Source organism: Puma concolor, chromosome D1 (genome assembly GCF_028749965.1).
Source record: "Puma concolor isolate L17-30 chromosome D1, mPumCon1.1.hap2, whole genome shotgun sequence".
NCBI classification, from domain to species: domain Eukaryota; kingdom Metazoa; phylum Chordata; class Mammalia; order Carnivora; family Felidae; genus Puma; species Puma concolor.
Genome location: NC_141676.1, coordinates 892,147 through 959,576, shown reverse-complemented (window position 1 = coordinate 959,576; position 67,430 = coordinate 892,147). Strand labels below are relative to the sequence as shown.

Below are 67,430 nucleotides of genomic sequence, written 5' to 3'. Positions count from 1 at the left end.
ACCGTGGCCTTTGCAGACTGTCATTGGGGCAGGAGGGTTCATGTCGGCGCCTGGACATGTGTGGGACACCTGACGCGTCACCATTTTGTCATGAGCAGGGACTGGTTAAGGTGGTGGAACCTGCTCGCTCGGACGAACTTGGGCTGCGACAGCGGGCAGGCCTGTCTGGTAGCTCCTGGGCAGCAGGTGCATGACCAAGATTTTGTAAGATTTTTACTTTGTAGGAAGTGAAGCACGGTGTCCTTCCTCTTTCTTCCTTGTTATGTTAAATTGGAATTTTTTCTAATAAACCTGAAATTTTAGAGTTATGGATCAGTTGCAGACGGTGCGGAGAGATGTAGCGTGCTCTCATAGACAGTATATCTGCACCTCGTGTCACCAAGGTCCACTGGTCACAGCCAGAGACCTGGCTTTGGCTTTGGTACGTGACTGCCACTGCAGGTTTGATTTGGACACCCCACGTTTCTCGCCCCGTCCCTCCTGGGCTCAGGTTCCGGCTAGGGCCCCATGTGGCATCCAGCTGCCATAGGTCCTCTGTGGCCTGCGCTCCAGGGCCATCTCAGACTTTGCTTGTTCTGGGGACTGTGACAGCCTAAGGCCTGCCACTCAGGGATTCTGTAATGCGTCCCTAGGGTGGGAGAAGACCACGGGACACGATGTCCTCCGGGCTTCTCAGGAACCTGGTGTCCCCCAGCCTGTCAGTGCTCATGGGGTCCACTTCTCTCCCTTCCCGTGTTTTGTTTGTGCTATTAATTCATGTGATAAAAATCCTTGTCTCACATTTATAGTTTTATCGTTAAAACCTTGTTGGAAAAGAATACTATGTCTTTGGCCTTTGATACAATTTTATCCTCCCCCACCCCCAATTAAAAAGCAGAGTGTTCTCCTTAAGCCCAGATGAGTTCTGGAAGTCCTGTACTGATGATGGGACGAAGGAGATAGACATACGATCCCCATGCCTGAGCAGCACGCTGTCACCACCATCCCTGCGTATGCGTGTGTGGTCCACAGCCCACCCTGCTGGGTCCTCCGAGCTGCGGTATGTGGCATGGGGTGAGCAGTTACTCTCAGACCAAACGAGAATGTGGTCTGCGTGCGTGAGTCTGTCTGCCAGCCGTGGGTGCAGGCACCAGCCACAGACCCTGCGGGCGGAGGCTGCGAGGCCCACGGACGGTCGGCAAGGCAGCATCCGGCCCGGTGTCAGCTGGGTAGAGCTCCGGCTGGGGACGTGGCTCCCGTCTGCCCACAGCAACTGGCAACTGACATCGGTCTCACAGCCGTGAAGCCGGCCACAGCATCTCGGCCCTCCGGGAGGGCGTGCGCCCTTCTTTGCGAGGCGAGCCCTAGGCCCTCCTGGTGAGCCGGGAGGCCCCCTGGGAGGCAGTGCTCTCCTCACCTGGCAACGCTGGGCCTCCCGGGCGCTGCTGCCTTCCCTTTGGTCTGTAATGAGTACTCAGGGCCCCTCCAGGCTGCCCGGTCCAGACACAGAGAATGAGAACAAATGAGATGCTGCCCCCGCCAGGCGCCGAGATCACTCCTGCACGTCCCAGCGTGGGAGGGCCTGGCGTGGGGTGCAGCCAGGAGAGGTGTGCTCTTGCTTGGCAGAGAAAAGCTGCCGGGGCACCCAGCTGACTGCTGCCAAGGGGGAAGTGGCCGGGGGGAGTCCCTGGGCCCGGGGTCCTGAGTTGGTTTCCATTGGTTTCCGGGCCTGGTTTGGGTGGTCTCCAGGCCTGAGATGGGGACACCGACAGGAACCTAGACCTTTCTGGGGACTTTTGAAATGAAACAGCAAAAGGCACTTGGGGAGAAATGCTTCCCCAGTGGTGCTTGTGAGCTCAGCGAGTGTGGAGCTTTCTGGAATTCTGCCGGATGCCTGGTCCATCCGGAAGTCCAGAACTCCAGCAATTGAGGCCTTAGGGTATCCAGCACCCGGACGGCTGCAGTGGTCCCTAGTGGCTGGCGTCAGTAAATGCCGTCTGCCGTAACTCACTGACACGCGGGGGTTTCCCTTGGCATTTCTTGAAAATAATGCTGCTTGGAGGCTCTTGTCCAGAGTCCCGTGTGGTGTCCCCGTGGGGCGGCTAAGGAGGACCCTGGACCACCACAGGCAGCACCGGCCCTGTGCCGCAGCTCGTGTCCCGTTTCGAGGACAGGCCCTGCTCCCTTCTGAGGGGGTCTGTGGCCCCAGGGGCTGTGCCAGTAGTTCATCTGGGCATTCCAGACCCTGAACCCAGGGAGACGGCGGTGTGAGGCTGCTCGGGGTGGTGAACAGCCAGTGGGTCCTTGCTCTGCTGGCCCCGGAACACAGCCGCCCCCTCTGCTTGTGTGTGCCAGGAGAGCCTCGTCCAGGGCCAGCACCGCCATATGTCGCGACCGACTCCCGCTTCAGCCGCTGCCCCTTCACGGACAACTGGCTTCTGGGAACCTTCGGGCCACCGCGCAGCCCCCCTCCTGGCGCGTCCCTGCCCCATCTGGGAGCCGGGCCCTTCTCGGGAGGCCAGGCCACCTCTTGGACATAGGGTTCAGCAAGAGGCAGAGGGGTGAGGTCTCTGGGGCTCTTGTTTGTCTCTTCCTTCTGTCTTCTGGGGCGGTGCTGAGCTTGAACTGTTGCAGGCAAGGGTTTTCCTTGTGACTAGAAACCCAGCTTCCAATTTCGTCTCGCTCGTGTTTGAACGAGCACGTTGCGGCCCACGGGCCCAGCTCGCCCTGGTGGCAGCAGGCAAAGCAGATCACAGACATGCAGGCAGAGGGTGTGTGACACCTGGACGTGGCCTGAGACTGTCCAGGGAGCCGGTGTGAGCAGGAGAGTCCGTGGTTAGTGGCCAGAGCAGGTGGCGAGCCCCCAGGGAGGCCGGCGTGCGACCCCTTTGTCCCGAGTGACAGGGCTCCTGGCCAGAGAGCAGCCGCCGTGGGCGTGGGCAGCGCGGTGGTTCGGGGCGCTTGGGCTGCAGACCCTCCACCCATGGACCCCTCACTGCGTAGACGAAGAGGCTGAGCTCCCACCCCGCTAACGCGCGTGCGCTCTCTCCAAAGGTGTACGTCGGTGAGCTCCCGCAGGACTTCCTCCGCATCACGCCCACGGCCGCGCAGCAGCAGGTGCAGCTGGACGCGCAGGCAGCCCGGCAGCTGCAGTACGGAGGCGCGGTGGGTGCCGTGGGCCGCCTCAGCGTCACCGTGGTGCAGGTGGGTGTCCCGGGTGGGGAGCGCCGGCCCCGGCTGCTGTGCCACACTCTCTGCATGGACGCATGCTTTGCTGAGGCGTGCTCCTGAAACATAGCTGGTGAAGCGATAGACGTGAAAAGTAGCGACAATTGCCAGGTTCTACCAGAAGGAGCAGGAATAGTCAGTAACAGCTTCACGGGCTCGTGCTCCGGGCCGGGCATGGGCACGGGCTCCTGTGTGTGGATGGCCTCGCGGCTGCCGGGAAGGTGAGGGCGTGAGGGTGGGCTGGCAGCCCCTCCAGGCCGGCCCTGGCTGCTGAACGGATCCCAAGGAAAGCCAAATGCGCTGTCAGGATCTAAAGTGGTTTTGGTCAGCACGACTTCCTGTAAAACCACGAAGCAAGGGAAGTCACTGCACGCAGTTTTGAGGAGACGCACACATACAGCAGACAGAGCCACGGTCGGGCCTCACGAGTTCCGTGGGTTTTATGGTGACCACGCGTCCCAGATACTAACTCTGGCCACGCCCCCAGGGCCGATGGGGTCACCTCAGGTACACACGAGCCGCCAGTCCGCACCCTCCACACGGTCCTCCCAGACCCTTGTGGCTTGGGCTCCCACTTTGCCCGCTGGGCCTCGAGGCGTGGCCCGTGGCTTCCCGCTACCTGTGTGGTCACCCTTCCTCCCCTGGTCTTCGCCCAGCCCCCGCCAGGGCTGTTCCCTCACGTTCCCTTGTGGGGTTCTGTGTGGAGGCATTACGGTCCAGTCGGACCCACTTGGAATGAGTGTTTGCCGACCGACCGCCTGGTACCCCGGAGCCTTCCGCCTTCATCCGCGTCCATGCTTTCTCCTCCCTGCAAACGCAGCCTGTCTGGCCGAAGGCTGGGCTCCTCGGGGTTCATGACCCGCAGCAGTGGACAGAGGACAGAAAGTGAAGCCGGGCCGTGGCTCCAGGGTGGCTCTTGGCTCTGATCAGCCTCTTCAGAGGGGACGTCGGAGGAGCTGCCCTGCGTGGCCCAGCGGCTCCCTTCACTTGACCAGTGGCCTGCTGCACCCGTTGCCCACGGGCACGATTGCAGCCACGTCCTGCTCCCGGGAAAATGCCGGAAGTGAGGAGGTGGGGGGTGGAAGGCTGAGGTGGATGTGCAGCTCTCGCTCGGGTGGCGGCTGCTTGTTTAGTAACATTGGTCGTGTTTCAGGCCAAGCTGGCCAAGAATTACGGCATGACCCGCATGGACCCGTACTGCCGACTGCGCCTGGGCTATGCAGTGTACGAGACGCCCACCGCCCACAATGGCGCCAAGAACCCTCGCTGGAATAAAGTCATCCAGTGCACGGTGCCCCCCGGCGTGGACTCCTTCTACCTGGAGATCTTTGACGAGGTGAGAGGTTCTGCCGCCTTCACGGGCCCGGCAGGTGCAGGCCGCACACGGCGATGCCACAGCCACGGGTGCCCTGCCTTCCCGCCACTGAGGCTGCCCAGGAGCTGCAGGTGTGCCCCGACACAGGGCACGTCGTGGCTTTGTGACGGGTGTCCCGGGTGTCCTCGGAGGCGGGGGAGAGTATACGTCCCATGCAGCTACATTCAGAAGCAGCATCACCAGGGACAGGGACACCAGGCACTCTGTGGAGACGGTGTTGATGCGTCTCCCCTTCCCCAAGTGCCAAACTCGTCCCCAAACCTGAGGCTCGTGGAGGCCAGCCTTCATGACCAGGTGGGATGTAAAGTGTGTCAGACCCCATGCTGGGTGGGAGTGGGGTTCTTGGGCAAGTTGCCAGCCCCCCGGGTGTTCCTGAGGGGGATCAGATGCAGTGGGGCTCTTCCTGAGCCCGGTCCTCTGGGCCTCTGTGTGGGACAGCCCAGCCTTCCACGGCCCGGCCCGGGAGCTCCGGGGGCTCTGGTCGGCAGGATGAGAGGTCACAGGGAGTTGGGCAGCAGCAGGGCTGAGAGGTGGACCCCTCCCCCCGCCAGTGTGGTGCCCTCGGCTCTTTTTCCTTCCAGGTTCCTTCCTCCTACCCCATCTCTCCCTTTGCTTAGCAACAGGAGGGGAAGAACAGAGGGCATGGTTAGCAGGGAGAGTGCCTCCTTTCCCCCGTCCATGCCCGCTGGGCTTTGGACTTGCAAGGGATCCAGGGAGGGCGGGCAGAGACGAGACCACGCATCTCCAGACACTGACCACAGCTCTCCTGACCTTACAGGAATGAGGGCGGGGCCCCGTGGGGTCCTCTCTTCCCCTGGTGGGGACCTGTACAAGGCAGAGAGAGGGGCAGCCCCCCCCCCCCCCCCAGACTGTGCCCTCACTGCCTGGACCAGGGCTGAAGTATGCACAGTGCCAGGGGCCAGATACTGGGGTGGCGGGGAGAGGAACAACTCTTTGGAGGAGGCAGGCCCAGGGACGGGGCTTCAGGGTGAGGCTGTGGGTGGGGCCTCGGGTAGGAGGTGGCACTGTGGGGCGGGACCGCTGGGTGAGGGCGGGGCCTCAGGGCAGTGGTGGCCCCTGTGTCTCCCCGTGTCTCCCTCAGCGAGCTTTCTCCATGGACGACCGCATCGCCTGGACACACGTCACCATTCCCGAGTCCCTGAAGCAGGGCAAGGTGGAGGACGAGTGGTACAGCCTGAGTGGCCGGCAGGGTGACGACAAGGAGGGCATGATCAACCTGGTCATGTCCTACACGGTGAGGGCATGGGCCGTGTGGGCAGGCTGAGTGGCAGCTAAGCTCAGTGGAGCTGTTTGTCCCTGAGGGACGGGACCTTGGCCAGCAGGTATCGGGTGTTTTGGCGGGAGGAGCGGCGTTGTGCGGCGGCCTGTGGCCGGGGGGCAGACTCGCCCCGTGGCAGAGAGGGGTCTCAGGGCCACACGGCGTTTAAGGGGGAAGCTGCCGGCCCTCGGGTCCCCTGGCTTGTGTGGCTCCATCGTCAACCCGCTGCTCTTGGGGTGGGAAGCAGGGGCGGAGGGGCCTGGGAGCCTGGGCTCTTGCCACTGCCTTTGTCCCCCCAAGGGAGTGGTGGTGTCCTTGTTTTCACTGGGCCTCAAGGAAGTCCGCTGCAGGTGTGGCGGCACGGGGGTGGTCGGGCTGTGAGGGTGGTCTCCCAGCCCGGCAGTGTTTCGTCCCCGCTGCTCATCCCTGGGCTGTTTGAAAGCGAATCCCAACACCGATGTGATTTTACTCAAACGTCTCGTTACGCGACTTTAACAGGGTGTTCACGTAAACACAGAATCGTGACCGCGATAGCTGAGCGGTTAAGATTTTAGAGGCAGTCAGGAAATGTTATAGGTGCTGACGCAGAGAGTACTGACTTGCTTCCCGGAACCGTGTTCCCTTCCGATCGCATCTCCATCGGAGGCTCTAAACAACCCCTGTAGCCGAACCACTCGCCCTGACCTTCCGCCAGGGCAGTGTTGGGACATCCACGTGGGCAGGGCCACACGGGAGGTTTCAGTGTGTGCTGTGTTCTTCTGTGACCCCGTGATCGTCCTTGGTGTGTTCTAGGCGCTGCCGGCTGCCGTGATGATGCCGCCTCAGCCTGTGGTCCTGATGCCCACCGTGTACCAGCAAGGTGTCGGCTACGTGCCCATCACAGGTGCGTGCCACTTCTCCCGCCCTGGGCTCTCGTAGTGCAGCGTGGAGGCTGAGCCCTGTCTGCATGTGACTCGTGGGGCCCTTCCAAACACGAGGGTCTGGTCTTACATTTGAATCTTTTATGCGTCTGTGGAATATAGGATTTTTTTCCCTTGATCATTGGCAAGTTGAAGTTGACGAGGTATGGAAACGTAATTTCTAAACACGTTAGCGTATGCGTTACCGGCACGAAAGATCACGCTCTGTGGGGCAGAGTGAACCGTATGCCCTGATGTTCCCGTTGTGTCGTGTTCATTCGCTTTTATGAAAGTAGCAGTTTGTGGCTGTACGGCAAAATCCAATTGGATTGTAGCTGTCACGCCTTTGAATTTTCAAACTTTAATGTCAGCTGTTGGCTGACTCCCGCTCCTGGCTGCAACGGTGACTGGACTTCACCGGCCCCTGCGGTAGATGGCCGTAAAAGCAGGCAGAACGGAAGAGGCGGCAGCAGGTGGGCAGGCGGGACGGCGATCCCTCCCTGAGAGAAGGGAGGCGGGGCAGCCCCGGGTCACGGTGGCCTCTACCTGAGATGGCACGGTGCAGGGAGTTGGGTCAGAGCACGGTGCCGTGGGGAGCCCTGCTTTGCGTTGAGGTCAGCGTGAGGACCTCTGTCCTTGGGTCTCGGTGGCGCCCTTCCCTGTGGCGGTTAAAGGGTCTGCGTGAGCTTATGGTTTAACTGCCCCTCGTTGGAGGTTGGAGGACGAACAGGCACCTTGTGGGGCTCACCGAAGGTATGAGTGCCCGGGGCGGCCGTAACAGAGTCCCACAGACAGCGATAGCCTAAGGCAGCAGGAATCTCTTTTCGCCCTTCTGGAGGCCAGAGCACAAAGTCGAGGCATGGGCGGGCCGTGCTCCCGGGAGTCGGCAGCAGAGGTGCTGGGGTGGGACCCTCGTGGTCCCCTCTAGCTTCCGGGGCTCAGGCGGCCCGGGCTGTGGCTGCCTCGCTGCCTCTGCCTCCGCCTCCGCGGTCACGGGGCCCCCCCTGGGGTCTGTGCCTGTACCTCTTTTTTCCCGGGCGCTGCTCCCGACGGCCATCTTGTTCACGTGTGCCCGGGTGGGGACCTCACACGTGTTTCTGGGGGACGTGCGGGGACCCACACGGCCAGCAGCACCAGGACACATTCGGTTAACGGAAAGTCTGCCTTCTCAGGAGACCAGATGTGTCGCTGGCCTTTTTCTGGTTTCTTAGTTCATTGTATAAATGAGAACTTTGTGCTCAAGTTTGCCCTAAAATGTTTATTTTGGGAAAGGCCAGACTTCTGTGTAATTGGAGACTTTGAACTTCTCTTTTGACGTGCATCGATAAGCTTTGGGACATGGAGTTGCAGGAAGTTACCAAGGAGAGGAAGTCGTTTCTGCCTGGACGTCTCAGACCGAGGCGCCACCGGCCCCAGTCGCATTTCCCGCAAACAAGGACTTGCACCCGCCGCCCCTGTTTGCGTGAAGCTTGTGCTGCAGCGTCTCCTTTGCTGCGAACACAGACTTCCCTGACCTCATCAGGAGGGTGTGCATGTGCGTGACGAGTGAAGTGTGGTGTGCGAGTGTGTGCGTGCGCAAGTGTGACCTGCGGTGTTCATGTGCATGGGTGTGCGCGTACGTGACGCGTGTGTCTGTGGACCCTGCTTCCGGAGGGTAGGCAGAACCTTTGAGCTGTGGCCCCCACGGGAGGGGGCTAACTATAGGTGCTACCCGCCCCCCCCACCGGCAGGCAGAGACCCATGAGCTGCAGGGGTGGGGTGGGGGTCCCATGGGGGAGCTGATCCTGGGAGTGCTAAGAAAGAGCCTTTCAGAAGTTCTCTCTGCTTCCGGGTTTTTCTGAGCCAAAGTAGTACCTGGGAGGCACGGTGGCCGTGGAGCCAGGGCGTGAAGGACGCCAGTTCCTAAGAGATGGCGAAAGGTGCCCCCTGGTCTGGAAAATCCTCCGCCGCTGTTCTGCCCGTGTTTCCATCCATCCTGTAGACAGTGGACTGGAGAGCTGGGTCTGCGGTTCCTCCCGGCTTGGCGTGCGATAAGAAATGCTCGCGGGTGCGTGCCTGGCTCTCGGGTTTCGCTAGCGTGCTCGTGGGCGGCAGAGGGACCCGCCTGGTGCACGGCCTGCGCCGTGGTCACCAGCGGGCCGTCCACCCCCTGTGCCGGCCGTTCCCTGGCAGAATTGCTTTGTGGCCTTCAGGTCCCGCAGGCGGGCCCCTGTGGTATGATCCGGGACTTTAAGAGACCGCAGCTCGAGCGGCGCATCCCGGCTCTGGGATAGCGAGCACCTGCTGGGGAGGAAGGCCGCGGGCGGTGGAGTCGTGCGTGGGGCCGTGGGCCGGAGCTCGGTGTGGGCGTCGGTACCATCGTGGGTGCCCCTCAACCGCATCTCACTTGCAGGTGTGCCTGCCGTGTGCGGCCCTGGCGTGGTGCCCGTGGCCCTGCCCCCGGCGGCCGTGAGCACCCAGCCCCGCTGCAGCGAGGAGGATCTGAAGGCCATCCAGGACATGTTCCCCAACATGGACCGGGAGGTGATCCGCTCCGTGCTGGAAGCCCAGAGAGGGGACAGGGACGCGGCCATCAACTCCCTGCTCCAGATGGGCGAAGAGTCCTAGGGCCCCGGCTGCCACGCTGCCTCTGCCCCTCTCGACCTGCCGGCCCCGCCCCCCTCCCCGTTCCTGTGAAGGAGCCCCGTGTAGCCTTTTCTCAGCCATCTGTAGCCCCATTCCTCACCCTCGTTTGGGATGCATGCGGGTCGTTGGTCCCCAGCCACTGAGTGCCACCACCGCTTGGGTGCGGGTGTGGGCGGGCCTGTCCCTCGCTTTGTCGGGAGAAGAGTGGGCACGTGGGCCGTGTCCTGTCCACACGCTCTCCCCCTGCCGCTTAGGGACGTGTGTCTTCAAGTGCCGTGTGCTTCTGCTCCGCACGCTGTCCCGAGAGCGCTCCGTGCGAGCAGCCTGACTCTGCCGGCGCTTTAGAAAGCGTCCCGTGCCCGCCTGGTTTGACGATGGCATGCGGTTACTTTACTCATTCGGGGTAGACCTCATATTTCAGGCACATAGGACATTGACAGCCGATCAGGATGGTTTTTACGAGTCAAGCTTCAAATTCACGTCCGTCCCTTGTTCCTTGTCTGTGGTCCGCGGCCGCTCACCAGCGCCCTGGGCAGGCCGACCTCTGTGTTGCCGGCCAGCAGCAGGTTCAGCGCTGATGTCCGTCCACCCGCCTGTCCCCACCCGTGGGCTCTGGAGCAGGGCTGCCCTGGGGACCCCGTTAAGCGTTTTCCTGCTGTGTCTCACGCCGACTTTGTGGGCTGTTTTTCCGAGGGACTGCCCCTCCGCTCCCTGACCAGCTCTTGGAACAGAACGTAAAACCGAGGGTGAAAAGTAGAAGGGCAGTACTTTGTATTTGTTTATTAAAGGGTATCGGGAACCGTTGGCTTACAACTGACGTTGATTTAAGTAAACGTGTACCGGTCCTGCGGGTTCAGTTTGGACAAAAAAAATAGCAAACCGATGAATGTTCAAGGCTTCCTAGAGGCAAGGGGTGCACGTGCGGCGCTGTGGACCGCGTGGCGGCCGAGGCTCCCGTTGTGACCACAGGATGGGACAGGGCGGGGGACACCTTGTGGAAATCTGCAACGTGGGAGGGGTCTCGGGCACTGCTTGGCCCAGGCGCGTGCACGCACACTCGCCTCCAGACGGTCTGGTTGCCGTGGGCCCCGCGGCCCCCGACGGTGTGGCCCTGCGAAGGCTCAGCCTGAGGACCGGACTCCGTCCAGCCTTCGCTGCACGCGGGGCCTCCTGTCAGTTGGAGGATGCTGCCGCCAGCGGTGAGTGCGCGGTGGCCCGGGGTCGGCGCACAGAAGCCTGAAAGAGCGTGTCCGGCTGGCGTGGCGGCCTCACCGGGCGAGGGTTCTCCATGAAGATTTGCCTCCACTGAGTCCCGACCGCCGGCTAGGACGTGGGAGCCCTGCCTTCTCGCGAAGCAGGAGTTCCCACATCGGACGGTTTGGGCCCGCGTCCTCGCGCAGATCCCTCCCCGAACGGGCGAGAGCGTCGGGCAGGCCCGCGGCTCTCACTTGGGGGCAACCTTCACGGACACGCATCCGGGACCCCAGGTCCCCCCCGGGCCCCAGTGCCGCCTTCTGCCTTAAAGCTGTGGGGGTGTTTGTGCGTGTCAGGGACGTGCCCCCCTCGGGGACGCACGGGGCCCGGGCTGGCGGGAGACTCCCTTTTCTTGCCAACACTGTGTTTGTGGCGCCTGCACCCGGCCGGCCGTGGCCGCCTGCGCTAGGCTGTCCTTTCCTCCCACGCGCCCCGCTGTCCTGCGTGTGGGCTCGAGCCTGTGGCGGCCCGCTCCTCCTGGGGGACGGCGCGGTTCCTCCGAGGCGGCCGCGGCGTGGCCACCACGGACCCGCACGAGCCAGGGCGGCTACCGGGGCCCCGGGGCCTCCGCCCTCCGCGAGCTGGTCGGTGGCGTTTCCTCTGGTGGCAGCCCCGGCGCTGTCAGGGCGGTGAGGACGCGGTGTCTGTGCACGTGGGTTCTTCCCGCGGCTCCTTCGGCGAACAGACCCCCTCCAGCGGCACGTGTGCGGCGTGCTGGCGGCAACGATCCTCAGAGCTTTCTCGAGCGTCTGTTGGGGTACAGAGTCCAGATCTGTCTTTGTAAAATATATTTTTGCTTATCAGCCTTCTAATTTAATAAATGATATCTATAAAAATAGAGAATTAAACTCCTCCGATGAAACTTGACCGTCTTGGTTCCCGAGTGGTTTTTCACTTTGCTTGGAGCACACTGGCTAATAAATCACTTGCAGGATGTACGACTAGAGGGAAAAGCCGCTGGCTCGGTTCAGAACGTTACCCTGAAAGGGCAGGAGGTTTGCGGTTTGGGTTCCAGGGACGGGGAGGGGCCCCCGGTGCCGCGGGTGGGACTTGTCCTGCGTTTGCGCCTGGAGTCACGACCTCACCTCCGGGGACTCGGGCTCCGAGTGGGTCTCCGGAGGGCGCCCGCGTGCCCGAGGGGCTGCGGCAGCAGGCCGGCCTTCACGGCCCGGCCCGCAAGGGAGGTGGCCCCGTGCCCCCACCCCGTCCCCAAGGTGGGGTCCCGCAGGGTGTGCTGCTCCACGGGGCTCGCTGCCGCTGGCTCTGTGTCCCCATAAATGCCTTCTGCCCACAGCGGCTGAGGACGGCGTGTGCTCATGCCGACGGCACGTGAGGAAGCCAGGAGCACGCCTCGTTCGGACCCTGGACGCAGCACCCAGAGTGCCAGAGAGGCCGAGCTCACTGCAGGGCTGAGCTAGAAGAAGACGTCCCCGAGCGTCTGTGGGGGCTGCGTGGAGCATTGGGGGGGACGGGGGGGTCCGTCTGTCTGCTCCCCAACGTTCCCCAGACGCGCACCACGAGGCAGGCGCTCCGTCGTGCTGGCAGGTGCTGTGGTCCTAGGCACCCAGGACGAGCCTCCTCAAGGCCACGGGCCTGGCTCCCGATGGAGGGGCCGCTGTCCAGCTGGTGCGAGAGGGAGCTGGCAGGGAAGGCAGCCCAAGGAGGCAAGCCGGAGATTGCTGGAAGCCCGCAGCCCTGGGAGCCCCCGAGGAGAGATCGTGCTGCGTGCCAGGAGCAGAAGCACGTTCTTCCTGGAAGGACACCGTGTGGGCCCAGCCTCCAGGGACCGAGCGGGCACACAGCCCCAGGACGTCTGTGTGCACGGGAGCGGCCGTGAAGCACGGCTTGGGAGCATGAGACCTTCAGACCTGCCCCGAACACCAGCGGGGACTTAAAATGGGAAAACAGGACAAAACGCAGAGTGGGAGCAGAGGACGAGAGGCTGAGAGACCGGAAAGAAGCCCGCAACTGCCGGAAGTGAGGACACAGCCACTGGATGTGGCAGCTGAACGGGCAGACTGCCGGCGGGTTGGACGCTGCCCAGGAGACCGTGGAGCGGTTCAAGAGCCACATGCGCCCCACGGAGCGTGGCACCCAGTGCCCATGACTGTGTGACACAGATCTGGGGCTCGGGGCTCCCCCTTAACCGCAGGAGCTGTTACTCAACATCACGGGGATCACTGGTGGGGTCTGCTGGTGTCGCAGCCGTGCACTCAGCCGAGGCATGACGGCGGGTGGGTCTGTGGCCCCGTAGACGTGGATGGTAATGGGGCCCTGGTGGCCCATCTGATCCCGGGGTGCCCCTGGGAAGGGCTGGGGTCACTGTCCTGTCTGCTTGGCACAGTGTTGTAGGGCCGTCCGTGGGGAGCACAGCCTCTCCTCCAGCCGACAGCGCTGGACGCGGGGAGGGTCCCGGCCACCCGTCGAGAAGGTGGGCGGCCCTCTGCTCTTCCGTGTGAGCACACGTCCTCCCCAGCGGCCCCTCCAGCTTGCCCCCGGAGCCCCGATGTCTGAAGCCTGTCCTTGCAGATGGCCGCCCCCCAGGGCCCCGCGCCCCTCCCCCTGCCGTCTGGGCGTCTGCTATTCCGACGTGCTTGGGGCCGGTGTCTGAGGCTGTGCCGCCCCGGGGGCACACGCTGAGCCCTGGGGTCCCCTCCTCAGCACCCTCAAGGGCGGTTCTGGGCTGGTCGAACTGCCAGGAGCCAGCCTGGCAGCACATGGTCCCGAGCTGTCCCAGAGGCAGCCTGGGCTCTGGCCCCCGGGCCCGTGATCCCCTGAGCTGTGCTGCCACTGAGAGCACCACCTCGTAACCTTCACGCCCTGGTTGTCGTTTGCTGTCGCGGCTGCTCATCGTCAGGGTGGGGGGGGCTGCTGGCCCGTGTGGCGCCGTCTGCCACCGCTCCTTCTGTGCACTGGCTCCGTGGTTTTCCGAATGCATGATCGTCTCGTCTGCAAGTGGAGGTGGTGTCTCCGTCTGCGCGTCCGGCCGGCTGCTGTAAGAGGACACCGCAGATGGGACGTAACGGTGGACACTGCTTTCTCACCGCTCTGGAGGCTGGACGCCCACGATTTGGTGTCTGGAGAGGGCCGTCCTCTCCCTGTGTCCTCACGTCACAGAAGTGGGGAAGTGGCCCACTGGGACCCCTTTACCAGGCGCCAATCCTGTCCTGGGGGCTGCGCGTCACGACCTCGTGACCTGCCAAAGGCCGCATGTCCGGACGCCATCACACCGGGGGTCAGGCTTCCACATAGGACCTTGGGGGGCTCGTTCAGTCTGCAGCAGATGGCTTGCCTGCCCTCCCAGTGCCCACGGCCCTCGCACCTCCACACAAGCGAGAGAGATGTCTGAGAGCAGACCCTGGCCGCTCCTGGCAGGTGCTCGCCCTGGGCCGGGGCAGAGAGGTGGGAGGAGAGGGTGAGGCAGGGCCTGTGGGGAGGGCTCTTCCGCCTGTGTTGCGGGGCCCCAGGTGGTGAGCTGGGGCGTGGACACGGCGCGTGTCACTGCGGGGCCCCCACGAACATTTCCACGTCGGGTCCAGCTCAGTGCTCAGGGTTCCGGTGGGAGAAGGCCCAGCTGGGGGGCGTGGCCAGGAGAGGGGCTTTGGGACAGGAGTGGGGACGTGTGTGCAGAGGCAGGACCGAGGATGCAGGAGGTGGGGGCTCGGGGAATCCTCCTCTCACCTCTGGACATCCTCCTGCCTCTGCCCTCGCACCTGCTCAGGCTGGGTCACGTCCTTCGTGTGCCCAGAACGCCCGGCAGGCCAGAGCCCCTGCAAGGGTCTCCGGGTCCTCTCCTACACCCACTCCCCGACCCTGCTCCAGCCACGGCCGGCAAGCCCTGCCCCAGGGCCTTTGCACAGACACTGGCCTCCCTTGGCCCCTCCTCAGCGTCCCCTTGTTGAGCCACCTGGCAACTCCCTGCTCCTTCCCACGCCTCCCAGACCCTCTGGACTAACGCGCATCATCCTTCACCTTCCCACCGTCCTCACGGCAGATGCTGGCTTGCGGGGGAGGGGAGCCCGGGAGAGCCGGTCTGCTGCTCCTGGCTGTGGTTTCCCCTGCGCCCAGACAGGCATGGAGGGCTCCAGTCCCGGCCTCACGTCCGTCCGCTGCGGCCCTGGAGTAAACGAGAATTCCCTCCGGTCGCCCGCTGTGCGCGAGTGCGGGTGGCGCCCGGCGTTTGGGTGCGCGCAGACCCCAGCCCTTCTGGGCGTCTTCCCTGGGTGCTGAGAGCTTATTGTTAGCATGATCTCTTCGATTTTTGCTTTTGAAAAGAATCCCCAAACACCTGCTGAACGGTTCGTCTCTGAAGAGCAGTCTCTGTGGGAGGAAAGCCGCAGCTGGTTTTAGGGGAGGCTTGGAGCTCTCGGCGGGCGGCGGGGAGGGGGAGGCCTGGGAGCACCACACGGCAGAGCCCCCAGGAGAAGGCACTGGCCCCACGTTTCCGCTGGCGGCCGTGGAGCAGACCCGACCCGGGACGCGAGCACACAGCGTGGCCGGGAGCGCGCGCGTGTGTGTGTGTGTGTGTGTGTGGTGGCACGAGGCGGTCGGCTCCTGGAAGACGCTCACCCTGGTGGAGCCCAAACCGTCTTCCTACTAAGCTGTAACGCCCGATGCCTGTTAACCGCGGGCATCAGCAGAGTTAAAGCAGAAGACCTCACGTGTGAAGGGAAAGTGAAAACGTACAGACCTTACGATGAGTCGCTAACTCCACCGGGTTCGTGTGGGTGGCATGAACACGGCGTGTGGCATTCACGCCTGTGCGGGCAGGGCGGGGTGCGTGCGGCGTGGACTGAGGGGCACAGGGGAGGAGGGTGAGGCCTGGGCCCTGGGCTGGGTGGCGCTCTGCCCTCAAAGCTGACCCACCTCGAAACTCCACGCCCCATGCTTCCGCGGTTCCCGACCGCAGGCCCCAGACGAGCTGGACGGTCGGGGAGAACGAGGACGTGACCCCCAGGTTACCCAGACTCTGAAGAAAGTTGCTGTGGCACAGGGGTCACTCAGCTCTTGTGGGCGCCTGCCAGAGCCCCTCACAGGATCGGGCTTGGGGAGAGTCGTCAGAGTGGAACACACACCGGCGGGGTTCTAGAAAAGGCTACGACCTGTCCTGCCCCCGTGCCCCTTGTGAGCCACACGGGACACCTTCGGGGGTAGAGCTGGGTTCCCTCGACAGTGACACGCAGGCCTCAGCTGGGTTGCAGAAGCCGGCCTGGGATCCAGGCGGGATCACGGTGCCGGGCAAGTGGTGACGGTGCCAGGAGATGACTGAGGCATCGGGACCCCTCAGGCGGGGAGGGAGGCACAGTAGGCCCTGCATTGGGGCTGGACGGGGGACTTGGGTCGAGATGAGGGCAGAGTGTCCAGGGGTGGAGGCAGCACCCAGCGGTCACGGGGCCTCCGTGGGCACAGTCTGGGAGGAGCGGGACCCAGCCCTCATCCCTCGGTGACCCAGATTATGGAGACATTCTTCCCCTTGACCTCGCAGGGAGAAACGGGGCAAGGCGGAGAGCGGCTTGCCCAGGCAGAGGGTGCAACCGATGCGCGGCCCCAGGGTGGCGGTGAGGGGGAGGTGTCCTTCCACCACCCGGCGGAGCCGTCACCCCTGTCCGTGGGGACGCAGCGCCGGTGCCGGCCTCTCGCGGGAGAGCCCTTCGAGGAGTCAGCTCTGAGCCGGGGATGGCCAGTGTGGCCCGGCCACCCTCAGTGAGCAGACGCAGACCTCCACGGGAGCGTCCCCGCTGGCTCACGGGCAGGCTCTGCAGTGAGGCCACAGCGGCCCCCGTGGGAAGGGGAAAGACTCCCTCTGAGGCCGATAGCCCTCGCTGAGAGGGAACACCTCCTTCCAGGAACACAGCCAGTGAGGTTTGTTGGGACCATCCCACTGAAAACAGCCCCGAGATGCTAAGAGCATACGTTTAAAAGTTCTTTCTGAAGTTTTTGAAAATAGGACAGTGGAAAGGGGGACCCCAGAGAGATGCTTCCAGCAAGTGAGTATTTCAGGCAGCACCGTGGGGTTGGAGGGTGGGAGCCACAGTAAACGGAGGGGCGTGCTGTGTTCATGGATTGAAATAGTATGTGAAGGTGATAGTTTCCCTCGAGGTAACTTACCTCAGCCTGATCCCCGGCCCACAAGTCCCGCCTCTTGGTGGTGGTGAAACTTGGGAGGTTGATTCTAAGCATGTGGGAGTCCCAACGGCTAAGGAGAGTCAAGGCGTTCTTGTAAAAGAAACAACAGGGTGTGAAGACAGTAAGGACAGTTGTCTGTACTTAGATGACAGACGGAGGGTCCAGTGGGACAGAACAGAGACAGGAGCGCAGGTGACAGCACAGCAAGGCACAGAGGGGCTTCTCGTACCTTGTGCTGGCACAGTTAGCCAGACGCGAGATGAGGGGAATTAGGCCCCTGCTCTGGGCCACGTTCAGTCAATTCTGGGGGGACTCGGAGCATAATTCAACACGTAAAGGCAGGAAGATTCTGGAAAGATGGCAGAGAGGCCCTGTGAAGGGAGAGCCCGCCTCCCCACCCGGACAACATCTGCACAGGCAGAACCCGTCCCATGGGGCCGTTTTGAACCCTGGAGTGTGTTGAAGGCCTGCAACATTCAGGGGAATTCCTAGAAAGCACGTCGCAGTCCATTTCAGCCAATGTTAGGGCAACAGCAGCTACCCACCTGACCCCCGGCCCCAGGCAGGCGGTCACGCACGCACGTGTTCTGGAAACAGCCTGTATAGGACCTGCGGGAGCCAGGGTGGCCAAGAAGGACCCTGCCCTCCAAATCCTGGGGATCTGTGCTCTGACGGCTGTTTGCTGCTTCTGACCACAGAGGTGCAGACGGCCAGGGAGCCACTGCTGTTGTTCCCCCTCAGCCCCCCCCCCCCGCCCCACCGCCATTGTCACAGCCTCCTCCCCCGTCAGCTAAAGTGACTTCCCAAGGATTTAAAGGGCTGGTGCCCTTCCCCTCTTCATTCTTCTCTTTTTCCCTTTCTGGGAACCAGACACTAAAGACTGAGACATTCAAAACAACTGCAAATAAGGGGAAAATTAGAACATGACCTGGGATGCCCAGGAAAAGGCTAGGAAAAGACCTGAGCAGACATTACATTTACAGATTGGTCTGATCCTTGGCACAGGACAGTGTATAACAATAATTTTAAAAATAACATAAAAGCAACACAAACCGCCAACCTGGGGAAGGGGGGGAATTTGATTTCCAGGGTTACCACATTCTTCAGTTCACATGTCCAGTGTTCAATAAAAAAATCATAATGCATACAAAGAAAGCAGAAAGTATGGTTTATAAAAAGGAAGAATAAATCAATGAAACTCTCTCTGAAAAGACCCAATAGCAGATGCACTAGATGAAGACTTTAAAACAACTGACAGAAGTTGTGGAGAAAGTCAAGAAAACCGTGCGTGAACAGAATGGAAATACAAATACAAATACAAACCTAAAAAGAAACCAAACAAATTCTGGAGGTAAAAGGCACAATAACTGAAATGAAAAATTCACTAGAGGGGGTCCAAGACAAAATTGTGCAGGCAGAAGAAAAAAATAGTGAACTTGAAGATAGGACAAAGAAAATGGTCAAGTCCAAGGAAGAGAAAGAAAAAAGATCAAAGTGAACAGAGCCTAAGGGATCCGCGGGACACTAGCAAGCAGACCAACACACCGCTGTGGGAGTCCCAGAAGGCAAAGAGAGAGAGAAAGGGGCAAAGAGAATATTCGGAGAAGTGACGCCTGGGAGCCTCCCAAATTTGACATGAATATAAGCTTCCAGGAAGCTCAACAAACACCAAGGACGTTGTGATCAAACTTCCAGACCCAAAGACAAGGAATTTGAAAGCAGGAGGAGATGGGGGCCTGGGTGGCTCAGTGGGTTGCGCGTCCGACTTCAGCTCAGGGCATGATCTCACGGTTCGTGGGTTCGAGCCCCACGTTGGGCCCTGTGCTGACAGCTCAGAACCTGGAGCCTGCTTCGGATTCTGTGTCTCCCTCTCTCTCTGCCCCTCCCCAGTTCATCTTCTGTCTCTCTGTCTCAAAAATAAATAAACATTAAAAAAAAAAAAATTTTTTTAAAGAAAGACAAATCAGCCATCCAACTTTACAGCATAAGGAACCAGAAAAGGGAGAAGTAAGTAGCCAGAGCTAGCAGAAGGGGAAAAAATCATGAAGATGAGAGCCGGGTTTAACAAAACAGAGAAACAGTAGGAAAAAAATCAAGATCAAAACTTGGTTCTTTGTAAAGATCGACAAATTCGGCAAACCTTTAGTTTTGTGGACTAAGAAAAAGAGGGAAGACACAAATACTAAAATCATATTGAAAGAGGGACGTTACTGCCGATTCTACAGAAATAACAATGGTTATAAGAGTACTATGAACAATTACATGCCAAAAAAAAAAAAATGGATAACTAAGAGGAAATGGGCAAATTTCTAGAAACACAGAACCTACCGAGACCCCATCGCTATGTTTTTAGTTAACTGTATGCTAACTAACTGGAATTTAAGTTAAAACCTTTAAAAAAAAAAAAGCTACCAAGATTAATCAGGAGGAAATGGGAAATCCTAATAGATCTAGAAGTAGTGAGGAGATTGAACCAGTGATCAAAACTCTCCCAAGAGAAGCCATGGACCTGATGGCTTCACTGGTGAATTCTACCAAACATTTGGAGAACTAACCCCAGTCCTTCCTAAAGTTTTCCAAAAAACTGGGGTGCCTGGGTGGCTCCGTCAGTTGAGCGTCAGACTTCGGCTCAGGTCACGATCTCACGTTTCGTGAGTTCAAGCCCCACGTTGGGGTTTGTGCTGACAGCTCGGAGCCTGGAGCCTGCTTCGGATTCTGTGCCTCCCTCTCTCTCTGTCCCTTCCCTGCTCATGCTCTGTCTCTCTCCGTCTCTCAAAAGTGAATAAATGTTAAAAAAGAAAAAAAAGGTTTTTTTTAAACTTTTTCAAGAAACCTATGAAGAGGAGGAAATACATCCTAGCTTGTTCTGTGACGCTGCATTGCCCTGACACCAAAGCCAGACAAAGACACTGTACGGAAAGAGAGCCCCAGACCAGTAGCCACCTGAGCAATGGTGCAGAAACGCCCAACAAAATACTAGCAAACTGACTCAGAAGTTGTTAGACAATCATACGCCATGACCACGTGAGGGATGCAAGGATAGTTCCACACACACACATCAGTGTGATGCACCACATCGGCAGAATAAAGCGGGGGAAACACATCATCGTCTCAACTGATGCAGAAGAAACATTTGGCAAAATTCAATGCCCTTTCATGATAAAGACCTTCCACAAGCCAGAAACACGTGGAAACTACCCAACCTAATAAAAGTCCTAAAACATAAAACTGCCAGGGGCACCTGGTGGCTCAGTCGGTTAAGCGTCAGACTCTTGATCTCGGCTCAGGTCATGATCTCAGTTTGTGAGATCAAGCCCCGTGTGGGCCTCTGTGCTGACAGTGTGGGGCCTGCTTGGGATTCTCCCTCTCTCCCTCCCTTTCTGACCTCCCTGCCTCATGTTCTGTCTCTGTCTCAAATAAGTAAACTACATATACATATACACATATATATATGTACGTATATACGTATGTATATATGTGTACGTATATGTATGTGTGTGTGTGTGTGTGTGTGTATATATATATATATATATATATATATATATATATATATATACTGCCAGTTAGTTTACCAGCAAAAATGGATTTATTTGGGACTAGCAGAGACCTGTAATCCTGGAAAAAAAAAAGCTACAGCACAACCAACCATAGGCAAGTCCCCAGAACAGGGGAAAAGGACGCTTTTCACGGGGGCTTCTCCTTGGCTGGGCAGTGACAGTCTCTCATTGGCTGGGCTGTGACTGTCTCTCATTGGCTGGGCTGTGATTGTCTCATTGGCTGGGCTATGATTGTCTCATTGGTTGAGCTCTGACTCTCATTGGCTGGGCTGTGATTGTCTCATTGGTTGAGCTCTGACTCTCATTGGCTGGGCTGTGATTGTCTCATTGGCTGGGCTGTGACCGTCTCTCATTGGCTGGGCTGTGATTGTCTCATTGGTTGAGCTCTGACTCTCATTGGCTGGGCTGTGACCATCTCTCATTGGCTGAGCTGTGACCATCTCTCATTGGCTGGGCTGTGACCGTCTCTCATTGGCTGGGCTGTGATTGTCTCATTGGTAGAGCTCTGACTCTCATTGGCTGGGCTGTCGTCAGTGGAGGAGAAAAATATCCTCCCCCCCCCCCCCATGGGCTAGCACCTCTCTTCCTGCTGGATTTGCAATTTATTCTTGGATATGACACCAAAACCATAGGTAACAAAAGAAAAAAATAACCAAATAGTACTTCATAAAAATTTAAAAATTTTGTGCATCCATGGGGCGCCTGGGTGGCTCAGTCGGTTGAGCGTCCGACTTCAGCTCAGGTCATGATCTCCTGGTCCGTGAGTTTGAGCCCCACATCAGGCTCTGTGCTGACAGCTCAGAGCCTGGAGCCTACTTTGGATTCTGTATTGTGCCTCCCTCTCTCTCTGCCCCTTCCCTGCTCATGCTCTGTCTCTCTGTCTCTCTCTCCCCTTCAAAAATAAACATTAAAGGGGCGCCTGGGTGGCTCAGTCGGTTGAGCGTCCGACTTCAGCTCAGGTCATGATCTCCTGGTCCGTGAGTTTGAGCCCCAAGTCGGGCTCTGTGCTGACAGCTCAGAGCGTGGAGCCTGCTTGGATTCTGTGTCCTCCTCTCTCTCTGCCCCTCCCCCACTCATGCTCTGTCTCTCTCTGTCTCAGAAATAAACATTAAAAAAAAATTTTTTTTTTAATTTTGTGCACCCAAAGACACTATCCACAGAGTAAAAGTCAGTGCACATAATGGGTGAACATATATGCAAACGATACATCTGACAAAGGATTAAAATCCAGAAAATACAGAGAACTTCTTGAAGTCAACAACAAAAAAGTCCTAGCGATCCAATTAAAAACAAGGGGGCAAAGGAATAAACATTTCTCCAAAGATGACATACAGGTAGCCAACAAACACACGAAAAGATGCTCCACATCGCCAGTTGTCAGGAAAACGAAATTAAAACCACCGTGAGATACTGGTTCATATCCACCAGGACGGCTAGGATTTAGTGACAGTAGCAAGCAAGGTGATGTGGAAAAATCAGCACCCCCACACCTCGTACGTTACTGGGAACGTAAATTCGCTCAGTCGCCGTGGAAAACAGTATGGCAGTCCCTGAGAAAATTGAAATTAGAGCTGCCACACGATCCAACAATCTGACCTCTGAGTGTAGCCCAAAGGAGGTGAAAGCAGGGTCCTGAGGACACACCCACGTTCGAACCGCATTCTCCACAGCAGCTGAAACGTGGAAGCCACCCACGCGGCCACGGATAAACCAAATCTGATACGTACACACAGCGGAATGGTGCTCAGTCATAGAAGAAGGGAGACGCTGACACCTGCGACATCATGGCTGAAACTGCAGGACGGACACTCGGTGAATAAGCCAGTCGCGAGAAGGCAAGTACTGTGGGATTCTACCCGTGTGAGTTACCTGGTGTCGCGGAAGCCGTAGAGACAGAGGGTAGACGGCGGTTGCCTGGGGCGGGGGGCAGGGCCAGTGGAGAGCTACTGCCTCCTGGGTATAGGGTCTCTCGGTTCCTACAAGGTTAAAAGGATCGTGGGGATGGATGGTGGGGATGAGGGACGGGCGAGTGTATTTCATACCACCCAACTGTGTACTCAAAAATGGTTAAGATGGTAAATTTCATGTTATGTATATTTCATCCCAGCTTAAAAAATTCTTTAGGTGGGAGGCAAAATTGTCACGCTTCTAGAAAATAATCCAGGAGACCATATTTCTGATCCCAAGGCGGGGAAAGTTGCGTGAAATAGGGCCAAGAAGCACCAGCCTGAAAAAAGATACTGGCGACTTTGACGCATTAAAATTGTGAACTCGTGCGTCCCGTGTGTGGGTTTCTGAGAGGCGACGGTGTGGTGTGGTTTCTCTGCCTGTTGGTTAGGTCCCACATGGGGCCTGGTGAGATGCCAGCCTTCTGGGTCCCGGCTTGTTGAAAATGCTGTGTTTTCATTATCGCTTTTAAATGAGAGTTTACTCGCGTGTGGAGTCCAGCGTTCAAAGGCAGTTTCCGTCGTGCTGTTCCCGGTGCTGGTCCCGGTCTCCCTGGGGGGCGAGCACGCGGTCTTGTCCTTCCGGCAGCTCTGAGCTTTTCTCTTTGCCTCGGGACCCTCAGACCTCACCACCTGGCCTCTCCTTTCCCGTTCCCGGCACTCCCTGAGTGCCTTCAGTTCGGAAAGGTCATCGTCATCACATGTCTGTCCAAGTACTGCCCTGTGGCCATGGCCCCCTCTCACCACGGTGCGTCCCCCAAAACCTTTTGTCCAGGACGTCTGTCGGTTTCACTTTCTTGTTTTCAGCTCTTCTATTTTAAAATGTCTTTCTATCTCTGTCGTGGTTTTTCTGTCTGTGGGGGAAGACGTGCCCACTTTTCCATCTGGAAACCAGAAATCCCTTTTCAAAAATATTTAAAGTTTAAGCAACAGTGTTTTGTCTTTATGCGCTGTGTTGGTTTTTATAGCTACCTCCTCCAGGGCCACGGTGGAGCCCTGTGGCTGACGGTGTGGACTCTGGAGTCAGATCTCCTGGACGGAGCCTGGCTTTCACCCTTACTGAAGCGAGTGTTTCCATTGTTTCCATTGCCTCAGTGTCCCCACCTGTAAAGCGGGAGAAATAATGGCTCACGCTCATCGGGTGCCACCCCGCAGGAGCTGCACTTCATGGACACGAGCTCTTGTCCACGGCAAGAGATGCTCATGTTCCCGGTCCCTTAGGAACATGTTTAAATTAGGTAAGAAGTACATCTATTTAAGGAAGAGAGTGTACCGTGGGAATGACAGGCGTTGAAGGAATGCTGTTGTTTTGCACGGGGGTTAACAAAGACTCAGGAAATCAGACCAGAAGTTCAGGGTAAGCTTGCAGAAGTTGGTCCCAAGAGTGGGCAGCAGGCCTCATTTGCTGCACGAGCCGTCTCCGGCCGGCCAGGGCCCAGGGTGACCTGCCCTGGATGGACCTCTTGAGATCGTAGGAAAGCACAGCAGTGGCCTTAAGAGAGCCCAGGCCCTTCTCCCTGGGCCCCCAGCCCCACCTTCCCCTGGCGTGGGGGGTGGGGACATGGGAGCCACACTGAGTGCAGAGGCAGGTCATGTGACTCAGGGAGGGGGAGAGACCCTCCCACTCAGCCCCCACCAGCAGCGTCCTTTGCCTCCCCAGGCGGCAGTACCCCCTGAAACCAGCTCTGCCCACTTGGGGGTCTTTCTCGTCCTTCTGGCCCAGGTAAGTGGGGCGCCTTCTGTGTCTGGTCAGCACGTCTCCTGTCTGCGCCCCCACCTGCTCCCCCATCCTTCCCACACCCACCATGTGCACGTGGCGCTCTCTGGGTAGAGCGGCAGAAAAGAAGGCAGAGATCCCTGCCCCCTGCCCCCGCCTCCCTGGTGAGATGAGAAAAGAAGGGCCCTCGTAGAGCAAGTCGAGGTGGGGCAGGTGCCTTGAAGAAAACACACCGAGTGAGACCCGGGCCGGGGCCAGGCCCTGCAGCGACCAGCAGCTGCCTTGGGGTCTGGGCAGCACGGAGCACCCCTCTTCCGTGTGCACCCAGCCCACGAGGCAGCTACTGCCTGCGCTGACACGGCCCCGGGCTGCGTCCACGCTGCCCGCGGGTTTTCCAGTGTTCCGACACCAGTGAAACAGTCTCCTTATAAATCCCGTGTGTTCGAAATGACGACTCACGCCAGGCCCCAGCCAATTCCCCACAGCCCAAGACTGACCCCGAGGGGCCTCCTTGCCCCTCACCCACCTGTCCCTCCCAGCGGGTCCGGCATGAGCCCTGGGGGTGCTATACAGCCGGAGGGGCCCTGCCTGGCCCACAGACACACGGAGGGGGGCACTCAGTTGGCGGAAAAGACTCCAGGGCCGAGACATGTACACAATGCTCAGCGTTTATTTGCAAGATCGGGGCAGAGTGAGCAGAGGGAGCTCCGACGCCCCCCACCCCTGCCCGGGGCCCTCCTGTCGGCCATGGTAACCCCACGCCTGGGTCCAGACGTGGGCCTGCCTGGCACCGCTCCCTGGAGGCTGCCGGCCTGGCCTTGCCTGGACGGGCCTCAGCCTGAATTCTGCTGCAGGAGGTGGCCAGCAGGAATCTGTTCCCCGGGGCTTTGAGGAGCAGCGGGGGGGGCAGGAGGGGGGCACTCAGGCCCACAGTGCGGGGAGCAGCATGGCAGCTGATGCGCACTTTGCTATGGGGCACACCTCTGACACCAAGAAGGGGGCGAGTCCGGACGGAGCAGGCACTTGTGTCTCAAATGAGGGGTCGGCCCTGATGGCCAGGCAGGTGGCCAAGACGTGCTGAAGGGGCTCCGAGGGCAAGGCCCCCTCCTGGAGCCCCCCTCAGGCAGGCCGTCATGGCACCACCACCTCCAGGGCGCAGGTGTCTCGAGGGCACGGGTGGAGGGTGTGCTCGGACTCCTGCAGCAGGCTGGCCCGGCTGTCCGCGGTCGGGTAGTGAGTGTTCTGGCTCCGGAGGGGGAGGGAGGGAGCTTGTGGGATGGGGTCAGAATGGCAACAGCCAGTGGTGGACCTCTAGATCGAGAAGATGGGGGTGCTGTCCTCGGGAGCCTCGGGAGCAGGGACGCAGGACGCAGCACAGCTGCACTCGTCCACGTGGGTGTAGGTGTGCTGGACCGCTGTCCCATCGGGACACTGCATGGTCACCACCTCCTCGTGAACCCTTGTCTCCTGGCAGCAGGTGCACTGACGCTGCATGGCCTGGGCCTCCACGGAGAACCTGCAGATTTGAGTGGCCACCCTCAGGACCCGCCTCGTCCAGCCCCAGCCACCCAGCTCTTGCTTCCTCTGGGGCCTGGAGAGGATGGCTCCCGCCCACTCACGGGCAGCCCTGAGCTTGTCCTCGGAGCACCGGGGGCTTCTCTGACCTGACCTGGGACAGCGCTCAGGGTCACCGAGCTCTGACCTTCTCTGGTCAGGCCCCCTCCCTTCTTGGAACCAGCTCATCAAACTAGCTGATAGGGACAAGACCCTCCTCCCTCCAGGAACCACCCCCCCCCCCCCCCAGGGTCTTGAGCCAACATCACATCCTTCCTTCTGCTCTCCCGGCCTACTTGCTCCACCTGGCAGAAGCCAGGGCGGTCTGGGGCGGGGAGGGGGCCCTTGGGAGGGGCGCCGGCCTCGCTCACTTGGACACTCCTGGGCACGAGCCCTCGCAGAAGGTGACGTTGACCGGGGCCTGGGTGGCGCAGCCCTGGTGTCTCAGGACCGTCCTGTTGACCCGGACTTGGCAGGAGTCTGGGCGGAGGGAGGAAGGGCGGTGGAGGTGCGGGAAGGGCTCTCCCCTGACCTGGGCCGCTCCTCCCACCCTCGGGAGCCCCGCGCTCGGGGTGGGGTCCTGGGGCTAGAGGCAGCTTGGGGCAGAAATCAGTGCATAGAGACTGGGAGGGGCTGGAGGGTGGGGGCAGGTAGGCGGGCCTCAGCTTACCCACTTCCTCACAGGAGTAGCAGCAGCCAGTTTTCCTGAGGATGCCCTGCAGGGGTGGGGGAGACAGAGCGGGGGTGGGGGGGGGGGCTGGGGGCTGGGCAGGAACTCCCAGGAGTAGGAGCGCGGGCGGGGTCAATGGGGCCGAGCGTGGGCGGGCTTCCCAGGGGTGGGGCGTGGCCTCCTAGGTGGGGAGTGGGGAACCGGGTGGGCGTGGCCCTGGTGGGGCGTGGCCTCCGGGGACGGGCGTGGGCGGGGCCCTTGGGAGGGATCTCCAGGACGCGGGCGGCCCGGGACACACACCTTGCAGCTGGACGGGTCCGGGCAGGGCAGCGGCCTCGGGGTGAGCACGTGGAGCCCGTTCTTGGCGTCGCAGCGGTACTCCGTGCAGTTGTCCACGAGGCTGCTGACCCAGGTCTCGTTGGGCTGCAGAAATGCGATGGGGAGGGTGGAGGCCCACCGGGGAATGAATTTATCTGGTGGGCTGGGAAGAGCTGAAGGGAAGTCTCCCCTGGAGGGGGGGCGGAGACTGAACCCCCTCTTACCTGGACCAGCCGGCCGTCCGGCGTGAGACACGCTGTCTGCACGCACTCCCCACAGCACTGTCCGTCCACCTTCTGGTACCGGAAGCCCTGAGGGACAGGGATGGTTACATCCTCACCCCCAGGCCCCCTCCCCAGCCCTCCTGAACCCCACCCATACCCTAAGGGCCCAGCGACCTCCTTAGCAACCTGCCCAGGGCTGCCACCAGGCAGGCACTACGGGCGTCTGCCCAGGAGGGTGTACCTGGGGGCAGGTGGTGCTGCAGCTGTCCTCCTCACACTGCACCGTTGGGTGCTGGGTGTCCACGGACAGGCAGGTGCATGTGTGGCAGGGAGTGACCGCTGGGAAGGTTGCACCGATCTGCAGTGGTTGGGGTGAGGGGAGGCAACATTGAGGGCACAGGCCCGGGGCCAAGACCCTTCCTTGCTGCTGGCTGGGCGGCAGGAAGGGAAGGCCTACAGAAAGTGGTTTCTTTGTTCTTCACATAGAATTCTGCATGTACCCCCTGGCTGAGCATAGACCGGGGCAGAGGCAGGGAAGGCAGGCAGGCTGGAGGGGGCTGGGAGGGCATGGTCCTACCCCAACCCTCTTGCTGTGAGGAGGCTCCGGGGAGACCCTGAACCTAAGCTCTCAGAGGCAGGCATTCAGCCCGTGGCCCTCCCAGGCCCTCGGCAGACAGTGCCGCGCCTGTGTCCCCCTCCTTCATGTCTCCACCAGGCTCTACAGGACCCAGAGCCCCGTGCTTATCTGCTCTCAAGCAGGAGGCTGCAGTCAGGGCTGGGCCTGTCCAGACGAGGGGTGGAGGTCCCCTAGCCGAGGTGCGGAGCCCAGGGCCCCACCCACTGCCCCCTGGCTCAGCAGAGCCCTTACCCCATAGGCGGTGCCATTGTAGGTGCACAGCTTAGGTCCTGGAAGGAAAGAGAGGGCTGAGCACCTGCCCAGGTGCTAGGGGGAAAGCGCTCACCCTCCGCCGCCCGAGTCCCACCCCAGAGAATCCCCAGCTCAGCTCACGGCAGCTGAAGGTGGGGCAGCAGTCGCCCTCCTCCTGGGTGGCCACCAGCTCCTCTCCCGGCACACATCTGGGTGGGCTCTGGGGGCAGGTGGTCGTGTTGCAGACTGTGGGAGAGTCGGGGCGCTGTCAGGGGCACCCCTGCAGCTCCCCTTTTCTGGCTGCGCCAGCTCACAGTCTAGGGGAGTTTCTTGCGACGGTCGTATTTTTTTCCTGGGGGTTGAATCTTCTGGGTTCCTGCTGGATCCCCTCGCTGTACCCAGCCACAACCAGAAGCCACCAGCCTCGTTTTAGGTAGAAAAATGAAGCACCAAGAGGCCCACCAACTGGCCCACCAACTGGCCCCCTCCTCGGCCCTCCTCACCCTGTGGCCAATGGGGGCATGGGGCTCACCGCACAGCGTCTCCAGGCAGCACGGCTTGTCAGCCACAGGCCTGGTCACAGTCACCAGGCCCGCCCGGCTGCACTGCGGGGGCCGGTCCCGGGCTTCGCACAGCACGGGCGTGCACCGCACCGACAGGGAGCCCTCGTGACACACGCAGTCCTGGCAGTTGCTGACCCACCGCTCCCCGGGCTGGAAGAGACCAGTCAGGGTCCCTGGAGACTCCCAGACGGTGCCCTGGCTCTTGGGCTGCAGCCCTCAGTGTGGTCATGCCAGGCTTTGGCCTCTCGCTCAAGCTGCTGTCTCTGCAGCAGCCCGGGTGACAGGGATGTGTCGCACACCGGGGCACCCCACGCCAGCCCCCCACAGGGCTTCCTCGGGCAGAGCAGGGTGCCCTGAGATGGGGCTTTCCGTCCCATTGCTCAGGCGAGGGGGCAGGTAGCTGGGGGGCAGAATACTCACAGATTTGGGAAACCCGTCTGGTCCCACACAGCCTGCAAGGGGAGAAGGGAGGGGAAGATCACTGGGGGTGCTGGGTTCCAGACCCAGTGGGCAGAGACCACAGGCCCTGGGACATGTCTTTGCGGGCCTGGCTGCCCCCACCCCCAGCAGAGGCCTCTTCTTCCCGCTGGGGACACAATTCCCTGGGGAACTCGGTGTCGCCGCCATACTGCGCCCTCTGTGGAGTGAGCACCCAGGAGGGACGGTCCTGGACTGGCGTCTTCCCACCCCAGAGCTCCCCCTGCAGCCCTGTAGCTCAGGTCAGGGCAGCCGAGGCGGGTGCTTACCGCACTCGCGCACGCAGACGTTTGTGTGCGTGTTGAAGAGGGTGTGTCCATCCGGGCAGAAGCAGCCTTCCGCCAGCCCCTTGCCCACCTCGCTCCGGCGCCTGCAAGGACAGGAGGGCATTCCTAGGACCCTCGATCCACATGAGTGCAGTCCTAGGGGTGAGGGCCGAGGGCAGGGTGGGCTGCTGGGGTTGGCCAGCTGCCCGGGGCCACTCGGGAGCGAAGGCTCAGAGATCGGGGTGGGGGAAGGGAGCCCCAGGCCCTTTGGTGCCCCCGGACCTCGCAGGCAGGCTTTACCTGGAGTCGCAGGACACGGGCTGTGCGGGGCCACACGGCTGGTACACCTTGCCGGACGGACAGGTGAAGTCTGGGGACAGAGACAGGTGTCAGGTGGGCCAAGGAGGCCAGAGCCCCCAGGGGCCGCCCCGACTCACTGCACAGCCCGCCGGTGGCGTCGCGCCAGCTGCTGCACACGCCCTGGGCACGGCAGAGTGCTGCGTAGGCCTCCAGGCTCTTGCAGGGCGCCTGGCGGTCGGCTTGGCAGCCATCACTGATGCAGGAGCTGAAGAACGGGCCCGGCGGGATGAGGCCGTGGCACTCTGCGAAGACCCTGTGGGCAGGGGCGGTCAGAGGCCAGGGCAGAGAGCAGGTCACTGTCCCAGGACCACCAAACCCAGAGGAGAGACTCACGGGCTCAGCAACAGCTCACAGAGAGGTGCTGGGGGGCATGGGGAGGAGGTGGGCGTGGCGGGCACCGGGGGCTGGGGGGTGGGTGCCCCGCAGTCCTCCCCGCTGCTCTCCCTGACCAGCCAGGTATGGGCCATGTCTTGGCAGGTGGGGGCGGTGGTGCCGTCTGGCTGGCGGCAGTCGTCTGTCTGGCTGTTGGTGCAGGTGCCTGGGGAGGTGGGGCAGCAGGGTCACGGTCTTGCCCTTGCCCCTCCCCCCACCTGCGCTGAGGCGGCTGTGGCCCCCACTCACCGCACTGGCCCTCCGTGTTGTGGCTGAAGTGGGTGTAGGGCAGCCGGACCTGGAAGACGTGCCCGTCGAAGCTGATGCTGACATTAAGGGCAGGAATGTCGATGCCCATCGTGGTGGTGCCTGTCACGGACACACTCACGCCATTCTTTGCAAAGCCCGGGCTCACTTGCTTTCGGTCAAACAGTATCTGAGGACATATCAGGGGGTGGGGGTGGGGGATCCATGATCGGGTGGTGGGGCGGCAGGGCCTGCCTTGGAGGCTCTCCCTCCCGGGTGCTGGGGCCCCAAGTCCTTGGGGGAGTCCCAGCTGGCTGCGTTCGGGCCCCCGGGGCGTCATGGCACGCCCTTTGCCCTTCCAGAGGCCCCTCCGGGGGCTGACCTCCAGGCCTGCAGGCCTTCCCCAGTGATGCAGGGCAGGGCCACTCACCAGGGGCTCCTCCTGCCCGTTGGCGCCGGTGCTGGTGGTGAGGATGACCTCCGTGGACTTATAGCGGGTGCTGAGGGCGCGGGGACACTGGGCAGTGGCTGAGGTGGCCCCACAGTAGTAGTTGTGCATGTAGATGCTGAGGTTCCCGTGGCGCGGGCGGATCTCCCGCATGAGCACGTGGGTGCAGTTGTCCACGAAGGAGTAGGAGGTGCCGTCAAAGGTGTTGTAGTGAGAGTTACCCCAGCCGCTGCACAAGCCTGCGGGACATGGGCAGTCCCCTCACCCCAAAAGTGCCACCTGGGGGAGCCACTCAACTGCCCTGGGCCTTGGCTGCCTCTTTTTTAAATTTTTTTTTTTAATGTTTATTTATTATTGACAGAGAGAGACAGAACCTGAGCAGGGGAGGGGCAGAGAGAGGGAGAGACACAGAATCCGAAGCAGGCTCCAGGCTCTGAGATGTTCAGCACAGAGCCCGACGCGGGGCTCGAACTCACAAACCGCGAGATCATGACCTGAGCCGAAGTCGGACGCTCAACCGACTGAGCCCCGCAGGAGCCCCTCGGCTGCCTTTTTTATAAAATGGGTGAGTAGGCTGGATGGTGGCCCTGAAGGATAAGGACATGTCCCCAGAGCCTGAGAATGGACGCTTATTTGGGGAAAGGGTCTTCATGTCAGTAATTACGTTAAGTATCTAGAGGATACCATCCCGGATTACCAGGGTCACTCTAGCCCAGTGATACGTGTCCTTTTAAGAAAGGAGTGGCCACAGGAAGGCCGAGCCACGGCTGGAGGCCCGTGGCCACAAGCCTAGGGATGCCTGGAGCCCCCAAAGCTGACAAGGCAGGGAGGGCCCTCCCTGCAGCCTCAGGCATTCCTGGTGTTGTGACCCAGTGTGCGGTCCTCACTTCTCCCGGAACCTGCCGTCCAGGCGTCCAGGGCCCAGGCCGGAAGTGCTCCCAGACGGCAGCTCCATGAAAGACGCCCAGAAACCCCGGGGACAACGGCGCGGCTGCTGCTCCCGTGTGCACACCCACCCCCCGTTCAGGAGCCCCTTCCATGTGGGGGGCTCCCTGCACACCCCCCGGCCCCACCCAGCTTACACTCGCACTCAAAACGGAAGTCACACGGCTCGCTCCCCTGCCACACTCTGACTGGCCGATGCCCATTCACGCAGCTCACACTGGCCGCTGACTTCCGCTCCAGAAGCACCATGCGGTTGTTGCCTTCACACCGGGCCACCGTGCAGTCCGGCAGGGTCCAGGACTCGTTCACCTGGGAGACAGAGGGTACGGTGCTCGCTGGCTGGGGGCTACGAGACCTGCCACGTGGCCCTGCCACAGCCTCAGGTCCCTCGTTGCCCAGGGCAGGCCCTGTGTCCTGGGCCAGCCCCAATCCTTGGCGCCTTCCTCCGGCACTACCCGTGGAGGGGTGAGCGGGGGTCACCCACAGCCCCAAGCAGGGCAGGGCTCAGCCCCCAGTTGGTTGCCCAACCCCAGGCACACAACAAAAAAAGGAAGCACAGGCAGGGAGCGCACCTGTCGGGGAGGGACAAGGAGGTCGCAGGGAGGAGCTGCAGAGGAGGGGGACAGGGGGGCCGAGGATGCTGGGGGTGAGTAGGTGGGGCAGGTGCTCTGGAAGCGGTCAATGTCACAGCGCTGGTTGCAGATGGCAGAGAAGTGGCAGCCCGCACTGTCCGTCTTATTGTAGACCACATCCCCTGTAGAGGAGAAAATCACCAAGGGGATCACGCCAAGTTTAGCTCAGGAGAAGGTGGGGCTTGGACGGCACCACCTGAGTCGCAGGAGGCACACGGAGGGGCCCCAGAGACCCAGGGTCTGAGTGCCCTGGGTGGACAGTTGGAAGGAACCAGGAGCTTCCTCACTCACCGGGAGAGAAGAGCTGCCCGTATGCCCGGCAGAGGCAGCCGGTGGTGAAGTGTGTGCTGCTGGATGCTGGGGGCCTCGGGGTGGTGACCACGGAGGTGGACGAGGTCCACACCATGACAGGCAGGGACGTGGAGGCAGCCGGGGAGGGGCCCGGGGCAGTGCTCGGCGGGGAGCTGGTGGCCTCGGTCGTGGGGGGCGGTAGGGAGGTCCTGGTGCTGGAGGTGGCCCCGGCGGTGCTGGGCACGGTGCCGGGGAGGCCGGACGAGGTCTCGGTGCGCCACGTCGGGGACGCACTGACCCGGGTGCTGGGCGGGGAGCGGGAGACAGTGGTGGGCGTGGTGGTGGGCATCGCCGAGGTACGGGAGGTCTTCGGGGACAGGGAGGGGGCCGTGGTGGTGGCGGGGGTGGTGGCGCAGTGGCTGTAGTCCTCACAGCAGAGCAGTCGCGCGTGGAAGTTGTGGCAGTAGGGCAGGGGCCCCGGCTGCTCGCGGTTGCGGCACACCAGCCCAAAGCTCACGTTGCACTGGACCACCTGCCCCACCTCCTCCAGGGGCGCATCGGGCACCTTCTCTGATCGGCACTCGATGTCCCGGGGCCGGTCACAGAAGACGTGCCCGGCCAAGCGCCAGACCGCGAAGGTCTCGAAGTCCCCGCCGTCGGGGCCCGGTATGGGGTAGTCCTCGTCGAACCAGTCTGTCCACGCGCACCGTGGCCTGCAGCCCGGGGAGGATGAGGGGGCCAGCGTGTGCGTGGTGGAGCCGGACTGTGGGGCTGTGGAGAGCGGCGTGGTCCTGGAGGTGGGCCTGCTGGGCCGGGACGAGGGGGTGGCCCGCCCACTGGAGGTCACCACAGGGACCGTGGTGGGTGCGTGGGCTGAGGTGGGCTTGCTGGTCGTCGTGGGGATGCCCGGAGAGGAGGAGGGGCTGGGGCTGGAGACCCTCTCTGTGATCCTGGCAGAGGGAGGAAGCGTCTGGCCGGTGGCCACAGAGAGTCTCTGGGTGGTCTGGGGGGAGGAGGGACCTGGCTGGGAGGTGGGGACAGTGACCCTCCAGGTGGTCCCAGAGGAAGGGGGAAGGGTCTGGGTGGTCCTGGGGGAGGAAGGACCTGTCTGAGAGGTGGGGAGAGTGACCCTCCAGGTGGTCCCAGAAGAAGAAAAAAGGGTCTGGGTGGTCCGATGGGAGGAGGGACCTGGCTGGGAGGTGGGGACAGAGACCCTCTGCGTGGTCCTTTGGGAGGAAGGAAGGATCTGGGTGGTGCCAGAGGAAACAGAAAGGCTCTGGGTGGTCCCAGGGAAAGTAAAAAGGGTCTGGGTGGTCCCAGGGGAAGAAGGAAGTGTCTGCATGGTCCCAGGGGAAGAAGGAAGGGTCTGGGTGGTCCCAGGGGAAGAAGGAAGTGTCTGCGTGGTCCCAGGGGAAGGAGGAAGGGTCGGGGTGGTCCCAGGGGAAGAAGGAAGGGTCTGCGTGGTCCCAGGGGAAGAAGGAAGGGTCTGGGTGGTCCCAGGGGAAGGAGGAAGGGTCTGGGTGGTCCCAGGGGAAGAAGGAAGTGTCTGCATGGTCCCAGGGGAAGAAGGAAGGGTCTGGGTGGTCCCAGGGGAAGAAGGAAGTGTCTGCGTGGTCCCAGGGGAAGGAGGAAGGGTCTGGGTGGTCCCAGGGGAAGAAGGAAGTGTCTGCGTGGTCCCAGGGGAAGGAGGAAGGGTCTGGGTGGTCCCAGGGGAAGAAGGAAGGGTCTGCGTGGTCCCAGGGGAAGAAAGAAGGGTCTGGGTGGTCCCAGGGAAAGAAGGAAGGGTCTGGGTGGTCACAGAGGAAGGAGGAACGGTCTGGGTGGTGGGGACAGTGACCCTCCGGGTGGTGGCAGGGGAGGAGGGGTGCGTGGCCGTTGGACCCGGGCTGGTGGCCCGGGGGGTCATCGTAGTGGTGGCCAGGGTGCTGGGACAGTGGCTGTAGTCGTCACAGCAGAGCACGCGGATGTGGTAGTTGAGGCACATCTTGAACCGGCCAACCTGGTCACGATTGTGGCACACCAGACCCTCGCCCAGCCTGCACTGCACTACCTGGCCCAGCTCCTGCAGGGGCACGTCGGGCAGCAGCTCGGCCCGACACTCCAGGTCCAGGGGCCGCTTGCAGATGGCTTTGCCGGCCGCCCGGATGTTGGCATACGTCTCAAAGTCCCCACCGGAGGCCCCTGGCACCGGATAGCTCTCGTCTAGCCAATCCGTCCAGGCGCAGCGAGGCTCGCAGGCCGTGGACCCGACTGCTGGTGACGTGGCCGTGGAGGCGACTGTGGAGGAGCCCAGGGCGGTGCTCGGCGGGGAGCTGGTGGCCTCGGTCGTGGGGGGCGGTAGGGAGGTCCTGGTGCTGGAGGTGGCCCCGGCGGTGCTGGGCACGGTGCCGGGGAGGCCGGACGAGGTCTCGGTGCGCCACGTCGGGGACGCACTGACCCGGGTGCTGGGCGGGGAGCGGGAGACAGTGGTGGGCGTGGTGGTGGGCATCGCCGAGGTACGGGAGGTCTTCGGGGACAGGGAGGGGGCCGTGGTGGTGGCGGGGGTGGTGGCGCAGTGGCTGTAGTCCTCACAGCAGAGCAGTCGCGCGTGGAAGTTGTGGCAGTAGGGCAGGGGCCCCGGCTGCTCGCGGTTGCGGCACACCAGCCCAAAGCTCACGTTGCACTGGACCACCTGCCCCACCTCCTCCAGGGGCGCATCGGGCACCTTCTCTGATCGGCACTCGATGTCCCGGGGCCGGTCACAGAAGACGTGCCCGGCCAAGCGCCAGACCGCGAAGGTCTCGAAGTCCCCGCCGTCGGGGCCCGGTATGGGGTAGTCCTCGTCGAACCAGTCTGTCCACACGCACCGTGGCCTGCAGCCCGGGGAGGATGAGGGGGCCAGCGTGTGCGTGGTGGAGCCGGACTGTGGGGCTGTGGAGAGCGGCGTGGTCCTGGAGGTGGGCCTGCTGGGCCGGGACGAGGGGGTGGCCCGCCCACTGGAGGTCACCACAGGGACCGTGGTGGGTGCGTGGGCTGAGGTGGGCTTGCTGGTCATCGTGGGGATGCCCGGAGAGGAGGAGGGGCTGGGGCTGGAGACCCTCTCTGTGATCCTGGCAGAGGGAGGAAGCGTCTGGCCGGTGGCCACAGAGAGTCTCTGGGTGGTCTGGGGGGAGGAGGGACCTGGCTGGGAGGTGGGGACAGTGGCCCTCCAGGTGGTCCCAGAGGAAGGGGGACGGGTCTGGGTGGTCCAGGGGGAGGAAGGAACTGTCTGGGAGGTGGGGAGAGTGACCCTCCAGGTGGTTCCAGAAGAAGGAGGGGCCTGGGTGGTCCTGGGGGAAGAAGGAAGGATCTGGATCGTCCCAGAAGAAGAAGAAAGTGTCTGGGTGGTCCGAGGGGAGGAGGGACCTGGCTGGGAGGTGGGGACAGAGACCCTCTGGGTGGTCCTTTGGGAGGAAGGAAGGATCTCGGTGGTGCCAGAGGAAAGAGAAAGGCTCTGGGTGGTCCCAGGGGAAGAAGGAAGGGTCTGGGTGGTCCCAGGGGAAGAAGGAAGTGTCTGCGTGGTCCCAGGGGAAGAAGGAAGGGTCTGGGTGGTCCCAGGGGAAGAAGGAAGTGTCTGGGTGGTCACAGAGGAAGGAGGAACGGTCTGGGTGGTGGGGACAGTGACCCTCCGGGTGGTGGCAGGGGAGGAGGGGTGCGTGGCCGTCGTCCGCGGCCCAGGAACCTGCGATGACCTTTGTCCTGTGCTGCTGCTGCTGCTGCTGGTGGGCTCAGGGACCGCAGAGCTGGCACAGTGGCTGTAGTCGTCACAGCAGAGCACGCGGATGTGGTAGTTGAGGCAAGTCTGGCCTCCTCTCTGCCGGTTGTTCCTGCAGATGAGTCCGTAGTTGACGTCACATCGTAGCACCTGGCCCAACTGCTCCAAGGGCACGTCCGGGAAGAGGACGGCCTGGCACTCGATGGCCTCGGGATCCGCGCAGAGCTGGCCGCCCGTGTCCTGGATGTGGTAGTAGGTCTCAATGTCGCCCCCGAAGCGGCCGGGCAGGGGCTGGTCACTGTCCAGCCAGCCCGTCCAGCGGCAGGCGGGCTGGCACGGGGAGGTGGCCGCGGTGTGGCCCGTGCTGGGCGCTGTAGGACTGGGGGTCGTTGGGGACCAGACGGTGGTACTGGCAGCCAGTGTGGGGGTCGGACCCGGGCTGGTGGCCCGGGGGGTCATCGTAGTGGTGGCCAGGGTGCTGGGACAGTGGCTGTAGTCGTCACAGCAGAGCACGCGGATGTGGTAGTTGAGGCACATCTTGAACCGGCCAACCTGGTCACGATTGTGGCACACCAGACCCTCGCCCAGCCTGCACTGCACTACCTGGCCCAGCTCCTGCAGGGGCACGTCGGGCAGCAGCTCGGCCCGACACTCCAGGTCCAGGGGCCGCTTGCAGAGGGCTTTGCCGGCCGCCCGGATGTTGGCATACGTCTCAAAGTCCCCACCGGAGGCCCCTGGCACCGGATAGCTCTCGTCTAGCCAATCCGTCCAGGCGCAGCGAGGCTCGCAGGCCGTGGACCCGACTGCTGGTGACGTGGCCGTGGAGGCGACTGTGGAGGAGCCCAGGGCGGTGCTCGGCGGGGAGCTGGTGGCCTCGGTCGTGGGGGGCGGTAGGGAGGTCCTGGTGCTGGAGGTGGCCCCGGCGGTGCTGGGCACGGTGCCGGGGAGGCCGGACGAGGTCTCGGTGCGCCACGTCGGGGACGCACTGACCCGGGTGCTGGGCGGGGAGCGGGAGACAGTGGTGGGCGTGGTGGTGGGCATCGCCGAGGTACGGGAGGTCTTCGGGGACAGGGAGGGGGCCGCGGTGGTGGCGGGGGTGGTGGCGCAGTGGCTGTAGTCCTCACAGCAGAGCAGTCGCGCGTGGAAGTTGTGGCAGTAGGGCAGGGGCCCCGGCTGCTCGCGGTTGCGGCACACCAGCCCAAAGCTCACGTTGCACTGGACCACCTGCCCCACCTCCTCCAGGGGCGCATCGGGCACCTTCTCTGATCGGCACTCGATGTCCCGGGGCCGGTCACAGAAGACGTGCCCGGCCAAGCGCCAGACCGCGAAGGTCTCGAAGTCCCCGCCGTCGGGGCCCGGTATGGGGTAGTCCTCGTCGAACCAGTCTGTCCACGCGCACCGTGGCCTGCAGCCCGGGGAGGATGAGGGGGCCAGCGTGTGCGTGGTGGAGCCGGACTGTGGGGCTGTGGAGAGCGGCGTGGTCCTGGAGGTGGGCCTGCTGGGCCGGGACGAGGGGGTGGCCCGCCCACTGGAGGTCACCACAGGGACCGTGGTGGGTGCGTGGGCTGAGGTGGGCTTGCTGGTCGTCGTGGGGATGCCCGGAGAGGAGGAGGGGCTGGGGCTGGAGACCCTCTCTGTGATCCTGGCAGAGGGAGGAAGCGTCTGGCCGGTGGCCACAGAGAGTCTCTGGGTGGTCTGGGGGGAGGAGGGACCTGGCTGGGAGGTGGGGACAGTGGCCCTCCAGGTGGTCCCAGAGGAAGGGGGAAGGGTCTGGGTGGTCCTGGGGGAGGAAGGACCTGTCTGAGAGGTGGGGAGAGTGACCCTCCAGGTGGTCCCAGAAGAAGGAGGGGCCTGGGTGGTCCTGGGGGAAGAAGGAAGGATCTGGGTCGTCCCAGAAGAGGAAAAAAGGGTCTGGGTGGTCCGAGGGGAGGAGGGACCTGGCTGGGAGGTGGGGACAGAGACCCTCTGGGTAGTCCTTTGGGAGGAAGGAAGGATCTGGGTGGTCCCAGAGGAAACAGAAAGGCTCTGGGTGGTCCCAGGGGAAGTAAAAAGGGTCTGGGTGGTCCCAGGGGAGGTAAAAAGGGTCTGGGTGGTCCCAGGGGAGGTAAAAAGGGTCTGGGTGGTCCCAGGGGAAGAAGGAGGTGTCTGGGTGGTCCCAGGGGAGGTAAAAAGGGTCTGGGTGGTCCCAGGGGAAGAAGGAAGTGTCTGCGTGGTCCCAGGGGAAGAAGGAAGGGTCTGGGTGGTCCCAGGGGAAGAAGGAAGTGTCTGGGTGGTCACAGAGGAAGGAGAAACGGTCTGGGTGGTGGGGACAGTGACCCTCCGGGTGGTGGCAGGGGAGGAGGGGTGCGTGGCCGTCGTCCGCGGCCCAGGAACCTGCGATGACCTTTGTCCTGTGCTGCTGCTGCTGCTGCTGCTGCTGCTGCTGCTGCTGCTGGTGGGCTCAGGGACCGCAGAGCTGGCACAGTGGCTGTAGTCGTCACAGCAGAGCACGCGGATGTGGTAGTTGAGGCAAGTCTGGCCTCCTCTCTGCCGGTTGTTCCTGCAGATGAGTCCGTAGTTGACGTCACATCGTAGCACCTGGCCCAGCTGCTCCAAGGGCACGTCCGGGAAGAGGACGGCCTGGCACTCGATGGCCTCGGGATCCGCGCAGAGCTGGCCGCCCGTGTCCTGGATGTGGTAGTAGGTCTCAATGTCGCCCCCGAAGCGGCCGGGCAGGGGCTGGTCACTGTCCAGCCAGCCCGTCCAGCGGCAGGCGGGCTGGCACGGGGAGGTGGCCGCGGTGTGGCCCGTGCTGGGCGCTGTAGGACTGGGGGTCGTTGGGGACCAGACGGTGGTACTGGCAGCCAGTGTGGGGGTCGGACCCGGGCTGGTGGCCCGGGGGGTCATCGTAGTGGTGGCCAGGGTGCTGGGACAGTGGCTGTAGTCGTCACAGCAGAGCACGCGGATGTGGTAGTTGAGGCACATCTTGAACCGGCCAACCTGGTCACGATTGTGGCACACCAGACCCTCGCCCAGCCTGCACTGCACTACCTGGCCCAGCTCCTGCAGGGGCACGTCGGGCAGCAGCTCGGCCCGACACTCCAGGTCCAGGGGCCGCTTGCAGAGGGCTTTGCCGGCCGCCCGGATGTTGGCATACGTCTCAAAGTCCCCACCGGAGGCCCCTGGCACCGGATAGCTCTCGTCTAGCCAATCCGTCCAGGCGCAGCGAGGCTCGCAGGCCGTGGACCCGACTGCTGGTGACGTGGCCGTGGAGGCGACTGTGGAGGAGCCCAGGGCGGTGCTCGGCGGGGAGCTGGTGGCCTCGGTCGTGGGGGGCGGTAGGGAGGTCCTGGTGCTGGAGGTGGCCCCGGCGGTGCTGGGCACGGTGCCGGGGAGGCCGGACGAGGTCTCGGTGCGCCACGTCGGGGACGCACTGACCCGGGTGCTGGGCGGGGAGCGGGAGACAGTGGTGGGCGTGGTGGTGGGCATCGCCGAGGTACGGGAGGTCTTCGGGGACAGGGAGGGGGCCGCGGTGGTGGCGGGGGTGGTGGCGCAGTGGCTGTAGTCCTCACAGCAGAGCAGTCGCGCGTGGAAGTTGTGGCAGTAGGGCAGGGGCCCCGGCTGCTCGCGGTTGCGGCACACCAGCCCAAAGCTCACGTTGCACTGGACCACCTGCCCCACCTCCTCCAGGGGCGCATCGGGCACCTTCTCTGATCGGCACTCGATGTCCCGGGGCCGGTCACAGAAGACGTGCCCGGCCAAGCGCCAGACCGCGAAGGTCTCGAAGTCCCCGCCGTCGGGGCCCGGTATGGGGTAGTCCTCGTCGAACCAGTCTGTCCACGCGCACCGTGGCCTGCAGCCCGGGGAGGATGAGGGGGCCAGCGTGTGCGTGGTGGAGCCGGACTGTGGGGCTGTGGAGAGCGGCGTGGTCCTGGAGGTGGGCCTGCTGGGCCGGGACGAGGGGGTGGCCCGCCCACTGGAGGTCACCACAGGGACCGTGGTGGGTGCGTGGGCTGAGGTGGGCTTGCTGGTCGTCGTGGGGATGCCCGGAGAGGAGGAGGGGCTGGGGCTGGAGACCCTCTCTGTGATCCTGGCAGAGGGAGGAAGCGTCTGGCCGGTGGCCACAGAGAGTCTCTGGGTGGTCTGGGGGGAGGAGGGACCTGGCTGGGAGGTGGGGACAGTGGCCCTCCAGGTGGTCCCAGAGGAAGGGGGAAGGGTCTGGGTGGTCCTGGGGGAGGAAGGACCTGTCTGAGAGGTGGGGAGAGTGACCCTCCAGGTGGTCCCAGAAGAAGGAGGGGCCTGGGTGGTCCTGGGGGAAGAAGGAAGGATCTGGGTCGTCCCAGAAGAGGAAAAAAGGGTCTGGGTGGTCCGAGGGGAGGAGGGACCTGGCTGGGAGGTGGGGACAGAGACCCTCTGGGTAGTCCTTTGGGAGGAAGGAAGGATCTGGGTGGTCCCAGAGGAAACAGAAAGGCTCTGGGTGGTCCCAGGGGAAGTAAAAAGGGTCTGGGTGGTCCCAGGGGAGGTAAAAAGGGTCTGGGTGGTCCCAGGGGAGGTAAAAAGGGTCTGGGTGGTCCCAGGGGAAGAAGGAGGTGTCTGGGTGGTCCCAGGGGAGGTAAAAAGGGTCTGGGTGGTCCCAGGGGAAGAAGGAAGTGTCTGCGTGGTCCCAGGGGAAGAAGGAAGGGTCTGGGTGGTCCCAGGGGAAGAAGGAAGTGTCTGGGTGGTCACAGAGGAAGGAGAAACGGTCTGGGTGGTGGGGACAGTGACCCTCCGGGTGGTGGCAGGGGAGGAGGGGTGCGTGGCCGTCGTCCGCGGCCCAGGAACCTGCGATGACCTTTGTCCTGTGCTGCTGCTGCTGCTGCTGCTGCTGCTGCTGCTGCTGCTGGTGGGCTCAGGGACCGCAGAGCTGGCACAGTGGCTGTAGTCGTCACAGCAGAGCACGCGGATGTGGTAGTTGAGGCAAGTCTGGCCTCCTCTCTGCCGGTTGTTCCTGCAGATGAGTCCGTAGTTGACGTCACATCGTAGCACCTGGCCCAGCTGCTCCAAGGGCACGTCCGGGAAGAGGACGGCCTGGCACTCGATGGCCTCGGGATCCGCGCAGAGCTGGCCGCCCGTGTCCTGGATGTGGTAGTAGGTCTCAATGTCGCCCCCGAAGCGGCCGGGCAGGGGCTGGTCACTGTCCAGCCAGCCCGTCCAGCGGCAGGCGGGCTGGCACGGGGAGGTGGCCGCGGTGTGGCCCGTGCTGGGCGCTGTAGGACTGGGGGTCGTTGGGGACCAGACGGTGGTACTGGCAGCCAGTGTGGGGGTCGGACCCGGGCTGGTGGCCCGGGGGGTCATCGTAGTGGTGGCCAGGGTGCTGGGACAGTGGCTGTAGTCGTCACAGCAGAGCACGCGGATGTGGTAGTTGAGGCACATCTTGAACCGGCCAACCTGGTCACGATTGTGGCACACCAGACCCTCGCCCAGCCTGCACTGCACTACCTGGCCCAGCTCCTGCAGGGGCACGTCGGGCAGCAGCTCGGCCCGACACTCCAGGTCCAGGGGCCGCTTGCAGAGGGCTTTGCCGGCCGCCCGGATGTTGGCATACGTCTCAAAGTCCCCACCGGAGGCCCCTGGCACCGGATAGCTCTCGTCTAGCCAATCCGTCCAGGCGCAGCGAGGCTCGCAGGCCGTGGACCCGACTGCTGGTGACGTGGCCGTGGAGGCGACTGTGGAGGAGCCCAGGGCGGTGCTCGGCGGGGAGCTGGTGGCCTCGGTCGTGGGGGGCGGTAGGGAGGTCCTGGTGCTGGAGGTGGCCCCGGCGGTGCTGGGCACGGTGCCGGGGAGGCCGGACGAGGTCTCGGTGCGCCACGTCGGGGACGCACTGACCCGGGTGCTGGGCGGGGAGCGGGAGACAGTGGTGGGCGTGGTGGTGGGCATCGCCGAGGTACGGGAGGTCTTCGGGGACAGGGAGGGGGCCGCGGTGGTGGCGGGGGTGGTGGCGCAGTGGCTGTAGTCCTCACAGCAGAGCAGTCGCGCGTGGAAGTTGTGGCAGTAGGGCAGGGGCCCCGGCTGCTCGCGGTTGCGGCACACCAGCCCAAAGCTCACGTTGCACTGGACCACCTGCCCCACCTCCTCCAGGGGCGCATCAGGCACCTTCTCTGATCGGCACTCGATGTCCCGGGGCCGGTCACAGAAGACGTGCCCGGCCAAGCGCCAGACCGCGAAGGTCTCGAAGTCCCCGCCGTCGGGGCCCGGTATGGGGTAGTCCTCGTCGAACCAGTCTGTCCACGCGCACCGTGGCCTGCAGCCCGGGGAGGATGAGGGGGCCAGCGTGTGCGTGGTGGAGCCGGACTGTGGGGCTGTGGAGAGCGGCGTGGTCCTGGAGGTGGGCCTGCTGGGCCGGGACGAGGGGGTGGCCCGCCCACTGGAGGTCACCACAGGGACCGTGGTGGGTGCGTGGGCTGAGGTGGCCTTGCTGGTCGTCGTGGGGATGCCCGGAGAGGAGGAGGGGCTGGGGCTGGAGACCCTCTCTGTGATCCTGGCAGAGGGAGGAAGCGTCTGGCCGGTGGCCACAGAGAGTCTCTGGGTGGTCTGGGGGGAGGAGGGACCTGGCTGGGAGGTGGGGACAGTGACCCTCCAGGTGGTCCCAGAGGAAGGGGGAAGGGTCTGGGTGGTCCAGGGGGAGGAAGGAACTGTCTGGGAGGTGGGGAGAGTGACCCTCCAGGTGGTTCCAGAAGAAGGAGCGGTCCGGGTGGTCCTGGGGGAAGAAGAAAGGATCTGGGTCGTCCCAGAAGAAGAAGGAAGTTTCTGCGTGGTCCCAGGGGAAGAAGGAAGGGTCTGGGTGGTCCCAGGGGAGGTAAAAAGGGTCTGGGTGGTCCCACCGGAAGAAGGGAGGGTCTGGGTGGTCCCAGGGGAGGTAAAAAGGGTCTGGGTGGTCCCAGAAGAAGGAGGAAGGGTTTTGGTGGTCCCAGGGGAAGAAGGAAGGGTCTGGGTGGTCCCAGACAAAGGAGGAAGGGTCTGGGTGGTCCCGGGGGAGGAGGGACCTGTCTGGGAGGTGGGGACAGTGACCATCGGGGTGTTCCTGGGGGAAGAGGCCTGGGACCGGGTTACTGCTCTGGTGGAGGCCCCTGGTCCTGGTGACGTCACAGCCCCAGCGGCAGTGCTGCTGGTGCTGGGGGCCGCGGAGGTGGGGCAGTGGGGCGAGGGCTGGCAGCAGAGCGCCCGGACGTTATAGTTGAAGCACATGTTGAACTGGCCCTTCTGGTCCGCGTTCCTACAGACCAGCCCTGTCTGCAGGCTGCAGCTGATCACCTGCCCGATCTGGTCGATGCTGACCTCGGGGTAGCTCTCTGCCCGGCACTGTACATCCTTGGGCTCCCAGCACAGCTTGCCCCCGGCGGCCCTGATGTTGTCGAAGGTCTCCATGTCCCCGCCCTCCACCCCTGAGGTCGGGAAGTCCACGTCAAACCAGTCTGTCCACTCGCACTGGGGCTGACAGCCGGTCGTGCCCTGGCCGGTGGTGGGCCCGGTTCCCGGGGTTCCCGGCGACGTCTTTGTTGTTGGCGTGGTCGTCTCTGTGGACGGTGGGCTGATGGTGCCGGTGCCGGTTGCGCCCGCTGCTCTTGTGACGGTGGGAGCCACATGGGTGGGCGTCGTCCCTGACGCCAGGGTGTGTCCCGTCGAGGGGTGCCACGGGGTCCCCTGCGGGCTCGTCCGAGTCCACGGCCTGGCGGCGGTGGCGGCGGTGGCGGTGGGCTCTGCGCAGTGGTCGCGGCTGCAGCAGAGCACACGGATCCTGTAGTTGTAGCACATCTTGAACAGGCCCGCCTGCTCCTCGTTCCTGCACACCAGGCCGAAGCTGGGGTCGCAGTGCACGTGCTGGCCCAGCTCTGCGGGGCTCGTGCCGGGGAAGATCTCGGCCTGGCACTCGATGTCCTCCGGATGCTCGCACACGGCCCCTCCTGCCCTCCTGATCTTGTCATAGGACTCAACGTCCCCCCCGGCCTCCTCGGACTTGGGGTAGTCCTCATCGAACCACTCCGTCCACCGACACCGGGGCTGACAGGCGGTGGTGGCCGAGGCCGAGGAGCTTAGTGTCCAGGTCCCTGTCGTGGTTGTGGCCCCCGTGGACTGGACGGTGGGGGCCCGCGTGGACTGGACGGTGGGGGCCCCCGTGGACTGGACGGTGGGGGCCCCCGTGGACTGGACGGTGGGGGCCCACGTGGACTGGACGGTGGGGGCCCCCGTGGACTGGACGGTGGGGGCCAGCGTGGACTGGACGGTGGGGGCCCCCGTGGACTGGACGGTGGGGGCCAGCGTGGACTGGACGGTGGGGGCCCCCGTGGACCGGACGGTGGGGGCCAGCGTGGACCGGACGGTGGGGGCCCGCGTGGACCGGAAGGTGGGGGCCCCCGTGGACTGGACGGTGGGGGCCCGCGTGGACTGGACGGTGTGGGCCCCCGTGGACTGGACGGTGGGGGCCCGCGTGGACAGGACGGTGGGGGCCCCCGTGGACTGGATGGTGGGGGCCCGCGTGGACTGGACGGTGGGGGTCCGCGTGGACTGGACGGTGGGGGCCCCCGTGGACTGGAAGGTGGGGCCAGACAGGGAGCTGACCGGTGGCTGCTGGGTGGTGGCACCAGGGGAGGTGCCACAGGGCACGTGGTCACAGCAGAGGACTTGCAGCTCATAGTTATAGCATAGCTGGTGGCTCTGCTCACTGTTGAGGCAAGTCAGCCCCCGGGCCACGTCACACTCCACTTTCTGGCCCAGGAGCTGCAGCGGGACGTGGGGGAATTTCTGTGCCCGGCACTCAATGGCCACTGGGGCTGGGCAGACCTCATGGCCCCTCTGCCTCAGGTTCACAAACGTCTCAAAGTCTCCACCTGGCAGGCCAGGCTCTGGATGGCTGCTGTCATGCCAGCCTGACCAATAGCACACTTCTCGCACACACACGGTGGAGGAGGTGGGGACCGAGCCTGTGGGTGGGAGGCAGGAACGTCGTCAGCCTCCTCTGCACGCCCGCCAGCCGTGCCCAGGAGGAGAGGTGACCCAGGCCGTCCCTCACGCCCAGGACGCCTGCACTGACCTGCCACTTGGTGTTCCCTCACCACCCAGACTGTTGCCCAGACTCCGGGGTTTGGGAGAGGGAGGCAGGACCAGCAGGGTGTCCTCCAGGCTTACCTGTTGTGGAGAGGGGTGTCACAGTGGTGGTGAAGGTGAAGGGTGTCGTGGACGGGGTTCCGGGACATTCCACAGCCCTCCGAATGATGGTCCCATTGTTTCCACAGATGGCGATCAAACAGGCACCGAGCCCGTCGGTCGTGTTGTAGATGACATCCTCGAAATGGTAGGTCCTGCCCTCGTAGGTGCAGGTGCACGCTGGCAGACAGGGTAGGCGCAGGGCTGACTTGGAGACCCCAGCCCCCAGTCCCTAGCCCCGCGTGGCACCCCTCACCCTTACCTTCGAGGCTGTGCGCGCACCGGAGGCCGCCAGCCGTGCATTCACTAGGGAGGGGAGAGGAGAGAGCTGAGGGCCAGCCCCACCGGGCCGGCGGCCCCCCGCCCCGGCTCCCCCGCCCACTCACCAGCTCTGGCAGTTCTCTGCCGTGGGGACCCTCGCGCCCACGTCGTGGTAGTCCCCGTCCTCATCGTAGCAGCCGCACTGGGCCACGCACTTCATCTGGTCCTCGTTGAAGAACGGCTCGCTGGGCGGGCACTTTGGGTAGCAGCCTGGGCAGGGGCGGGGCGGGCAGGAGACTCACCCTCGTGGCCAGGTGGTGGCTGCTGCCCCGGGGCGGCCAGCCCGCCACCCACGCACGACCCTGCCCTCACCTTCCAGGCCCGGCAGGTCGGTCAGGCAGCGGCCGCTCGGGTTCCGGCAGGTCCTCATGCAGGGTGCGCCGCACGGCTGGTAGTGCCACTCGCACTGGCCCTCGCGGTTGTAGTAGTCGCAGAACAAGGCTGCAGGTGAGGGGGCCGACTCAGCGGGCCGGCTCCGGCCAGAGCGAGCCACCAGCGGCCCCAGGCGGGGCGCCGCCCTGGCAACGACGGCCTCCGGGGCCACCCGGCGGCCGGCCGGGCTCCCCCTGCACCCCGACCTTCGACCAAGCCCCGTCCCTCCCCTGTGCCTCCCGCATGGGGCCTCGGGGGGTGTGGGCCCCAAATGCCCGTGACCTGGGACGCAGCCGCGGGTCCCCTGGCTCCTCGGGGGTGCCGCCTGCCAGGGTGGGGGACTCCGGCCGGAGCGGCTGCCCACTACGCTCCCCTCCAGCCAGGTTCTAAGCGGGCGGGGTGGGGGAGCACGGCTCTACTGACCCCTCTGGGTTCCGGAACATTCTCCCGTCTGTCCATCGGTGACACCCCTCCCCATTTCACGTTCCTTTCCGACACCCGCCGCCCCCCTCCGCGGGCGACCAGCCTTAACCGCGCAGTGTGTCGCTCCCTGGGGTGGGGGCCCGCCCTGCCCCGACGACACATCCCGTGAACTCACGGCAGATGTCCGGGGTCCGCCAGGACACGCACACGCCCACGTCGCGGCAGGCCTGGGCGTAGGCGGCCACGGCCGTGCAGAGACACTCACAGTCGCCCCCGGAGTCACAGGCACACGTGTCGCCCACGCAGGCCTCGTAATACTTGGTGGAGTCGACCTGGGGCAGAGGGTGGTTGGTCTGCTCGACAGCCAGTCAGGGGACCGCCAGCCCTACCCCAGCAGAGGGACCATCTGATCCTGGCTTCCCACATCTGCGGTCTGAGACCCGTGACTCCCACCCACCTGGGCACCTCCACCCGCGCCCCGGCCAGCCTGCCCCTCTGTGCCCCTCACCCCTCACCTCTGCTCACATCACACTCAACCACAGACAGCCCTCCCCGTAGCTGTGTCGTGACCCTGCCTGTCTCCTCGGGGTGAGGGGGCGGGCCCCCAACCACACTCCTCCCTTGAGCAGCAGAGCCCAGAGTGAACCCAAGACACGTTTGCCACCAGACCGTTTCCTCCTAAGCGGCCTGCGCGTCACGTCCTGGATCGTGAGACCGTGCTCGTGAGTGACGAGAACTCGAGTTCTCATTAAAGTCACAGGAAGGACTTTGGGGAAGAGTCTCCAAGGCCGACTCCAGTCCTCAGTACTGGTGAAGCCCGGCAGGCCAGGGAATGTGGGTAGGACAGGGAGGTGACACCGGGGGTCTGTATGGCTCACAACCCCGCTTCTAGGGGAATGGGCCTGAGGGGTCAAGGAAAGCTGTGGGATGCTCTGGGTCGGGACCCCTGGGCAGGGCTTGGGGCACACCGTTTGGACCTCCCACCTGGTGTGCACCCACATCAAGACCGAGCTCAGAGGCCCAGGCCAGACCCAGCCCTGACCAGGAGGGAAGGAGGCAGCCCGACCCTCCAGCCCCCGAGGCCAGAGCGCCCACTTCGCACAGCCCACCTGAGAATGGCAGGCGGCGAAGGTGGCGCTGTTGAGGACACTGCACTGCTTCTGGGCCCAGGACTTGCGGTGCGGGTTGGCGGCGCAGGCGTCCCTGGGGGCCGGGGCGTCGGCGCAGGACGGGGAGAATTTCCAGCTGTTGCCAAACTCCAAGGCATTGCCCACCACGGACTGGCTCCGCGTGGTGAAGTCATTGACGGCATTGTCGTCAAAGTTCCCGCACAGCCCGCAGACCCGGCCCTGCACACGGAGGGGGGTGGGGGGGCAGGCAGCATGGGTGTTGGGGCTGCAGGGGGCAGCCCGAGGGAGCGGCGCATAGCCCAGGGGTGACTGCCTGACGCCTGGTGTCCCCAGGGAGTGCCCGGGGAACCTGCAGGCGGATGGGGTGCACAGTGGGTCCTATGGCAAGCGGGCAGGTGGGCAGCCAGATGAACAGGTGGGCAGGTGGGCAAGCAGGCCAGTGGGCGTGGGGGGACCAGAGAGCAGAGAATGGCTTTCTAACCAGGACTCTGTCAGTCGGTCCCTTGGGTCTCAACACCTGCCTTTTCAGAAGTTGGCATTGTGAGTGGACTGGCCCCAGCCCTCCGTGGATTGTCAGCGGCCAGACGGTCCCTTCTGGGCCAGATCTGTCCCTGCCAGAGGGGGTCCCCAGCCCGCCCACTCTCACCTTGTAGCCCTGCTGTAGTCGGATGAACACGCTGGTCTTTCGGTCCCAGGACACCACCATGCCGCTGCGGGTCTCGACAGTCAGGTAGATGCCCGTGTACCGGACCTTGTACGGCAGGTCTCCGCCCGGCCCCCTCTGCACCACCTTGTGGGTGCCCTCACGCAGGATCAGCTCATAGTTCTGCAGAGGGGCACACGGAGGTGGTGGCAGCCGGGACGGAGGGGCCAGCCCGGGGGCCACAGGTACTCAGGGGCCCTCGGCACAGGGCTGGTGGGCTCCTGACTGTCAGCAAACACCAGGCGAGAGGCCAAGCCGACTGGGCTGGGAGGCCGCATAGAAAGCCAGGGCCACGGTAAGCAGGGGTGCACGGGTCCCAGAGGGAGTCTGCAGGACTGGCCACCCCAGCTCGCTGGCCTCTGAGTGAGGCGACCCTGCTCATCCTCTTACCACCCTGTGGGGGAGACGTCCCCCGCCAGCAGTGCGCCTCTCTGCCCGGTGAACTCTGACCTCCCTCTGCTGGAACTGGGCACCCTGATGTGGTGGGCTGAACGCAGGCCCCCAAAAAGGTGTGTCCACATCCTGACCCCTGAAACCCGTGAATGTGACCTTATTTGGAAGGAGGGTCTTTGCAGGTGTCAGCGACGGATGAGCTCATCTGGGACTTAGGGCGAGCCTCAGTCCAACCACAGGTGTCCGTGTGGGAGAAGAGAGGGGCAGACAGGTGGGGGAGGGGCGGTGGAGCCCAGGAGCTGGGGGGGGCGGGGGTGTGGTCTCGGCCCTGGGACACCTACATGGCGGAGTCCTGGCGTCACAACCAAGAGAATGAATTTCTCTGGTTTCGGGTCCGGGCTGTGGTCATTTGTTCAGGTTGCCCCAGGACCGTCAGCTGGAGGGCAGAGGGAGGGAGAAGTTTCCTGGGGGCTCTCACCTCCAGGAAGAGCTTGATGGCCTTAGAGCAGGTGACACCCGTGGTCCCACAGGGGACGTTTTCGGTGACGACGCGGAAAGTCCCATTTGTGGTGCCGGTGCCATTGCCCCCACAGTAGTCCTGGGACAGGGAGGGGTCAGGCTGCGGGAGCAGGCCGGGCGAGGGGGCGGGGCGAAGAGGGCGGGGGACGGGGACGAAGAGGACGGGAGGGGAGGGGGGGAGGAGGACGAGGCGATGGGCCGGGATGAGGAGGCGGGGGTGGGGCGAGGTTGACGGGGCGAGGTTGACGGGGCGAGAGGCGGGGACGGGGACGAGGAGGGTGTGGGGGGCGTAGGAGGGCGGGAGCAGGGGTGGGGCGGGGATGAGGAGGGCGGGGCTGGGGGCGGGCACGAAGAGGACGAGAGGGGGCGTGGCCGGGACGAGGAGGGCGGGGCGAGGATGAGGAGGGCGGGGCGAGGACGAGGAGGGTGGGACGAAGAGGGCGGGGCGAGGGGGGCGGGGCGAGGATGAGGAGGGTGAGGGGCGAGGAGGGTGGGACGAGGAAGGCGGGGCGAGGGCGAGGAGGGCGGGGCGAGGACGAGAGGGGCGTGGCCGGGACGAGGAGGGCGGGGCGAGGGCGGTGGGACGAGGAGGGCGGGGCGAGGGCGAGGAGGGCGGGACGAGGACGAGAGGGGGCGTGGCCGGGATGAGGAGGGGGCGAGGGGCGGGGACGAGAGGGGCGAGGGCGAGGAGGGTGGGACGAGGAGGACGAGTGGGGGCGTGGCCGGGGCGAGGGGCGGGGCTAGGAGGAGGCCGGGTAGGCGGGGGCAGAGAGGGGGCCAGGCGTACCTGCGCCAGCGTGTACTCGCAACTTCCTTCAAAGCTGTAGCGCTCGCCATCAAAGGTGATGAAGTGGCCGTCCCCGTAGGCCACGCAGGTGCCCAGGCAGGCCTTGCTGCTGCATTCCCACCTGCGGCTCCTGCACGTGCTGCGAGGCGAGGGCAGGCGACGGCCAGGTCACGGGGGCCGCCCCGCCCCACTCTCCGGAGGGGTTAAGTGACGCGGCGAGCTCAGGAAGTCTCCGCCTGCCACCTGCCTGCCTGCGGCACTCCTGTCTCTCGGCTTCTGAAGCCCTTGGCGCCTGGAGTGCGGCGGGGCCGGAGCCCCTGGCGTCGGCTCTGACTGGCCGGCCACGGCTAGGCCTGGCCCCTGGGGCACCTTCCAAGGACGAAGGGCACACCCCAGGGCTTTCCCGGGGGCGGGGGTCGGGGGGGGCGGGGGCAATGTCAGGCCTCGGCCCTGTCCCGCCCCCTGCGGAGTAGCCCCGACCTACCAGGTGTTACAGTCGACCCTGATGGTCTCCCCGGGCTTGTAGGTGGCCTCGTTGTGCAGACAAGGACAGTCCTCCTCCGCCACGCAGCCTCCGCTCCCGTCCGACACCAGCCCCGGGGGGCAGACGCAGCCGGACACGCAGTGAGTGCTGAACTGTGGACCGGCACAAGTCAGTGCCGGTCACCCGCTGTGCCCGGGGACGCCCTCGGGCAGCGCCCTCGCCGTGCCCTCCCGGCCACTCACACAGTCCACGTCCAGCGTGTGGCAGCTCCTGAGACATTCGGCCCCGGGCGCGCCGGCGGAGACGTTGCGGCAGTCCAGGTACACCATGGGGGCCGCGCACCCTGCGGAGGAGGCGGGGCTGGGCTGGGAGGGGCCCCTCCCCCCACCCGGGGCCCGCGGAAGCCCCTCCCTCGGGGTGCTGCCCAGAGGCCGTACCTGAGCTCCTGTGCTCCGCCGCTCCCAGGCAACTCAGCTTCCCACCCACGCACGAGCTGTGAGAGACAGACGACCCTCTCTGGACCCCCTGCCCACCCACCACCCCACAGACCTCACCCAGATCTCTGCCCGGCTGGGGGCACCCCTCCCCCGGCGCGGAGAGAAAACCGTCCTGTGCAATGCACACGCCCTCCCTGGGCCCTGGACCCTCAGAACCCTCTGGAGGCCAAGGGAGGGCTACCTCTTCACAGCAGGACTAAGGGATGTGGGGGGAGGGGCAAACTTCCCTCCCCAGGGAGCACCTTTGTGTTTCAAAATCCTCTGGGAGACACCCAGACATCTTTGCGTGTGAAACAGGGTGACGAGACCCTCGCTCTCCTGGGATGGGGCACAGTGATGTGGGGGAGGGGCATGGGCCCAGCTGGCCCCTTACCACACCACGCTGTCGTCATGCACCACCTCCCCCGGGGCCACTGCAGAGCCACGGAAGTAGCAGGGACAGGCCTCAGCGGACACGCAGGCACCCGAGTCATCCAGGAAGGTGCCCGAGGGGCAGATGCAGCCGTCCACAGGCACGAAGGTGACGCCGCAGGTGACGTCGACCTGGCTCAGAGCGCGGCAGGTGGGCTGGCAGCCGGCCACCACATAGCTGTAGTTCTGGGACTTGGGGCAGCTGCTCACATACTTGGCTGGGGGCAGGGGCAGCGCTCAAGTCAGTGGCTGGATGGCCCCCTCCAAACCGGTGTTTAAGCTGCCCAAGACTCAGTTTCCCCTCTGACACCCAGGAATGGTGGGACCACAAGGTCCTTGGTTGTCCCGACCGAGGAAGCCAGAAGCTCTGGCTGAGAACATGTGGGTGGGGGGTGGCTGCCCCCAGGATCCCCAGGCCCCCTGCCCCCACCCGGTGCAGCCAGAGTGGCTCAGGGACACTCACCGCACACGCCGTCCCTCCAGCCTCTGAGCAGCACCCCCTTGGCGGCACAGGCGTGCACGTAGGAGGACAGGGCCGCACACAGACAGTCCTCGCTCTTCTGACAGTTACACGTGTCGAACATGCAGTGCTGGGGATGGGGCCATTGGGGACCGTCAGGAACCCCAGCCCACCAAGGCCCCTCCTCTTCCCGTGGATTCTTCCTGGGACCCCTGCCTGGACTGGGAGGTCCACCCCAAGGAGGCCCCTTGGCACAGATGGGCGGAAAGCGGCCCCCAGGAGGGGCACACCGCACGCTAAGCGACTGCAGAGGCCCGGTCAGGGGGCAGCAAGAAGGCGTGAGACCAGGCTATGGTCAGGGTCAGGAGGGAGCGCCACAGGACAGGACCAGGGTCGGCCGCATCTCACGTACGTCACGGGTTGTGCTGCGTGTGGGGGACACAGGTGGGGTGAAGAGGGTGCCATCTGCCCAGGCAGAGGTGGGCCTGGGCTTTCCACCTGGAGATGCTCCTGATGGTGCATTTTAGGGCTTTGAGCTTCTGGGAAAGTGGCCCATGAGCCAAGTGTTGTGAAGGATACGTGGAAACCCTAACCCACGGGACCTGAGAAAATGAGCTTATTGCAAACAGGGTCTTTGCAGATATTATTAAGACGAGGTCATGGGGATGGTCCCCGATCCAGCATGACTGGTGTCCTTAAAGAGGAAATTTGGACACAGACACAGGGGAGGGGCCAAGGCCGTGTGACCAGGGAGGCAGAGGTTGGGGTGACATGGCCACAAGCCCAGGGACACCTGGAGCCCCGAGAAGCTGGGAGAGGCAGGAAGGACCTTCTCTGTAGCCTTAGGAGGGAGTATGGCTCTGCCCACAGCTTGATTTGGGGTTTCTGGCTTCTAGGACCGGAACAGAATCAATATTTCTAGTTTTTGGTGAGCTGGTCCGTGGCCACAAACACCCCGACAGTGATGGTGCTAAAAGCCCCAGGCAGCCCCGGGTAGGACTGACCAACCAGCCCGCCGTGCTGTGAGTGGTCCTCGAGATAGGGGACCACCAAGGGGAGGCTAAGGGGTAGGGGGCGGCTCCAGGTGGAGCAGGGGTCTCACCGAGTGGAAGGGTGCAGGGTTGAGGACAGAGTGACAGGGCGAGAAGGCTCCGGCAGGGTCAGTCAGCAGGGAGCACCAGTGCTGGGCGTAGTTCTCTGGGACAAGGGTGCGGGGGGAGGCTGGCTGGCCGGCACCCACACACCTCCTCCCCCTTGCCCGCCCCCTCAGGCTGCCTGCGCTCCTGCACACGGGCCCTGGGGGGCCCCACGGTCCCCAGAGAGCTCAGCTGGGATTTGGGGCTTGCCCACCGTGCTGAGAGGGCAGGAAGGTGCTCCTCCTCGAGACAGGCTCTGAGCACTCTGGCCTGCCCGATTTCACCCCAGGCCATGCACACCCGGACACCAGGGGTCCCCCAGGGCCTAGTGAGATGGGAGGTCTTGGCTCCCAGCCCAGCCCTCGTAAACGGAGGGCCCCCGGGGGGGTGGGAGTACCGTTCTCCACGCTGAGGGAGCAGGGGTCCTCGAAGCTGTTCTTGACGTTGGGGCAGGCGGCCTGGGTCTTCCAGGTGTTGGCGAAGGCGGCGGCCGTGCCCTCCACCACGCCGCTGAGGGTCCGGAAGTCATCGGCCTGGTTCTGGTTGAAGTTCCCGCACAGGCCTGGGGGCCGGGGCCCAGGGGTGGGGCGTTAGCAGGGCGTCCAGCCTGGCCATCCGGGGGGCCTTGCTCCCTGGCTCCTGCTCTCCTCTAGAAACCACCACACGGCGGACCAGCCCCGAACCCCCATCCCAGGAGTGGTTCCAGAGCCATCCGTAGGTGAGCCCCGATGGGGATCAGCCACTGTGCAAAGCCTGACCTCGTAAGGGCAACACGGCTTGCTCTCCATCCCCCCAAGTGCCCTCCCTAGGACCACACATCACATTCGGGGTGCCCTCGGCCGGTGCAGGAGTCTCCACTGTGCCCTGGGAGCAGCCGCCTCCCAACTTTCACCTCCTGCCAGACTCTTCCCGTCCTGCCCGCGGCCTGGAGCTGAGTCCGGGCACCAGCCCCCTCCCGGCCCGTCGGCGGAGCCTCACCGCACATCTGTCCGTGATAGGAGGGGTCCAGCCTGAGGAACACCTGCATGAGGGGCACCAGCTGAACCTGCAGCTGCAGCCCGAGGCCCGTGTGCACCAGGACGAAGAAGGACGTAGGCCTGAAGATGGTGATGTTGGCTGCCGGGGGTGGGGACCGAGTCAGAGTCTGCGTGGGGGCCAGGCCTGGCCAGACGGAGCCCCCTTGCTCCTGGGACAGGCAGGAAGCAGGGAGGGTCCCCTAGGGATGGCCTGGGAGGATCCAGGCATCTGGTGGGCCCGCGCCACCGCATGCCTGGGAGGATCCAGGCATCTGGTGGGCCCGCGCCACCGCTCCGGGACCCAGGGGTGGGCGGAGCTCCTCTGCAGGTGGTATTGGCAGTGACCACTCGTGATCCCCGAGAGGCTGCGCCCCAAGTGTGTTCGGCCCCGGTCCCCACGGTAGCCAAGGGGGGAGCGTTGACATCCCACGTGCAGATGAGAAACCAACCATGGGATGTTCCGGAACTGCCCCGGGCCACAGAGAACCAGCCTTGGGAGCAGACCACCTGGCTGCAGTGCGGCCGGCTGTCCCAGACCACGTACCTGCTGACACGGGCAGCCGCGTGTGCACGGAGTTCATGAATACCCCGCCGCTGGCCTGGATCTGGATGATCTGGTGAGAGGAAGCGGCCAGGTCAGCTGGGGGAGGAGCCTGCCCGGCCGGGGAGCACTCCCCAGGGGCCAGCCCAGCAGAGTCAGAGCCCGGAGGGGACCCCTGGCCCCTAACGTCAGACCAAGATCTCCACCCTGTCCCCACCCCCTTTCCCAGCAGGACCCTCACCCACCGTGTCCCCGCCGTTCACGCTGAGCGTCACCATTTTGAGGCAGTTCTCGTTGTCCGTCAGGCCACATTTCCGCAGCTCGGCCAGCACAGTGAAGCCGTTGCCTGCACATTTCTGACAGGGCAAGGCCCACCAGGGCGCTGGGGGTCGGCCACTCCCGAGCGCGGGCAGGGAGGGGGCTGCGTGTTCGTGTGTGGCGCCCCTGTTCCCAGGACCGTGCGTGTGGGGTGGAGGCTGGCCCCTGTGGCCACCTCCAGGCAGGCAGCTCATCTCGGGGCCTGGGAGCCCCTTGGCCCCGCGAATGTGAGCCTAGGGGCTTCCCTTTGGGGATGGAACCCCAGGAGGGGACCGGGGGGGGGCTTCGCCTACTCTGATGGCCATCACAGGACCCTTCCCAGGGGCAGGGAGGCCTGAAGAGTCCCAGGACAGGCCCAGCAGGTGGGGACTGGGACCGTACCTTGGACAGGACGTAGCTGCAGTCCCCATGCACATCGTAGAGTCTCTCATCGTAGGTGGAGATGTGGGACCCGCCCTGGACGGAGCAGGTGCCAGGGCACGGAAGGTTCTGGCATTGCCACAGCCCCCCAGAGCAGGTGCTGGGAAGGGAGGCCATGAACAGAGGAAGCGTGGTGTGGGGGAGGTAGATCCCCTCCCATGCACCCCCACCAAGGGCAGGGGCAGCCAGGAGGCGTACCAGGAGCTGCAGCTGGTGGTGAAGGAGGCCCCCGGGGCGTAGGTGTGGCCGCCGTGGGTGCATGGACACTGTTCTAGGGGCAGGCAGCCCGTGTGGGTGACGTCATCCAGCACCGTGCCTGCGGACAGCGGGGGGCAGGGGGTTGTGAGCGGGCTGGGTCGGGTGTTGGCAACACAGTGACTGGAGGCAGCCGGCGGGGGGGAGGGGGGTTGGGGGCAGAGGGCCTGGCTGGGGGACAGTCCCCGAGGGCCAGGAGGACCTGCCTGGGGGGCAGAAGCAGCCATCCACACAGTGGTCCTCGCAGAGCTGGGAGCGCTCCGGGTTGGAGCAGGTGTCCGCGCAGGGCGAGCCGCATTCCCGCTGCTGTGTGTTGAGGGGGCAGGTCCAGGCTGTGGGGGGAGGCAGAGCTTGGGCCCCGGAAAGCCACCCGGGCGCGGGGCAGGCGGCTGCTCCCAACCTTTCCCGTGTCATCAAGGGCTCCCCAAGGTCACAGCTGAGCCGGGGAGCCCCTCGTCTTGGGAGGCTGGGCCTCCCTGCTCCTAACTCCCACTGTCTTCTGGGTGAGGCGGCCCTCCTGTGCCCACCTGGACTGTGCCAAGGCCGGGTCCTCCCTCTGGGCCCCCCACACTCCCTTCTGTCCCCCTGCCCACCCTCTCGCTGTAGGACCCCCCAAATGACTCCACTTGCCCTGGGTCCCCAGCCAGATGCCAGATGTCCTGACCCTCGCCCCCTCCCCACCGGGACCCAGTGTGGGCGTGGGGCCTGGTGCTGGCGCCGGCCAGGGGGCACTCACGGCAGAGGTCAGGGCCCCTCCAGTTCTGGGGCTGTCCCCCTGCATGGGCACACTGGCGGGAGTACTCGGCGAAGGTGGCACACAGGCAGTCCGGGCAGCGGCACAGATCCTGGGTGCAGGCGGCCACGTACACGGCAGGGTCCACCAGCGTGTTGCACTCCGAGAAGGCCGGGCCCAACAGGGTGCGGTGGCAGATGCCCTCCTGGGGAGCACAAAGGTGTGGCACCCTCCACCCTCGGTGCTTGTGGGGGGTCCAGGCCAGGGGGCCCCTTACCCCCCTTGAGGTCCCTTTCATCTCTCCATCTGTCCGTCCACCCACCCGTCCTTCTCTTTAACCACAGTGAACTTGCTGGGTGCAGGGCTCAGCTTGGCTCTGGGAGTGACCCAGGACCGTGGACTCCACCCACCCACTCAGGGCTCCAGGCCACATCTGCCCATGGTGTGAGCACCCAGGAAAGGCGCGATGCAAAGAGAAGTGGGAAACGGGGGCACCTGTGTGCCCGCTGACGAACCCCTTTTCTTTCCCCAGCACCCCTGCCCCTGCCCCCCAGGCGGCTGGGCCTGGGCTCCACATCCTGACTTGAGGCTCTGAGGGAGATTCTGTTGGTTTGGGCCTCCTGGAGCTTCCAGGCTGCTTCTACCCGTGGAGGCCTCCCTGCTCCCACGTGGGGCTTCTTCAGCTGGGCTCCTAAGTGCCCACCACGGACCGCCTATGTGTGGACATGTATTCGCATACACGGATGGGCACACGTGTAGCCCACGGCCCGCACACGTAGAACATTCGTTTGGTAGGTGGAAGCTCAGACGGTGTCTCCGCGGTGGAAGCCGTGTCCCCTGCCCCCCCAGGGCTTGGAGACCCTCCGCCCAGATGCCTCAGGGCCCAGCCCAGGAAGCCTGAGATGACCATCCTGGGAGAGCAGGGGCTGGGGGCAGGCCGGGCCCCAGAGAGGCGCTCACCCTATCCGTGCAGTTGTTGGCGGGGGAAGGTAGGGGGTCCTGGCATTGCTCTGTGGGCCCATCCAGCTTCTGGAGATTTCCAAACTGGAGAGGGGTCAGCCTGGCGTCTGTGGAGAGATGCTGGGGTCAGGGTGCTGAGGGACCGTGGGGCCAGTGCAGGGGATGGCTGCCTGGGGACCCCTGCCCGTGCCCAGGGCACCTGAAACTTCTCTGGGGCGTCGCTGGCTTGAGTATTGCCCCCACCCCGATTTGCTGTCCACCCAGAGCCTGGGTAAGGCCACCCCAAGGCTGCCCCCTCCAGGCCTCCTCAGGACAAGCCAGCCCTCAGCTTCCTGCTGCCCCAGGGGGCACTCACTATGGGCATAGAACTCGTTGACGGCCCGGAGTCCGTTGAAGTCCCCACACAGACCACACGTCTGGTTGGCGTACTTGGGGTCCAGCTCCAGCTGGGGGCAGAAGAGAGGCAGCTCCAGCCTCTGGGAGGCTGTCCCCAGTTGGGGGGGGGGTGGACAGGTGGGGGCGTCCTCACCAGGGCAGCTTCCTCTCTGTTCCACAGGAAGGTTAGCACCAGCCGGACGTCAACCTTGATGTAGACACTGCTCTCCTCTACCAGGACGCCAGCGCGGCTGTAGGGCAGCTCCTCCCTGGGGTGGAAATTTCTGGTCCTCCCAGGGCCAGGGTGCGCAGCAGGGTGCGGCGCCCCCAGCAGCCCTGAGCCCAGAACCCGCCCCAGAGGCCCGGCCCTTCCCCAGCCCGGACCAGGCTCACCGCTGCCCGTTGATGAGGATCGAGCCGTTGGAGGCCTCCAGCACCAGCCCTTGGGTCTTGAGGATGATGTGGGTGATGGTAGGCCTGGAGCCGGCCAGGCCGCGGCGGACCTGGATGTTGAAGTCCTCGTAGGCGGCCCCGCAGTGCATGGAGAGGACGTAGTTGCACAGGCCCGGGAAGCGGAAGACGTCCCCGTCGAAGGTCTTATAGTGGAAGTCGCCCCAGGTGCTGCACACCCGCCCGTTGTGCGCGGCGTTCAGGGCTGTGGGGAGAGCGTGGTGAGGCCCCGGCAGATGCCACAGGCCTCGCCCAGCCACCCACGGGTAGCCTTTTCCGGGTTGGGGACGGGGAGCTCGGAGGGCAGCCAGGAGGGCTGAGAGCCCTGCCCCAGCATCCGGGGTCGGCCCCCACCACTGTCCACAGGGAGCGCTCCCAGCCAGGCCCAAGGCCATCCAGCTGCCCATACCACCCCGGCGTCAGCCCCCAGAGGGGCAAGCCCCCGCCCCATCAGCAGTGGGCAGCATCCACTCACAGCTTATGGTGGGGAAGACGGTGATGGGCGGGATGATGGTCATGCTCCGAGCTGCAGAGTGAGGGCTGGGTTACACTAGAATTGTGGCCAGACAGGGAATGGCCGGGGACACTCCTTCCCGGGACCTCTATCCTCCTCACAGGCCGGCCTGGGGCAGCAGCCGCCCTGACTCAGCCCAGGGAGCCCCAGGACTAGGGCTGTCCCCTCCCAGACCCTCCCATCCACCCAGGACACACTGCTGGCCTGGGCTTTACTGTGTGTGTGTGTGTGTGCGCACGCGCGCACACACGTGTCCAAGTACATGACCGTGTGTGCACGTGTGTGAGCATTCTGGCCTCTCTGCTCTGTGCCTTAGCTTTCTTTGGCCCGTCCCCTCTGCGATCCCTTCTTGTGGGCAGGTGGGATCCAGGAGGGTCTCTGTGTGACATGTGGCTCCTGTAGAAAGGGGTCTGTCCCCCCTCCCCTGTCCAGATCGCCGGCCCACCCCGAGCCCAGCCCCTTCTGTTTGCTCGGGAGGCCTCAGCGCCCAGAACCCAGGCCGCATACCGACGTCCACCCTCCGACTGTTCACAGCAGGCTCCGTGCTGCCCTGGGTCTCTGCAGGGAAAGGGGACGGGAGTCAGTGAGAAGCTGGACGTTTGCCATCCCTTCCTGGGCAGGCTTCAGGGTGGTGGCCACGTGACAGGGTCTAGCCTCCCCACCACTCTACATGGTAGCTGTCGTGGCCTCCGCAGGGATGGGGGTTCCCGCGGGGAGCTGCGTCTGGTGGCCTTGCCCTGACTCCCGCTCTCCCCATCTACGAATGCAGAGTGCTGCCTCATCTGGCCGTGACCCGGCAGCTGCTGGCTCAGGGCAGGAGAATGGAATCAGGAAAAGGCGTTGGCCCGTTGACCCTGGCCACCCTAGAAGAGGGTTCGGCCCCATCCCAGGAGTCCCCTGGAGAAGGACAAAGACCAGTTTTGTTGGGGAGAAGGACACACGCAGTCAGGGAGGCTTCTGGGCGTGACTTAGCAGAAACCCAAGACCAGAGTGAGATTCGAGCTAGAACCATCCATCATGGTGGGGGCGGGCCTGGAGGCCTGGGTCCCGGGATGGCTGCCCGGGTGGCCTGTGTGCCCACTGCCTGCAAGCAGGGCTTCCTCCGTCGGCCCGACCACGGCTACGCCCAGGTGCTCGCCCCCAGCGGCCCGGCCCCCACAGCCCCTCGCTGCCTTGGGGGGCCGCGGGGAGCCCTCCCTGGCCCCTCTGCCGGGCTCAGGCTGGGGCACCCCTCCGCACGGGCCCTGTACTGCTTCCTTCCGTCTGCCGGGGGTCTGCACACTCGGCCTAACACTGAGCCTTGTCGGGGAGTGGGTGTTGGGCCCCCGACGTCCCCGTGTCCCTGGTGGGGCCAGCGCGGCAAGGGGTCGGGTGAGGCCACCGCCACAGCTTCCTGTCCGTCCTTCCCAACGGGGACCTCGGACGCACGCAAGCCACGGGCACTGGCGGGGCAACGCGCTTTCCTTCGGAAGGCCCCTCCCGCAGCTGCTGCCTCTGTCCACCCCTGCCCCACGGGCCGCGCCCCACAGTCAGAAACCAGGGGTTTTCCCGCGGGTGCAGCGAACCCTGCACCCCCATCCCCGTCCGGGGCCGGTTTCTACGAGAAGTGGCTCCACTCGGGGCTGGTGGCCTCGCGAGACCCGGGCTCCGTTGCCCAGCCAGGAAAATGCTCGCTGCCAACTGCCCCCCCCAACGCCGTGGTCGACAGCGCACCCTCTGACGTGAGCCCCCTCGTCTCAGACCTCTTTTGCCTGCCCCTAATGGGATCGGCCCCCCAGAGAGGAGCGGGTGGAGGCTGAGGCGGCTCGCTGGGGAGGCCCGGTGTCCGGGCACCTGGTCTGAGGCCAGCGCGGCCCAGAGGAGCCCGGAGGAGCCGGCTGAGTAGGGGCCCCGGCTGCGCAAACCAGCAGACAGGCACCCGAAGAGCACAGCAGGCTGGGGTATGTGGCCGCCCAGTGGGAGCTGCTGCGGGGAAGGAAGTCCCCACCTCCCAGCCCTGCTGGGAGGCGGCTTGGGGCAGGGGCTCTGGGAGACCAGCACCCCCCCGCCCCACCACAGATGGAGAGAGCTCAGGCCGGTGTCCACCTGCCCAGACCCCCGAGCCCGGCTGGGGCCCAGGGAGGAGGCCTTGCGGGAGCAGAGCTCAGGGCCGGGGCCGCGGTGGCCGGGGCTCCAGGCCAGCCCTGCCGGGCGTCACCCAGGCAGCCCCTGAGGCCGTATCTTTCATATTGACAGAAAGTATTAGGGCTGCGGGTGCTTCCCCCTGATGCTGAGAGCCCAGGCCTACGGCAGAGGAGAGGCAGAGGAGAGGCAGAGGAGAGGCGGGCTGGCGGGCTGGGAAGAGCCTCGCGGCAGGTGAGGTGCGAAGTGTCTGACGTGGGTCCGCGGGCTCATCACCTGTCAGCTGTTCCAACCCTGATTTGAGGAGGGATTTTGGAGCCGCTCCAGGAACTACCCTGACGGCTGTCGCCCTCACAGGGACCTGAGAGGTGCCAGCCTTGGGCCCCTCACCCGGCCCGCACCCCCTGACCCTCTTGGTGGTTTGCCCAGGGGACCCAGCTTCTCCTGGGTGCAGACCGAGAGCCTGGGGCCCCACTGAGGACACACGGGGCGGGGGCCGCCCTGCCCATTTCAGGCAGGAGAAACCCCGGGCGGTGGCCTGCGGAGGCCTGTCTGCGGCAGAGAGGGAGCCAGTCTTCGGTCTTACCTGTCCTCTGCACCAAGAGCAGGGCCACAAGGGCCCAGGCCAGCGCCAGGCACCCACTCGGGGCACCCATCCTGGGGGCTGGCACAGCAGCGGGCCGGTGGCAGAGAGGCAGAGGGCCCCGGTGCTCGCTCCCTGGGGGCCCCGGGGCTTATATAGCAAGAAGTCTTGGCCCCAAGCCCAGCTCCTGGGCAACGCAGGGCTCCGTCCTTTCCCCCGAGCCGACCACGTGTGTTTGCTCTTGGGGAGGGGCCGAGGCAGGAAAGAGGCCTGGAGGAGGAAGGATTTGTGGCTGTGGGCCCCAGATTCACAGGACCCCTGCCCCCCCATCCCACCCCACAGCTTCTGAGAATCGGAGAGGGGCTGGCCGCCTGGGCATCCCTGGTCCTGCCTCACTCACGCAGTGGGGAGGTGGTCAGCACGCCCACACACTCAGTCCCCATGTTGAGCCCCCCGGCCCCGGAGCCTGGCTGAGGCTGAGAGACGGGACTGAAGGGGACAAGGCCTCTGCCATCGGGCAGCCTGGGGCACTGGCCCGGGGCACTGACCGCAGGTCCCTGAGGAGTGGGGAGCGACGTGAGGCTGTCATCGCTGGGGGCCTGGGGCTCCTGCTCAGCTGGGCTGGGGTCAGCTGCATGTGGAGGGTGGGGTCCTGGTCTGCAGAGCTTGGGGGTGGGGGAGACTCATGCCCAGAGACCTTGGCCATGCTCACCAGTGCCCCCTGCACATCTCTGTCACCAAGTTCAGATTTAAGGAGAAACAGAGTGGACACCCAGGCTGGCTCTTGCCCAGCACCTGCCCTGGCATGTCTGACCCTCACCTCGCTCCTGAGGCTGGCTCGGTGACCTGAGGCGGGGTGGCACAAAGGAAGCTATTGTTCCCCAGGTCCCTGACACGCCAGGACCCTCCCCTGAGGGCAGGCTGCGCCCCGGCCGATGCGCGCACACGCCGATGTGCCCCCGGAGGGCCCCCAGCAGGGCTGATGGGACACCAGGGGCTGGTGTCTCAACCCCAGTACTGCCCCGACTGGGAGCCACGAAGGCCCCGCTCCCCAGCTGGCGCGGCTGGGCTGCGGGGGCGGGGGGGGGGGGGTCACACGATAACCTCTCCCCTGGTCGGTGAACGGCTCGCCTGGCACGCAGTCCCCTCTGACTCACACTCCAGGCGTCTTACTCTGGGCATCCTCACCCCAAGCCTGAGCGCGTCTGAGTGCCTTGCGGGGCAGCCCCCGGTGGGGAGCACAGGGCCCCTGCGGGTGGGGGCGGCTTCCCCATTGGTTTGGGTGGGGAGCAGCGAGGTGCACCCTGTGTCCTCTGCACCTGCCTTTTCGGGGTTAATTCATAGACGCAGAGCTGCTGGGGGCAGCGGGCAAGCTGTCTTCAGAGCTCTCAACCATGTGCCCGGCCGCCACCCCTCAGCACGGCTGAGCCCCGCTGCCCAGGCTGTGCATGTCTGCAGGCTCGCCTCGGAGGTCCCGGGATCTGCTTTTCATTTGGCCGCTGGCATCTCCAGAGCAGGGCACACCCCCTGTACCTGCAGGGTGCAGTTTCCTGACATCAGAGCTCCTGCAGTCGGGCCTGGCCTGGGGCCTGCTTGCGTGCACGGCCCTGCCAACCTCCGGGGCTCCCGCAGCCTGAACCCTCGTGGCCCGACCCCCTCTGCTCCCCCGAGTCCCCCTCTCAGTCCGTGCCCTGCTGGCACGTCCTCAGCCCCCCACCCCCGACTCAGCTAGCACCCTGCAGCCTTCAGAGGGCCCCCGTGAGCCCCGTGTGGGGCGGTCCTCACCCCCCACACACGTGAGCAACCCGGGCCACCTTGGACTCGGGACCCGAATGTAAGTTATTTAGGGCCTCATGTCTGTCGTCTCGGAAGGAGGGCTTCATGCGGGCACGGGCCTCAACCACTGTTCACAGCTGGCACACAGTAGGCACTCAGGAAGTGCACCAGACCAGCGAGGCGGAGACCTGGCTGCCGGCGTGGCCCGGATACCGCCCCGGTCCTTCCCCACGAGCACCGTCCTCTGGGCAGAGGCGGGTGGGGATTGAGACATCCCGGATGCAGTGCCTCGGAGCCCAGCCTGTTTGCTCAACCAGTTTACCTGTTCACACTTGAGAGAGCCGAGGACAGAAGACAAGGAAGGGGAGCGGGCTGCCGGGAAGGACAGGCCTCCTGGGGCTCGGGAGGGCTCCCCCAGGGGCCACGCCAGGAGCCTGTCCATCCTCGGGCTCGCAGGGCCTCTCCCCGCCCACGGACCCCACGGGGCCGTGCAGAACCCAGAGGCCGACTGCCCCAGCCCGGCCCCGCAGCCTGGTGCACGTCGCTCAAGGGCTTGGTGGGCACACGGGTGTGTGGGCTCACCCCTCCCCAACCGCCCACAGTGCAGACCGAGGACGAGGGCCCCAGGACGCATCAAGCCTCAGGCATTTACTGAGTCTGGTGGTGTGCCTGGCTCCAGCCGGGGCACCGAGGAGGAGGGTCCAGGAGGATCGGGGCACGGCCCTGGGGAGTCACAGGCATGGCTGGTTCTAGGTCTGCTCAGAGCCCGCCCTGGATTGGCCTGGGAGTGGGGCCTTTTATACCTGCTGCCTCCTGGTCCCCAGACCTCTCTGTGTGGCCACAACGGATGGGAACCGTGGGGGTCCCGGCAGCCCTGGTCTACACCCCATAGCTAAGGGGCCCAGTGCTGTGACTAACAGGCTAGAACCTGACAGCCCTAGGCTGGGTGATCCAGGTGGGGAGCGGGCCCAGGCCGGGAAGCACCCCAGACCCCACACGTGGGTGACAAGCCACTCTCTCCTGGGCCTTGGGATGGCTGGGCCTTGTCCCTGCTCCCAGTGCACTCAGGGTATTTCCAGCGAGACTCAGGGTGTCAGCCTGCTCCAGAAAGAGCAGGTGGAGGACGCGTTGGGCCACCACGGCCCCCCAGACCTCCAGCTTGTCCATCGACAGACATTACCGAGCTCCCCGGCCCCGGGCTGGGCATTTGGGATACAGAGAGGTGGCCATGACTGCCCAGCTGGTGACTGGTTGCTGGTCAGGAGGGCAAGTCACAGCATTGGGGGTGGGGGGGTGGCTGTGGGGGGATGGGCATCCTGGTCCCTGGAGCCACCCCCACTGTGAGAAGGACCGTGCCCCTTCCTCCCACCCTGTCCTGGGGGGAGACTACGAGCCCTCAACCTCTCCTCTTGCTTTTTCCTGGTCTTCACAGAGATGGCTTTCCTTGCCCGTGTCCTCCCTCCTTCCCTCCTTCCTTCCTTTCTTCTAGCAAATTCTGAGCCCCAGCGTGGTACTGCCCTGGGCACTGGGGATTCCGCTGGGACAAAAAGAACAGCACACAGGACCATGTGGGGCAGTAATAGGGGCCTTGGAGGGGCCAAGAGAGAGTGACAGCTCTGTGTGGGGCGGGGCGCAGCCGTCCCCACCCCCCTCTCCATCACCTTTGGTCTTTCCTGTAAGAGACTCTGTCCGTCACGCAACACCCACCCCACCGCCCCGGCCCCTGGCGCCCGCTGTCTGCTCTCTGTCTTGGATGTGGCGATTCAGGGCCCAAGCGAGTGCAATCTGCACCATTTATCCTTCTGGGTCTGGCTCGTTTGCTGAGCTTCGTGTCTGCAAGGCTCCGCGTGCTGGCAGGTGTCAGAATCCCCTACCTTTTTAAAGCCCCGTAACATCCCACCGTTTGAATACGTCGCGTTTTCTTACGCGGTCACCTGTGGATGGACGTGGGGCTACCTTCTGACTGCCGTGAATGCGGGTCGAGTCCTTGCTTCCGGCTCCTTTGGGGGAGAGCCTGGGAGCGGCCTTGAGAGCCACATCATCATTCTGTTTAACTCTGTAAGGAATCGCCAAACTACGTAACAACTACAGCCTTCCACTATCCCCACCAACAGTGCACAAGGAGGGCTCTCTCCTGGGGTGCAGACTGCCGACAAGGGGTCAGGGGGCTCCGTGGGGGCTCTCCCACGACGGCACGGCCCCCCTTCCTGCGGGCCCCACCCGCGTGACCCAGCCACCTGCTGACACTGTCACCTCTTGGGGTTAGGACTTCAACACGTGGACTTGGGGGGCGCACGTGCAGACCGCAGGAAGCTCGAACAGGTTTTCGGTGGAGTTCAGAGTTTTCTATGTGTACGATCATGTCATCTGTGACCAGGGATAGTTTGTCTTTTCCCCTTTCAATCCAGGCCCCTTGTGTTTCTCTTTCTTGCCTGGTGGCCCTGGCCAGAGCCTCCGGGGCTCTGCTGAGCGGGAGTGGTAAGGGCCGACATCTCTGCCCCCGATCCGAGAGGCAAAGCTCTCGTCTTTCGCCACCGGGAAGGACGTGAGCCAGGCGCTTGCCATATGTCCCCTTTACCGTGACATAGTTGTCGTCTAATCCTGCGTGGTTGAGCGTGTTTATTCTGAAAGGGTCTTGAATTCTGGCAAATTCTTTTTCTGCATCAATCGAGATGATCATGTGCTCCCCCCCTTTCCATGAATGGGGTGACTGGCTGATCTGTGGAAGCCGGACTGTTCTTGCATCCAGGGAATAAACCCCACCTGGTCATAGTGTCTAACTCTCTAACACGCATCTCAGTTGCTTTGCTAGTGTTTTATTGAGGATCGTTTGCACCAGTATTCGTGACAGACACCAGCCTGTGTTGTTGTTTTCCTTCCTTTCTTCTTCTGTCTTTGTCTGGCTTTGGTGTCAGGGGAACGATGGCCTCACCGTGCCGTCCGAGCTGTCCCCCCTCTGCAGTTTTCCAGAAGAGTCTGAGAAGTATTGGTGTTAGTTCTTCTGTAAGTACCTGGTGGCCTCCCCAGTGAGGCCTTCTTGTCCTGAGACCCTCTTGGCGGGGAGGGACGCGATTACTGACTCACGCTCCCCGCTGACCACAGGTCCCCGTATTTTATGGGTCGGTTTTGTTAGATCATGCGTTTCTAGGACTTTGTCCTTCTCTTCCAGTTTATCAAATGCAAAATTGCTCATGGCATTCTTCACGATCGAATTTGTGTCTGTAAAATCAATAGTAACGCCCCTTCCACCTTCGGTTTTAGCCATTCGCAGCTTCCTGCTTGTTCTCTGTCCACCCAGCTCGCGGTCTGTCTGCTGGTCTTTTCAGACCGGACTTTTGGTTTCGCTGGTTTTCTCTGCTGCCTCTGCCTCATTTATCCCTGCTCGAACCGTTATCGCTGCCTTCCCTCCGCGAGCTCCCTCCTGTTTCTGGGGCCATGAGGTGTGCACTCGGTAATGGACCTGGGGTCTTCCCCGTCCGGCGTCACACCTGGGCACGTCCCCCTTGGCGCCCCCTCGCCGAGACTCACAGTCTGGCCTGTTGTGTTTCCGTGTTCATTGATCTCCCCGTGCCCCCGATCTCTCCTTTCACCCGCTGGTTGCTTGAGACCGTGTTAACTTGCACGTATTTGTGAACGTTACACTTTTCTCCCATTACCGGTCTGTAGCTTAGCCCCTTTGTAGTCGGGAAAAAAGAGCCCGCATGATTGTAATATTTTTGAATGTATTAAAACCTGTTTGGAGCATCAGGTACAGTTTAGGCGGGAGGACGTTCTGTGTGAACTGGGGGCACACGTGTCTTCGGCCCTAGCAAGTGTCCGCGTGTGGGGCAGGGGGTTCATAGTGGGTGCCAGTTCCGTTTCCTTCTTAGCCCTCCGCCTGGCTCTTCTGCCGTCCCGGGAGCGCAGGGCGGGAGCCTCCGACTGTCACCTGGGCCTCTCCGCCTCTCTGCGCGTGGTTGCATCCGTGAGGTTTGGTTTGCAATTGCGGCATTTTCTCGCTGAATTGACTCTTTACCCATGATACCCTTCTCCGACTCTTCTAACCGTTTGGAATTTAAAGTCTAGTTTATGAGGTGCTGATGCGGCCGCCCTAGCTCTCTCCTGGTTACCATTTGCACGGAAGATATTTTTCTAAGCTTTTCACACGTAACCTGTCTGTAACCTTAGCTCTAACGCAAGTGTCTTACAGACAGCGTGTCGTTGGGTTGTGGTTCTTATTACTTTTATTTTTGTTTTGTTTTATTTGATTTTTAAGTAATCTCTACACCCAACGTGGGGCTTGAACTCAGGACCCCGAGATCAAGACCTGTGTGCTTTACCGACTGGCCCAGCCAGGTGCCCTTGGATTGTGTTTTTCTTTCTTTGTTTTTTTTTAATTTATTTATTTGTTAATTTACATCCAAATTAGTTAGCATATAGTGCAACAAAGATTTCAGGAGTAGGTTCCTTAGTGCCCCTGACCCCTTTAGCCCATCCCCCCTCCCACCACCCCTCCCATAACCCTCAGTTTGTTCTCCATATTTATGAGTCTCTTCTGTTTTGTCCCCTCCCTGTTTTTATATTATTTTTGCTTCCCTTCCCTTATGTTCATCTGTTTTGTCTCTTAAAGTCCTCATATGAG

The 67,430-nt window shown here is 63.7% G+C and overlaps 2 protein-coding genes across 2 annotated transcripts in view; one reads left to right on the top strand and one right to left on the bottom strand.

Annotated features, from left to right (window-relative positions):
- TOLLIP (toll interacting protein) overlaps window positions 1–9,513 on the top strand; it is a 17,001-nt gene extending 7,488 nt beyond the window's left edge. Inside the window, exons 2-6 of the mRNA XM_086676548.1 lie at window positions 3,034–3,183; window positions 4,361–4,543; window positions 5,685–5,837; window positions 6,654–6,744; window positions 9,153–9,513. Of these exons, the coding sequence (XP_086532674.1) occupies window positions 3,034–3,183; window positions 4,361–4,543; window positions 5,685–5,837; window positions 6,654–6,744; window positions 9,153–9,367 (792 nt within the window). The 3' untranslated portion in view covers window positions 9,368–9,513. The remainder of the gene's footprint in view (window positions 1–3,033; window positions 3,184–4,360; window positions 4,544–5,684; window positions 5,838–6,653; window positions 6,745–9,152) is intronic.
- Window positions 9,514–24,643: 15,130 nt separating this feature from the next.
- On the bottom strand, window positions 24,644–61,166 carry MUC5B (mucin 5B, oligomeric mucus/gel-forming). Its single transcript, XM_086679316.1, has 55 exons — window positions 61,037–61,166; window positions 58,837–58,887; window positions 58,291–58,341; window positions 57,759–58,020; window positions 57,520–57,634; window positions 57,346–57,436; window positions 56,991–57,097; window positions 56,034–56,235; window positions 55,504–55,629; window positions 55,241–55,358; window positions 55,004–55,142; window positions 54,550–54,660; window positions 54,308–54,377; window positions 53,726–53,863; window positions 53,145–53,309; window positions 52,714–52,808; window positions 51,615–51,741; window positions 51,114–51,369; window positions 50,681–50,736; window positions 50,486–50,586; window positions 50,244–50,395; window positions 49,760–49,898; window positions 48,932–49,051; window positions 48,004–48,183; window positions 47,337–47,576; window positions 46,403–46,559; window positions 45,745–45,873; window positions 45,498–45,642; window positions 45,374–45,417; window positions 45,094–45,291; window positions 44,407–44,888; window positions 40,797–44,040; window positions 40,727–40,752; window positions 38,370–40,614; window positions 38,300–38,325; window positions 33,910–38,187; window positions 32,220–33,555; window positions 31,869–32,050; window positions 31,434–31,605; window positions 30,334–30,590; window positions 29,907–30,093; window positions 29,619–29,823; window positions 29,363–29,538; window positions 29,226–29,295; window positions 28,929–29,029; window positions 28,603–28,634; window positions 28,152–28,332; window positions 27,761–27,865; window positions 27,620–27,657; window positions 26,993–27,109; window positions 26,752–26,838; window positions 26,510–26,632; window positions 26,210–26,255; window positions 25,911–26,019; window positions 24,644–25,501 (listed from the first exon to the last, which is right to left on the bottom strand). The coding sequence occupies exons 1-55, from the start codon at window positions 61,104–61,106 to the stop codon at window positions 25,297–25,299; spliced, it is 17,985 nt and encodes a 5,994-aa protein (XP_086535442.1). The 5' UTR covers window positions 61,107–61,166; the 3' UTR covers window positions 24,644–25,296.
- Between the last annotated feature and the right edge of the window lie 6,264 nt (window positions 61,167–67,430).

Excerpts from the sequence above, each read along its gene's own strand:
- MUC5B (XM_086679316.1), bottom strand. The coding sequence starts at position 61,106 with ATGGGTGCCCCGAGTGGGTGCCTGGCGCTGGCCTGGGCCCTTGTGGCC. Across the intron at positions 51,742-52,713 it reads ACCCTGCACCCTTCCACTCG|CACTGCATGTTCGACACGTG; the intron begins GTGAGACCCCTG and ends CCCCATCCCCAG. Across the intron at positions 38,188-38,299 it reads GGGCCGCGGACGACGGCCAC|ACCCTTCCTTCTTCCCCTGG; the intron begins GCACCCCTCCTC and ends GGGACCACCCAG.